Source organism: Felis catus, chromosome B2 (genome assembly GCF_018350175.1).
Source record: "Felis catus isolate Fca126 chromosome B2, F.catus_Fca126_mat1.0, whole genome shotgun sequence".
In the NCBI taxonomy this organism is placed as follows: Eukaryota; Metazoa; Chordata; class Mammalia; order Carnivora; family Felidae; genus Felis; species Felis catus.
In genome coordinates this window covers 109,276,941-109,349,029 of record NC_058372.1, presented here as the reverse complement: position 1 = coordinate 109,349,029, position 72,089 = coordinate 109,276,941, and the positions used below count along the sequence as shown (strand labels likewise).

At 37.2% G+C, this 72,089-nt stretch overlaps 1 long non-coding RNA gene across 1 annotated transcript; it reads left to right on the top strand.

Annotated features, from left to right (window-relative positions):
• The first annotated feature begins 16,806 nt into the window (after positions 1-16,806).
• On the top strand, positions 16,807-61,795 carry LOC123385534. Its single transcript, XR_006598245.1, has 2 exons — positions 16,807-16,881; positions 58,195-61,795. It is a non-coding gene; the product is annotated as an uncharacterized LOC123385534 (long non-coding RNA).
• The last annotated feature ends 10,294 nt before the right edge of the window (positions 61,796-72,089 follow it).

Here is a 72,089-nt window from a genome sequence, read left to right as displayed (position 1 = left end):
ATTTTTTATTTTTAAACAATATTACAAAATGATAGTTACTATTTCAATGTAGGAAAACTTAGGCAAAGATTTATTTTAATTTTATATCTATCAATCACTTTATAGCCCAATTCATGAGTTATTTGGTTTATTATATAAATCAATCAAAAATATTTCAGGGTTTAGAGATAAAGTTAAGTGCTGTGACTTTTAAAATATTCAGAAATAGTATTTTTCTTTTTGACTCTGAGTTCTCGATAACACACAGAAGTAATTGTAAATGAGTGGATGTGTAACAATACAGGATATAGTTAATAAAACTCTTCCGAGTAGTCTTTAGACTGCATTACATTGCCAAAGTGTCACAAGTACCCCTGCATCCAAAGTTTGTGTTTTAGTGCTCTTTATTTGATGGGCATATCTCTTCACAGGAAGTGAGCATTACATGAGCAGGACATCCACCAGAGACCTTTTATCCACTGACATTTCCCTTTGTTTTATACTTACTGCTGTGAAAACTGCATTGAACTGGTGATGAGAATTACAGATTCCGGTAATAGAGAATAGCGTGATTTTCTTACTAAGTTCTAGCTGTTGGTTCCTTCTTGGCCAGGGTACCTCTGCAAGCACATAGCCTGAAGGGGGCTGTGTCCAACAGTAAGACAGGGACTAATAGGCCCTAAAACCTGCTTGATTCCTGGCCTCTATGGGAGCTTCCCAATTTCCTGGGTCAGTGAATGGAGTCAAAAGAACAACCAAGAAGGATAGACCCCTAAACAGAATTTCAAAAAAAGAACAATTATACTATTTCAAGTGTTATTGTTGCAGCCAGATTCCATGTCATTCCTTCCCTTTTCCCCTTACAACTCCCATTCTTTGACAACCATCTTAGCATCTTCCTTTTCTTCCTTTCCTAGCTGGCAACCAATTCCTGCTAAGGCTTTAGCTGATATCAGTGTGCAGTGTGAAATCAACATCTCATGTTCTCCGTTTTTTGATTCACAGCTCACTTAAATGCCACTTTTGGATTTCTTCCATCCAACACCCACCCCACCCCCCACCACGTCCAAATGTAAAGGAGAGGCATTTTAGGATTGGAGCACTGCTCTCTGCTCTACAAATTGCACTATATATGTAGTGACCTTTCATCCTATTGTGTGGCCTGCATAGGAAGCCCTTTCTCTTATATTGCCACATAATCCTTGCCTAATTCATCTTTCCTGTTCTTGAATGAAATCATAGAGAAAATTGTATGCACATATGGAAATGCAATTCATTTTAATGAGGTTGCAGTTTCCACAGATGAATTTTGCATTATAAACATTTTGTGTTTTTAGAAATAAATGTCAGCCCAGAGTGTCTTGTTTTTATAGGCTTCAACATGTTTGAAAGGTGGAAGATAGAAAAACTTGAAATTATTCTTAATGTCAAAGCAAAAGAATAATAACAACAAAAATCAATGAACAAGTGATGAAGAAGAATTTCATTTGAGTTAGCTATGACTATAATAGGGAGAACACTCTAGATCTGAAGATCAGAGGGTCTTGACAGGGTAGTTTTGCCCTAGACTTTTATAGGAAGGAGTAGGCAAGTTTCCAGAACAGGTAACTTTATAGTGGGATTGGTTTTGTCATCAGAGGAATCTTAAGTCAGTCAGTTGAATAAGAAATGTTTATCTCTGTGTCTAAGATATTTTGTCAGGGAGAGGAAGCCTGGCTAATTTAAAAGACAAAGAATGGGAATTTAGAGGGTCCATGTCTAGTATGGTCAAAGGTAAACATGGGAGTCATTGAGAGTCTTATGGGAATCAGGACTGAGTTGACAGTGAGTCTTAACTAGTTGTATGGGAAGGATGGGTCTTTGCAGTAAAAACTGAGAAATTCTAAAAATATTTATTCATAAATACATTGAAAATAAAAATAAGTGCATCACAAGATCATATAGGTGATTTTTACCATTAATATACAGTTAATATAGATAACATTTTACAAAACATAATTATATTTACAAAGAAAAATATTAACAGAGTGTCATTCATGTTTTTTTTTATTTTAAAACATTTTGTAATGTCTGGCTTAATATAAGAAAGCTGGAATCTCATATTGGTTTCTGCATTCATTTCGTTGCAATATTTTGGTTGAAGTAAACAAAGAATATTTGGCTTCACACAGATATGTAGTTGGAAAAGGGAAGAATAGACTTTTTAGATAATTATGAGTCTACCTCATACCTTCCTCATTCCTTTGATACCATACCAAAACTCAACAAACTGTAAATTTTTAAGATTATTACCAGGTGAGATCTGAAACTGTATCAATGAACTATCCACACTCCATTACAATAGACTATAGTCTATTGGTCTGTTTGCATTTTGAAAAAAAATTTTTAATGTTTATTTATTTTTGAGAGAGACAGAGACAGAATGCGAGTGGGTTGGGGCAGAGAGAGAGGGAGGCACAGAGTCTGAAGCAGGCTCCAGGCTCTGAGCTGTCAGCACAGAGCCCGACGCGGGGCTCAAGCTCACGAGTTGTAAGATCATGACCTGAGCCAAAGTCTCCTACGCTCAACCGACTGAGCCACCCAGGCACCCCGGTCTATTTGCATTTTGAACAGATCTTTTACATACATGTGGTTTTATAGCATTACACATTAGTCTTATGGAAAATATTGAACCACTGAGCAATACAGATTTTTTTAATGTTGACACATTTCGTTACACATTATCAAAAAATAATATTCATTAATATCACCACTGATGACATCAAAAGTCTTTCAGTATGGGAAGCTTCTGGTGTTGGTTAGACATTTTCCAAAATTCTTATTTTTATTTAAGAAGCCTGAATTTTATCATTGAGAACAAATACTGTCAGTTGTTTTCCTTGATGTAAAGGCTCACTTTGTTTATTTTTGAGAAAATTTCTGCCAAATACCTAAGTCCTCAAAGCCATAGTTTGTCTACTAGCCCTTATTTTAAGAAAAAGGGTGTTCCATGAAAAAAAGAGCTAGTTCATTCAGCTCAGAAATCAATTGCATAAGTGCTTTTCCTCAAGACAACTGGTGTCCCTTGGTAGGCAGCAGAGGTGCTGTGTGGATATTCCTAATTCTTCAAACAGATCTGAGTCGTAAAAGAGATATACTCAAGGGTTGATATTTAATAAAGTTTAGAAATTGATTGCTTCATCAAGTGAATGAAGTTCTTGATTATAGTAGCTATTTTTTTTCTTTTTCCCTTTCTTTCTTTTGTCGTTTCATTTTCATTCTTTCATTCTTTCTTTTTTTCTATTGTGAGTTCATGGCAATGAAAATGCAATGGGCAGTTTGAAGCCAATGACTTGGTTTGTACTAAAGAGTCAACAATGTTACCTATCAGTGCTTTTGCACCATTAATGTAAATGTCTGCACAAAAAAGCAAATACTGTCTTAATATTATTATGAAAATAGTTTTGACCTTGAGAGGGTTTTGGGAATTCCTAAGAGCCATTACACTATGTCACTATCATCCTTAGAGACCTGATAATCTAGTGTGATATCTATGTAAATAAGGAGACAAAAAAAAATTGCCATGGGTAGAAGATTCATTCAAGATGCAAATAGACCAATAGACTACAATGTAACAAAGTGTAGAGAGTTCATTGAAATGATTTCAGATCCCACATTATAATAATCTTAAACTATTAAAAATGTAGCCATAGCCTAGTTATCTGTTATTAGGTCTGCTAAATATTAAGCAAAAAAATAGTAAGAATTAAGAATTCCTACAATATCATCAATATTTTCTTTAATAACTTACTTTGTGGTTTCTTTTTTCTTTCCTGCTACTGCTCTAGAGACTTTTCCAGGGTTGCCTTTCCACATTCTAAGTAATCTTAGCTTTCACAATCAGAGTTGTTCCCCTCTCCCCATGTTTGTTCCAACATTAGTAATTGTTTTAAACCAGACTGCTTTGTTTTGTATTGCATCTTGTGAAAGCTCAAAGGCCTAGGAGCTTTTATAAAAATGTCCAATTTTTTCAAGTATGTGATGGTCTATTTTTTAAAATCAATAGAAATTAGAATACATTTCTTCTCAAAAACTAATGAAGTATAAACTTTTTTAACAAAGCGTTAATATAAGGCCATACATAGAGTCAATATAGGAGGCACCCCATGCTTTACGGAAGGTTGTGTACCTCTTACATTCCTTGCATTCCCAACCATTTGTTCATCAATAATAATATTTATCCATTTTCCCTGGTAACACATTCTATGCTTGGTTTCACTCACTGTGTATTTTCTAAACCACTGGCATATTCAAAAAATGGATCACAAAAATATTCACTTTGACAATACAATCCTCTGGGCAAAAGAAAAGCAGGCCTCAGAGTTCTTATGGGAAGTTTGAATAGTGAATGCCTGGAACTCTGTGCCCCAGGCGCTACACTGGGCCACAGAGGAGCCAACCACAGGCACTGCCTGGAAAACTGGCACCAAGCTTTCTTTTTGAAGGGATGTGAAGCAAGCACCTTGCAGGTAGGGTAACTCCTTGTATTAGTTTACTTGGGCTGCCACTGAGTGGCTTACACAACAGAAATTTATTTTCTCACGGTTCTGGAGGCTACAAGTCCAATATCAAAGTGTCGGTAGGCTTGGTTTTAAAGCCTGTCCCCTTAGCTTGTAGATGGCACTCTCTGTGTCCTCAAATGGTCTTTGTCCTATGGGCTTACACAGCTTCGGTGTCCTTTATGTGTCCAAATTTTCTCTTCTTATGAAGATGCCAGTCAGTTTAGATTAGGCCCACTCAGGATCTTACTTTAATTTAATAATCTCTTTAGAGACTTTATCCCTCGGGGCGCCTGGGTGGCTCAGTCGGTTGAGCGTCCGACTTTGCTCAGGTCACGATCTCACGGTCCGTGAGTTCGAGCCCCGCATCAGGCTCTGTGCCGACAGCTCAGAGCCTGGAGCCTGCTTCAGATTCTGTCTCTCCCTCTCTCTCTGGCCCTCCCCCCATTCATGCTCTGTCTCTCTCTGTCTCAAAAATAAATAAATGTTAGAGACTTTATCCCTAAATCCAGTCACATTCTGAGGTTTTAGGGGTTAGGGCTTCACCTATAAATTTTGGGGGACACACACAATTCAGCCCATAACATCCCTGCTCTTTTATTTTGGAAGGGTGAATGATTCACCCCATACATAACGAAAACCAAGTCAGTGTTAATTTTAATGATTTCCCTTTCTCCAGGAGGAAGTGGCTACATGTGTTCAAGTGTTACATCAAGCAGAAAGGAAGTGACTCAACATATGTCTGCCCCTGGGAAGGGCATGTTACATACTTTTTCTTACTTGTTCTTCACAATTACTAAGAATAAAATATGATTATAAGTCCCATTTTACAGATAATAATTCTGAGATTCAGAGACATAAATTGTTACCCATGGGTGTATAGTACTGGCATTCTCAATGACCACATCCTGCCCCTCCAAATCCATCAAGGCTCACGTTCTTACCACTACACTCGACTGCACAGGGCATGCAGAGCCCCTAACATGGAATCTGCCACCTGGAAAGCGTGAAATAAATGTTAGATATCCTCACCACCATCAACAGTCAGCATTATCATGATCATCATCGCCCTCAATGGCAATTATCATCATGATCTGCTCCAAGAGGTCAGCATTATTATTCCCATCTTAGTGAGAAGCAAACTGAAATCTGAAGAAGAAAACTATGTGCGCTTGGGAGTTTGGACACTGTTTTTCTAACTGCAAACTCTTTGCACTATACCCTCTTGCCTCTCATAGCATTGCTTTCTGCAGTTTGAGGACTCCACTCTCCAGTTTTCAGTCATGTGTTATTCCCTCACGGCAGGAGTCAGGGAAATGGAAGACAGTGGTTAAAAGCAGGGAATTGTGAATCAGAGCTTCTGGCCTCTGTTCTGTCCACGTATGTGAGTTTCTACACCGAATATCTTTATACAGTATCCATTAGTCAGAGAAACTTTGTTTGCTGTGAAACGCTAAATGGGGCATTCTCCATTTTAATATAACTTATTCCTTTTTGGAATTTGGATATTTATCCTTTTTAAACAATATATAAGCATATTTGTGAGCAAAATATGGCACCCTTTCTAAATTAGTTTCAAATCTTAAAATTTAACTTATCATGAAAATATACACATATTTTCTTAGCCTTAGAAGGATTACAATTCCCTAATTATCAGGTTTCCACTGGAAGGTGTGTATGCTTTTTAATTGTATTCAAGACCACTTGTATGTGATCATGAATAAATTAGATTGTGAATATCTACTATGGAGTTTCACAGTATACGAGTGTCATAAGGAAAATAATCAACTGAATATTCTAGCCTAGTTCAGTTCTGTTACAGCTGAATACACAGTCTAATTTTGAAAAGACATATAATATCCACATTGCTATGAATGTATCATGATTTGTCATTTCTGACCAGTAACAGACCACATATTTTATTACCCACAATTACAGCTCATTTTCAGTGTGTATAGTAGGGAGTTCACATGTCTTCAAATAATTTTTGGTTCTTTTTTAAATTTAGCACTAACAAATATCTGCAAGTTTTAGTGAAATTATTATTTTTTTAATAAATAGTGTAACAGGAAAAAGAATAAAATAGGTCTGATCTTTTATGCTCATCTCATGGGCAAGCATGTTTCACCTATTCATGAAAATAGAAGGTTAGTTCTATGAGAGCAAAGATTATGTCTGGCACCTAACATGGTCTCTAACTCACTAAGTAAATATTGAACGAATACAACTGACCTTGGTATATAAAAGTACCAGCCATTTCAGCAATTAATCAACTCACCTCATGTATAATTGCAAGCAATTACAACGGAGTAGGAAAATGCTAAGAATGTCCTTTGCATTGTGAGCAGTGAGAACTGAGAATTGTATTCTTGGTAAAATGTGGTGTCTGGGGGTTTTTATACAGCCTATGCAATGTAAAAAATTTTGAAGATTCTTTCTCTCTCCTGTTTTAGTATATCTTGATTGTTTTATTTATAGTTTTTCCTTTTTTAAGAAAAATAGAAATACCACAGGACACGTCAATATCTATAGACTTCCATCTGCCATGATTGAAGACAGTTATGATTTCTTTAAAGCAGTTACTGACCTCAGACTGACTATGGCAGTTGAGAACTGTGGCTGAGGGCTCACCACCTAGAATGCAGTGAGCCAGCACTGTGGGTTTTCATTCCGAGCAGTGTCATTGACTCATGCATGACCTTAAACAATCCTTCTGTGACTCAGTTTCTCCAAGGAAAATAGCTCTCATATAATAGACAAGGTTTGTAGTAAGAGCCTCAGTTGATGTTAATAGGCATTTTTAAATCTTAATAGTAAAAACATAATTGACTTTTAAATTTTGGTTTCTCTTTTCTTCACAAGTGAATCATTCAGGGTCATATCACACACACACACACACACACATATTCTGTTTTCAAAAAAAGAGGAATGGTTTATATGGGACATACCAAGAATACCTGAAAATATACCTACCTCACTTGAAAGCTATAATAATGTAATAACAACAATATTAATATTTTTAATATAATGCAGATATTGAACAACACAGATATTTTAACAATTAAATTAATAATTAAGTTAAATGTGGTACTTTATGCAAATTGCTCCCTAAGCCTTATAGATAAAATCTTTTTTTTTTACTATAGTAAAGTGGGAAGATGGCTTTGTAAAAACTCTCTTATATCTGCCTATCCCTTTAAAATATCTTCTCTTTTGTATTATTTTTTATTTAAAACAAGTTTTTTGGGGGGGTGCCTGAGTGGCTCAGTCAGTTGAGCGTCCGACTTCAGCTCAGGTCATGATCTCACAGTTTGTGAGTTCGAGCTCTGCATCGGGCTCTGTGCTGACAGCTCGGAGCCTGGAGCCTGCTTCTGCTTCTGTATCTCCCTCTCTCTCTGCCCCTAACCCACTTACATTCAGTCTCTGTCTCTCTCAAATCTGAATAAATGTAAAAATAAATAAATTAACATTAAAAAAAATTAAAAAAAAAAATTTTTACATTTATTCAGTTTTGAGAGAGACAGAGACTGAATGTGAGCAGAGAAGGGACAGAGAGAGAGAGAGGGAGACACTGAATCCAAACAGGCTCCAGGCTCCGAGCTGTCAGCACAGAGCCCCACGTGGGGCTCAAAGTCAGGAACTGCAAAGTTCCTGAACCAAAGTTGGACGTTCAACTGACTGAGCTACCCAGGTGCCACTATTTTTTATTTTTTTTATGTTAGAGAGACAGAGCTTGAGTGGGGAGAAGGGCAGAGGAGGAAAGAGAGAGAGAGAGAGAGAAAAAGAGAGAGTCTTAAGCAGACTCCACACTCAGCACAGAGCCAACACAGGGCTCAATCATATAACCCCAGGATCATGACCTGAGCAGAAATCAAGAGTCGGAGGCTCAACTGACTGAGGCACCCAGGTGTCCCTCTTCTATTTTTGATTTTGAAAGAAAAATATCTTCAAGTTCTGAAAACTTGTTAACTTCTGTGCCTAAAATTTGTTCATTCATTCATTCCCTCATCCTACAATGTTATGCTCACTATGTGTTAGATGTTGCAGATGAAGCAATGAACAGGATGGACTTAGCACCCTTTCTAATGAGTTCACCTGCTAGCAGGGAATAAATGGTGTGTGGCAACAGTCAAGTAAAATACCTACAAATTGTTGTCAGTTTAAACAAAGGATTACAGCAGGGGCTATGACAGAGAATGAGAGTGAAGACCTTTTTGAAAGTGTGAATAGAGATCACATTTTTCAGATGTAACAGTCAAGCAAGCCCCAAATGAAAAATGGTCTTCAATGACAAGAAAACTGAAGGAAAAATGAGGCTGAAGTATGAAAGTAGGTGGTATGACCCAGACTTGAGGTAGGACCAATATGGCTAAAATGTAATGAGAGATGCATGAACAGGCCCCAGGTCATGCAGGGGCAGACAAGCATTGGGAAACTATTGGGAAATTTATTTTAAATGTTTATTTATTTATTTTTGAGAGAGAGAGAGAGAGAGAGAGAGAGAGAGAGAGAGAGAGAGAGAAAGGCAGGGAGAGAGGGAGACAGAGAATCCCAAGCAGTCTCCACACTGTCAGCACAGAGCCCGACATGGGGCTCAATCTCATGAACCATGAGATCATGACCTGAACCGAAATCAAGAGTCAGACACCTCACTGGTGCCCCCTGGGAAATTTATTTTAAATGCAATAAGAGCGGCGTCTGTATAGCTCAGTTAGTTAAGCATCTGACTCTTGGTTTCAGCTCAGGTCGTGATCTCACGGTTCATGAGTTTGAGCTTGGGCTTCACGCTAACAGTGCAGTCTGCTTGGGATTCTCTCTCTCCCTCTCTCTCTGCCTCTCCCCCACTCGCTCTCTGTCTCTCTATCAAAATACACAAAACTTTTTTAAATAAAAACTTTAAAAAATAAATGCAGTAAGAAATGTTCATAAAAGTTTACTATAAAAATTGTTTTTATTAATAACATTTTTAATTCAGAGCACCTGGGTGGCTCAGTCAGTTAAGCGTCTGACTTCGGCTCAAGTCATGATCTCGTGGTCAATGAGTTCGAGCCTTGCATCAGGCTCTGTGCTGAGAGCTCGGAGCCTGGAGCCTGCTTCGGATTCTGTGAATCCCTCTCTCTCTGCGCCCCCCCACCCCCCGCCCCCACTCACGCTCTGTCTCTCTCTCAGAAATAAACATTAAAAATTTTTTAAAAATATCTTTGATTCTTCTTTAAATGACTTCAATGATCATTCTTTTCATTTCATAACAAATCAGTCCCTTTCCATTTTCTTTTTTTCTCAATCTCTACTTCCACTCACCACTCATTCTTCCTTTTGCAAGCCTCCCTCATACTTGATTTACATACTTAAACATATAGTATTGTGTTATGTGTTTATGAGGTTCTGCATAAATTGAACTAAAATCTCATTTTGTTTTCTTCTCACTCAGCATTGTGTTTATCCATGTTGCTGTTTGGATACCTAGTCTGTTACCTCTAAACCTGCAAAGAATTCCATACAATGCACCCATATTCATGTATCTGTTCCCTGAGCTAGTAATGGACTCTAATTCCTCAATAACACAAAGAATGCTGTGATGAAGCTTCTTCTGCACGGTCGCTTATGCAACTGAGTGGGAAATGATCTGGAAGTATACTCAGGGGTGGCATCACTCATAGACACATGCATACCTCATTTACTTGTGGGCTTTCAGGTTGCCTTTTAGACTGACTATACAAGTTGACATTTCCATCAAAAGCACACAAAAAGTTCTTGTCTCCCTATATCTTCACCAAGATTTTGTGTTGTGAACCTTACAATTTTGATATTCTGATGCCTACACTGTGCTATCTGACATCTTAAGTTTCCTTTTTTTTTCTTATTATCAGTGATTTTGAGCATTTTTTCACATATTTTTTAGCCATTTAGGCTTTCTTTTGGGGAGTTGTTTGGTTATCGTCTTGTCCCCTTTATACCATCAGATTTTTCTTTCTCTGTTCATCTGTAGAAAACCATTGTGCGTTCTAGATAGCAATCTATTGCTATCTAGATAGCAATCATATTGCTATTTAATAGTCCAACTATCTTTGTCTATTCTATCTGCTGGATTTGTTGTCATTTTTGTACAAAAATCTTTAATTTTAATATAGCAACCTGTCAATTTTTTACTTTGGGTTGGAGCTATTACAGACTTTGTGAAGAAATCTTTCTCACTCCTAGGTTGCAAAAAGATCCTCCCAATTTTTTTTCTATTAACTCAGAGTTTTATCTTTCACGTTTAAGCATATAATCCATCTGGTCTCCTTTTGTATGTGGTACAAGTTGGGAAGACAACTTTTTTTTTTTTTCAAAGAATGAGGCGAACTTTCCAATGTCATCAAGTAGAAAAATGTGCCATTATCATGTCACTTTTTGTTGCAATTATATCATGAATTATGTCCTATATGTCTCTTCTGAGCTTTGTTGCGGTCCGTTGGTTTGTTTTTCTGTACCTGTGAAGACCATACTTTTTCTTTTTTACCTGGCAAATTTTCCCATCTGGGTCTTTGTTAAAAGCTTTAGGAGAGTAGTTAAATGCATCAAACTTACTCATCTCACATAAGGAGAGAAAAAATTTTAAAAATATCAGAAAAAGTCCAGTATAAAAAAGAGAGATTGTACATGGTTTAATCATTGATTTAGTTACTGGATAAATCTGGCACTCATTCAAGGTTCTTATGTGTGAAATGTAGATACATACATTCATATACATATATATGTATTCATTTCCAAATATATATGTGCATATATATTTTATGTATGTGTGTGTATATATATATATATATATATATATATAATCAAATGTGCAATATGTGAAGAGATTTGAAATAAAAACCAAAAAATGTCTTACCACCATTCTATTCATGATACCTAAAATCCAACTATTAAAGATTTATTTTCAAGGCAAGTTGTTTAGACAAATGCCTAATGAGAGGAGTAGTATCTATTACAAAGGTGATAGCCGAATTAATTCATTATTTTCAATTGGTATATTATACACATCTCAACCTGAATGCTATCTAAGAGTATTTTTAGAAGTACAAAAAAGAGGGAAGTAAGAGTAGGGAAGACCCCTACTCTTCCAGACTACGTCTCTAGATGGTACCCTCATGTTGATGTCAACTGTCCTAGTCTCTACCACAAGATTTGCACCCCCAAGCATAGCATTGTATTCCTTTACAAAAAAACAGCAGCTTTTGCTATTTGGGAAGCTGAAAGGATTGCTTTTTTTTGTGGTTAGAATTAAAATATTTAAAGTTGATTGCTATTTGATACTATATTTCTTATTACATTGTTTGCCCAATACCTTTGTTTAAAAAAAAACAAAAACAAAAAAACCTAACTCTTGGTTTTCCTGCTGTGATGATTGCCAAAGAATCCCCCACCTGGGATTCAATCTAGACATTCTTTGGACCCTGTGGAAAATGTCTGATTTAATTAAATGCTTAGATGTCAACCCTGTGGTTTATATGCAACTACTGCCATTCCTTCTGCACCACTGGTCTTCTCATCTTGCAGGGTCATGGGATTCCATGAAGCAATGATTATTTTCTTTATGTAAAAATAACAAATGGGAAAAATTGGCACATAAAGAAGAAGAATTAAGGAAAAAATATACAAAGAATATAGAAGAGAATTGAGAAATTTGTTAACATTATTCTTTACTAGAAGACACATTCTATAAAGCAGTATGCCCTGCTTCTATATTATGTCCTTGCTGAAAGAAGGTTAGCTGACAATAACTTGACCTTTGTTACTTTTGTTATGTCTCCTAATTTCTTCTTTTATTAAATAAATAGAATCTGTTATCCACATACTCCTGAAGAGTAGGTGGAAAATAAACAAAATAAGTAATGAGGAGAATATCTTATTTTATGAGGAAAATATATTCTTTAATTCAGGCTTTCATTTTTATTACTCTAACTACTATCAAAAATTTCAATTTCTTTTGAAATAAAGCACAAATAAATCTAGTGTTAGTTTTTATTGACCTTATCAACCACATTTTTTTTTCCTACTCAATTCCGGATTACTGCATCTTGGAGATATCAGCTATTTGAAGTTAATGTTGTATGTTTGAGACGATTCAATTCTAAGCTATCTTGAATACTCACATGGCAAATTTTCTTCTATTGACTTTTTTTGTCATTTTTCTTATTTAGTATAATTTTTATAATCATGGAGAGAATAGAAAATAAACCAAATACCCAGAGTTGATGGGCAAAATTTTACATACAGAAGAATGTCTGTCAATATCTAGGTGCTTCATTCTTTCTAGGGTCTTGGTCCATGCAAAGTCAATGAGTCAACAGTGGCTTTGACTTCAAGGTTGCTGGATTTATCTCCATATAATCTATGACAGTAAGAGGTTTGTTCCTTCCATCCCTTTTAAAAGTTTAAAATATTGCTACACATACACAGATATCTGGGTATTTTCATTGAGCTTATAGTCCTTCAATGCCTCCATCTCATCATCTAACTAAAATACATTTGTTTTCACTTTGCACACTAAGAAATGCCCAATGCAAAAATAAAGAAAGCTACTGGTATTTTCTGAAGAATATGAACACCTCACAGCTACTCTTTTCTTCCCTGTGCTCCTCCTATTTAATTTCTAAGAGGACCTAGGTACCACTATCCCTAAGTGAGTTTAGTCCTGTTCTGGTTTCACTGTCCTTGAATAGTATCTCTATATATGCTGAGTGATGGTGGAGAATAATGTAGTAATCACAAAAAAACAATGTCTGATTGATGCTTTAGCATTCCCAGGTGACACAAACTCCACAGGATTAAGAACCACAGAATTTTACACTCAGATAAGACTTTTGGCCTTCTTAATATCCCACACACCACAGATACTCCCAAATAATTGTTGTCGATTGAATGACTTATTTAAAAGGTCCTAAAATAGTAATATCAATAAAAATGGCAATATTTGTCTCCATGACAGGACTTTAATAGATTTGATTTAATTTTCTTAAATGTCCTCTTCAAACTATGTTATGGAAGCAACTTCATATTCTGCCTAATTCTAAGTTAGGTATAAATTCTGTTTTGTGATATCTTTAACAGAAAGTAGTACCTTTCACAACACAATCTCACAGCAATTATTTATCAATGCATAAACATATTGCTAGAAGATAGATATATTTGGTGAGATTTATTCTTGATGAACCCATTTTGAATTTTTTTTTTAATGTTTATTTATTTTTGAGACAGAGAGAGACAGAGCATGAACAGGGGAGGGGCAAGGAGAGAGGGATACAGAGAATCTGAAACAGGCTCCAGGCTCTGAGCTGTCAGCACAGAGCCCGACACGGGGCTTGAACCCACAGACGGTGAGATCATGACCTGAGCTGAAGTCGGACACTCAACCGACCAAGCCACCCAGGCGCCCCATTGATGAACCCATTTTGGATTGATGTTAGTATTTTCATCTTTAGCATTTCTAATTTGTGGCTTACTCATTTATAGTTCACAGAACTCAAGAAATTGTTACAATTTCTATCCATTCCTTACACCTATCACCATGAGTTTTCACAATCTGAATCCAAGAATGTTTATAGAATGCAGTCTGTGATTTATTTCATTATCTTGGAATGAAATTCATCCAGGCCTGGTGACCTAACTCATGTAAAGCAGTCAAAAAAATATGAGGGTCAAAGAAGTGACCAAAGCAGGAAGCTTTTATGTATTTTAGACAAAGAAATAGTGAATTTGTGAAGAATTGACAAGACGAAGAAGTTTAGACTTGACATAGCAGATCAATGAAGTAACAAGGTTTATTTATTTAACCTTCTCATCCCTGAATTCCCTGTCTCTGTCAAGATGCCTTCTACCATCCAGATGCAGGGAGGGAGCCCTTCACATAGGGAATTGAAGAGGGTCAGAGTATTGTTCTGGCACGGGCTGGTTTTTAAGTAATTTGATTAAAAATAATTCATATCCCAAAGTGGCATATTTTGACAATATTTTGGGGTGGCTCACCCTGAACACCATCACTTTTTGTGCCTCAGATTCCTCATCTGGAAAATTTTAGGATAAAACAAATATAAGATAAAAACAATATTACCTTGTATTATTTGATAATAAATGTAAAACACTTACAGAAGTCCACATTTAGTGATTAAGCAAGTCAGGGCTGTCCTGAGACACTCAGGCTGACAATACCCATCCCAAAGACCGCACAGGCTGCCTGAGGTTTCAGGGGGCCTACATTACAGTTGAACTTCTTCCTCTGCCCAGTTCTCTTCCTCCCTCTTCCTTTCCCAAATGTCGATCCCTAATAAACAATTTGAAACCCAGACCCCATCTCAGCATCGAAAGACCATCAGATGTTCCCAGAGAACTCAGAATGCAACACCAGTTCATCAGAAAACTCCCAGAAGTTTCTTCCAGCCATTTTCCATTACATTCCTCATTGATGTAGTTCATGGTTGAAGTAAGAGTTTGATTTTCATACTCTCCCAGCATAATTTTAAGTCAAATTTATACTTTGTTCTAAGTTCATGAAATTATCCAAGTTCTTATTTCAAAATTTTACTTATATGAATCCTTAGGTTTTTAAGAAACAGTATCTATTTTCCCATAAACTAATATATGTTGATAACTTAGAAAATTTTTTAAGTACAAGGAAATCATCATTGCCGCGACATTAGAGTCAAGCTATAGGATCTTATTTGTAAGTCATTGTTCTCATTTAACATAATGGAAACATAGTCCAGTGCCATACATTTATGTAAGTAGTGCATCAATATGCTTTTATGACTAATAATAATTGCTAACATATACCAAGAGCTTATGTGCCAGGTACTCTTCTAGGCTATTTCGCCTCATTTATTTTGTCTCCCTTATGTCTCTTTTTGCATATCTAACAAGCCTATAAGGTACTAACTATTATTTCTTCATTTTAGGGATAAGGAGAGTGATACCCGGAGAACTAGGCGAATTTGCCAAAAATCACAAAGCATGCAAGTGGCAGAACTGGGATTCAAACCTAGCTACGTGACTCAGTCTGTGTTCTTTTAAACTTAAAAACCTACCACCTTTTTTTTTCTTGCACTGTTAGGTAAGGGAACTGTCTAAAATCTAGGACTTATTCAACATCTTTACTTTCATATTTTCTGTGATACCTCCAGCTCTGCTTTATGTACCACAGGTTTAAGTCAGAAAGGCTTAAGTCAGAGCCTCAATCTTAAAAGTGATCTATGGAGAAAGAAAGATGAGAATAGGTGGTGTGAATATATGAGAGCAAAATAAGTGCTATCAGGGGGTAGAGCAAATAGCAGTTCGAGAAAAAGGGGGGCGGATTCCAAATGGTTCTTGAGAAGGGAGAATTAAGTTTCAAGAATGGTTATCTGCAAAAAGAGCTTTCCAGACTGAGGTAAGTATGACAAGCAAAGACATGTGAACACCCTGGGCAAGCTTGAAGGATGATGGAGAAACCCACCAAGACACTAGATCTATTTCATCTTACTGAACTGATTCTTTCCTGACCAACTGCATGAAATCTGAGTATTTATAAATGAAACCACCTTTCAGAGTGCTGGGGCACTAACTAAATGAAATCAGTTAACCTCAAGTAAAGCTAAGGATTCCTTTATAGAGTATAAAACCATACCTTTTCTTTTTAAACAAAATCTAACTTGTAATTCTATTTTTATATTTAGATATAAATCAATGCGCTCTGCCCTTTTTTGTTTTATGTAGTATTCTTCATAATTCGTGGTTCTGTTTCTACTTTTTATTTTTGTAGCGCTTTCTTGTTATTTTTTTCGTTGTATTTCTCATGTTTCCTTTTCTAAGCCTGAAAATACTGCATACCAACAAAATAGACACAAAAAATATTCCCAAAATGATTTAAAAATCAAATTTATTTTTCTGTAATTTGATTTATAGGTAATGCTAGAAAATGAATTGGGCAACATTTTAAAATAACTCCTAATTACTAACAGATGAAAATGTATTGGCTAAGTTTAGGCATGGAATTCAGGCAGCTGATTATGTTGGAAATGCCATTGCATGCTTACATAGGTGGATACACCCCCTCTCTCTAAACTGGCCCACCCAGTGCTTCAGTGTTCACATTTGTCAGTCTCCATAGGCCTATGTACTTATGTAGTGCTGGCTGAAAGTATTACAGGGTAAAATTATCTTAATACTTAAGAGTTTTAAAACTTCAAGTCTTCACGCTTTAAAAGATATTAACATTGTATCTTTGAAAGGTATTATTCTACTTTGTAAACTGTTGTTTTCGTGTTTTTCATCAGCTTCAAAGGTAAAAGGTGATTCTGGTCCTGAAGAGCAGCATCAGAAGAAGATAGGCTCTCTCACTCTCCAGAAGGTACTAATCTTTTTTCTTCACATTCAGTTGCCTATAAATAGAAAACTATAGAGATAATATGACACCACAGAAATGAAGGGAAGCCTGAGTAAAATATTTGGGCATATTGATATCAAGGTTATAGCTGTGTGTAATCTGGATCTGCTGAAAAAGGCTGGACTAGATATTGGCTGATGCTAAGTAGTGCAGATTTTCGATAACCCTACATATTAGCCAAGGTTAAAGGGAGAGAGAGAAAACCACAAAGCAGCTGTATCCATAGGAACGTTTTCAATAATCAGGAAGGCAGCAGGCATGTTCAATTCATTCAGAGACTCAAGAAGCATCGGAACCAGGCAGTTGTGGTGTCAGCTGCAGAATGTGTATGTTCATCTTTCTGCTTGACGTAGTTACCAATTAGATGAGCTATACAGGAGTAATCAGGTTTGTGAGATCTTAAAGTTTATAATATTTTGGGGACTCTCATCTTATTCAACAAAAGTAATTTTTTAAAATTATTAATAAGAAATTGCTAAGACCTCTCTTGGGTGTTAGAAAAAACTCATGCAAATAAGAGGTCCTGACACTAAAGTTTTAATAGCTTCACAGAAATTCTACTTCTTTTTTTTTAATGTTTATTTATTTTGAGAGAGAGAGAGAGACAGCATGAGCAAGAGAGGGGCAAAGAGAGAGGGAGATACAGAATCTGAAGCAGGCTCCAGGCTCTAAGCTGTCAGCTCAGAGCCCGACACAGGGCTCAAACCCACAAGCGATATCATTACTTGAACCGAAGTCGGATGCTCAACTGACTAAGCCATCCAGGTGCCCCTGAAATTCTACTTCTGATGCCAAAGGAACGTGAAGAAGCTTGAGGAAACTCTACTGTCATCTTCAGCTTATTAGCTAGAATGAATAACTCTCAGTCAAGATGGCAACATTTTTGAAAGGAAGCTGGAGAATATAAGGGAGAGTGGATAGGCATGAGAGGGAGCTCTTATAAGGTTTATTCTCCGTAGTGTACTGGAATCAGCTCATACAGGTTCACATGAGCCAATTGGTAAATTTTTAGGAATTTTGTGACAGGGTTGATGTCACATTGGTAGTTTGAAATCTACCATAATGGGAATATTTATAACTTGAAAATGGCAAATGCTATAATTCAGGGATTCTTCTTCCTAAAGAGTCAGCTATTAGTGTTAGAACATCACTAATTTTATAAGAACTCAAAATCTACAAAATTACTAAGTGGAAATTATGACAGAATTTAGGGAAATAAAACTGTAGTCTGTTATACCAATAGGAATCTCATTCCAGAGAAAGCTTTTCCAGAAACTTAAAAATGAAAGGCAAGATACAAGAAAGATTGTGGAATAGGAAAACCCTAAGCTCACATTGTCCCATGGGTACAACTAGATAACACCTACATCAATATAAAAAAAAAGCCAGAAAATAATCTTAAGTCTGGCAGAACAGACTCTCCATAGCTAAATGGAGAGGAAAAGCCATGTTGAAGAGGATGGGAAGAGCAGAGACTAAACAGACCTGTGGAACTGTCTGTGGGAGGGAGGAATGCTGCAGGCTCAGAGGGGGGAAACAAACAGATCCTCACTCCAGGCACCCCAGGCACAGGGAACTTGCACAGAGAAGACAAATTCCCATAACAATCGGCTTTGAAAATCAAAGGGGCATAATTTCACAAATTCTTAAAATCAACACTGCTTAACACCTGAAACTTTGAGGGTGAAAGGAAACTGAGTCCCCACCCTTAAAAAGACAGCGCAATAAAGAGCCCTGTACAGATAGAGCATGGAAGCAGCCATTTTAAAAATGTATGGTGTAATTAGGAGGGAGAATTGTTCACTAATCTCAGAGCATGTGCTGGAGGGGCAGAGATCCTTGGGAGACTTTTCCAAAAACAAAAGAGTTGGTAAATTCCATTTCCGTCCCCTGCTCCTCAGCCTAGACACACGGACACCTGTGAGAAGGGTTATAGCATCAGCACTCTACACCTAACATGCTAACAGCATGCCCTGCCCACATATTCTCCTGACAACCCACCTCCTCCAGCATACCCTTGGCCAGAGCCCATTCAAACAAAGTAGTACCACACACAAGCTTGGCAAAGTGCAAGCAGCCCCAACTGGGACCAGCACCATGCCAAAGTGACTCCTGCCCCAGGAGAGGAGAAGACAACCACACACAACAATCTGACTGCAGCTTTAGCAGTGGGCTGGGGACTGACATCTGACTGCAAGCCCCACCCATCAATGAAATCTTCTCAGAGGACAACACAGGGAAAGCACCCTGCTGTTCATTGCTACATCTCTAGCAAACGCGTGGTCTGTCTCAACCCAAGCCCAAGGCACCCCACACTGTCCCACTAACAACACGAGGACCAAACACTATTGACAAAAGGCAAAGTGAGCCATCACAGGTGAATGAACTGAAGGCAAATGTGGCTCAACCATAAGAGTAGGGTGCATACAACACACATATGAGACACCCCTGAAGCCCAGGTTCTGGTGAACAGAGGATATTGTACTACAGGTCACTATAGGATCTCTTCCTCATAAGGCCACTACTTTCAAGAGCAGAAGATGTAGCTGACTATCCTAACACATAGGAACAGACACAGAGAGTTAGGCAAAATGAGCAGAGGGAGAAATATGTCCCAAATGAAAGAACAGGGCAATATCACAGCAAGAGAGCTAAACAAAATGAAGGTAAGCAGTATGCCTGATAGAGAATTTAAAGTAATGGTCATAATGATACTCACTGGTCTTGAGCAAAGAATGGAGGACTTCAGTAAGATCATTGAAGAGTTTAAAAAAAAAAAAGGAAAAATAATCAATCAGAGATGAAGAACACAACTACTGAAATTAAAAATACACCAGATTGAATAAAGAGATGACTAGAGGAAGCAGAAAAGTGGATCATCAGCCTGAAGGACACAGTAATGGAAAGCAATCAAGTTGAACAGGAGAAAGGATAAAGAATAATAAAAAATGAAAATAGAATAAGGGATCTCAGCAACAACATCAAGAGTTATAACATTTGCATTATAGGGTTCCTAGAAGAAAAAGGGAGAAAAGGGGCCGAAAATGTATTTGAAGAAACACTTGCTGAATCTGAGGAAGGAAAGAGAAATCCAGATCCAGGAGAGACAGAAAGCTCCCAACAAAATCAATCAAAGGAGGTCACACCAAGATGCATAATAATTAAAATGAGAAGAAGTAGTGATATAGAGAGAATTTTAAAAGCTACAAGAGGTGCACCTGGGTGGCTCAGTCAGTTAAGCATCAGATCATGATCTGGCAGTCCGTGAGTTCAAGCCCCATGTCAGGCTCTGTGCTGACAGCTCAGAGCCTGTAGCCTGCTTCAGATTCTGTGGCTCCCTCTCTCTGCCCCTTCCCTGATCACACTGTGTCTCTGTCTCTGTCTGTCAAAAATAAATAAACATTAAAACATTAAAAAAAAAAAGCAACAAGAGACAAGAAAACAGTTACCTACAAGGGAAACCCCATATGGCTATCAGCTAGCTGATTTTTTAGCAGAAACTATTCAGACCAGAAGGGAGTGGCATGATATATTCAAAGAGCTGAAAGGAACAAAACCTGCAGCCAGGAACACTCTACCTAGAAAGGTTATCATTCAGAATGGAACGAGAGATAAGGAGTATCCAAGACAAACAAAACTAAAAAGTTCATGACTATTAAACCAGCCCTACAAGAAAGGTTAAAGCAGACTCTGTGAGTGGAAAATAAAGTCCATAAGCAGGAGTAAGAAAAGTAAGAAGCACAAAAGCAGTAAAATTAAGTATATCTATAAAAATGAGTCAAGATATTCCAAACTAGAAGATGTAGAGTATGACATCATATACCTAAAGTGTGGGATGGAGGGGAGAGTAGTAAAGAATGGGTTCAAATTTAAGCGACCGTCAACTTAGTGTAGACTGCTATGTGCAGAAGATGGTATATACAAACCTAATGGTGGTTGAAAATTTGTGGTTACAAATCAAAAACTGGTAATAGGTATGCAAAAATAAAGAGAAAGGAATCCAAGAATATCATTAAAGAAAAAAAACTATAAGAAGAGAGCAATAGAATAAATGAACAGAGAAGAAAATAACCATAAAAGAAGTAACAAATAGACAATAGGTGCATATCTATCAATAGTTACTGTGAATATAAATGGACCAAACACCCCCATCAAAAGACAGGATGACTGAATGGATAAAAAAGCAAGACCCACCTATATGCTGCCCTCAAGAGACTAATTTCAGACCTAAAGACACATTCAGATTGAAAGTGAAGGAATGGGAAAGAATTTATCATGCAAATGGCAGTGAAAAAAAAAGCTGGATAACCAATATTTATATTGGACAAAACAGGCTTTAAAATAAAGACTATAACAAGAAACAAAGAAGGACACTATATAATCATAAAGGCAGGAATCCAACAAGAAGATATAACAATTGTACATATTTGTGTACCCAACATGTAAACCCCCAGATACATAAAGCAGCTAATAACAAACATAAAAGAAGTAATTGATAATAATACAATAATAATAGAGGAATTTAACACTCCATTTACATCAACGGACAGATCATCCAAACAGAAAATCAACAAGGAAACAATGGCTTCGAATGACACATTGGACCAGATGGATCAAAACAGATATATTCAGAGCATTCCATCCTAAAAAAGGAAAATACACATTCTTTACAAGTGAATATGAAACATTCTCCAGAATAAATTACATATGAGGCCACAAAACTAGTGTCAACAAATTCGAAAATATTGAAGTCATACCAGGCATCTTTCCTGACCACAATGCTATGACACTAGAAATCAATCAAAAGAAAAAAAAAACTGGAAAGAACACAAAAACATAGAAGTTAACTAATATGCTTCTAACAATGTATGAGTCAATCAAGAAATCAAAATGGAAACTAAAATATACGTGGACACAAATGAAAATGAGAACACAATGGTCCAAAACCTTTGGGATACAGCAAAAGCTATTCTCAGAGGGAAGTTTGTTTATAGGAACGCAAACATACCTCAAAAAGCAAGAAAAATCTCAAACAACCGAACCTTACACCTAAAAGAGCTAGAAAAAGAACAAACAAAACCCAAATTAGTGGAAGGAAGGAAATAAAGAAGATTAGAGTAGAAACAAATGAAAAAGAAACTAAAAACAAACAAAAACAAAAAAGACAAAAACACAGTGGAACAAATTAATGAAACCAGGAACGGATACTTCAAAAAGATCAACAAAATTGTTAAAACTTTAGCCAAATTCATTAAAAAAAGAAGGAAAGAAAGAAAAAAAGCACAAACAACAAGAAAAAGGAAAAAAGAAAGAGGAATCAAATAAAAATCAGAGCTGGAACAAGAGAAATAAAAACTGACACCACAGAAATACAAAGGATTATGAGAATATTATGAAAATTATATGCCAAAAAAATTGGACAACTAGAATAAATTGACAAATTACTAGAAACATATAACTTCCCAAAACTGAATCAGGAAGGAATAGAAAATTGGAACAGACTAACAATAACATTGAATCAGTAATCAAAAGACTCCCAACAAACAAAAGTCCAGGACACAGTAGTTTCACAGGTGAAATCTACAAAACATTTAAAGAGTTAATACCTATTCTTCTCAAACTATTCCAAAAAAATAGAAGAGGAAAGAAAAGTTCCAAATTCATTCAATAAGGCTAGAATTACTCTGATACCAAAACCAGATAAAGACACTACAAAAAAAAAGAACTACAGGCCAGTATCTCTGATGAACATAGATGCAAAAATCCTCAACAAAACAGTAGCAAACCAAATCCAAATTCAAATCCAACAATAGATTAAATTTACCACAATCAAGTGGGACTTATCCCTGGGATACAAGGATGGTTCAATATTCACAAATTAATCAATGTGATATATCATATTAAGAAGAGAAAGGGTAAAAAACATATGATCATTTCAATAGATACAGAAAAAGCATTTGACATAGTACAATACCCATTCATTATAAAAACTCTCAACAAAGTAGGTTTAGAGGGAACATACCTCAACATTATAAAGGCCACATATGAAAACCCCAGAGTTAATATCATACTCAATTATGAAAAACTGAAATATTTTCCCCTAAGATTATGAATAAGACAAGGAGGCCCACTCTTGGGGTGCCTAAATGGCTCAGTCATTTAAGCATCCAACTCTCAATTTTGGCTCAGGTCATGATCTCATGATTTGTGGGATTGAGCCCCAGGTCAGGCTCTGTGCTAACGGCAGGAGTCTGCTTGGGATTCTCTCTCCCAGCTGTCTCTGCCTCTCCCCTGTTCTCTCTCTCTCTCTCTCTCTCTCTCTCTCTCTCTCTTTCTCTCTCTCTCTCTCTCAAGATAAATAAATAAAAATTCTAAAAAAGGATGTCTATTCTCACCACTTTTATTCAACATAGTACTGGAAGTCTTAGAGCAAATGGACAAGAACAAGAAATAAAAGTCATCCAAACTGGTAAAGAAGAAGTGAAATTTGCAGATCACATGGGACCATATAAAGAAAATCCTAAAGGCTCCACCAAAAACACCTAGAATGGTAAATTAATTCAAAGGTCACAGAATACAAAATCAGTGTACAGAAATCTGTTGCATTTTTATACACTAATAATGAAGTGGCAGAAAGAGAAATTAAGGAAACATTCCCATTTATAATTGTACCAAAAATAATAAAATACCTTAACCAAGGAGGTGAAAGACCTGTACTCTGAAACATATAAAACATTGATGAAAAGAATTTGAGGATGACACAAATGGAAAGATATTCCATGTACATGGATTGGAAGAACAAATAATGTTCTATACTACCCAATGCAATCTACAGATTAATGCAATTCCTATAAAAATATCAGTAGCATTTTTCACAAGACTAGAATAAATAATCCTAAAAATTTTATGGAACCATTAAAGACCCCAAATAGCCAAAGTGATCTTGAAAAAGAAAAACAAAGCTAGAGGTATCACAATTCCAGATTTCAAGTTATACTACAGAGCTGCAGTGATCAAAACAGTATGGCACTGGCACAAAAATAGACACATAGATCAATAGAACTCAACAGAGTCCAGAAATAAATCAATGATTATATGGCAATTAATCTTCAATAAAGTAGGTGAGAAAATGAAATAGGAAAAAGGCAGTCTCTTCAACAAATGGTGTTGGGAAAACAAGACAGCTACATGCAAAAAGAATGAAACTGGACCACTTTTTACACCATACACAAAAATAAACTCAATGTGGATTAAAACTTAAATGTAAGAGCTGAAACTATAAAAAATCCTAGAAGAGAGCACAGGCAGTAATTTCTCTGACATTAGTCATAGCAACATTTTTCTAGATGTGTTACCTGACACAGGAAAACAAAAGCAAGATTAAACTATTGGAACTACATCAAGTTAAAAACTTCTGCACAGGAAAGGAAACAATCAATACAACTAAACTATAACCTACTGGATGGGAGAAGATATTTGCAAATGACACTTCTGATAAAGGGTTAGTATCCAAACTATATAAATAACTTATACAACTCGACATCAAAAAAAATCAAATAGTCCAATTAAAAAATGGGCAGATGTGAACAGACATTTCCTCAAAGAAAACATACAGATGGCCAACAGATACATAAAAAGATGCTCAACATCACTCATCATCAGGGAAATGAAAAATCAAAACCACAATGAAGTACCATTTCACATCTGTCAGAATGGCTAAAATAAAAAACACAAGAAACAAGTATTGACAAGGGTATGGAGAAAAAGGAACCCTCTTGCACTGTTGGTGAGAATGTAAACTGGTGCAGCCACTGTGGGAGACAGTACAGAATTTTCCCCAAAAAGTTAAAAATAGAACTACCTCATGATTCAGCAAAGCACTAGTGGGTATTTATCCAAAGAATATGAAAATACTAAATTGAAAAGATATATGCAACCTTGTGTTTATTGCAGTATTATTTACAATAGCCAAATATGGAAGTAAACAAAGTGCCCATCTATCAATCAATGGATAAAGAGGATGTGGTATATATATACAATGGAATATCACTCAGTCATAAAAAATAATGAAATCTTAACCATTTGCAGCAACATGGATGGACCTAGAGAGTATAATGCTAAGTTAAATACAATAGTCAGAGAAAGACAAATACCATATGATTTCATTCATATGTGGAATTTAAGAAACATAACAAATGAACAAACTAAAAAAAAGAGACAAACCAAAAAAACCAGCCTCTTAACTATGGAGAACTTACTAATGTTTACCAGAGGGATGTAGGGGCAGGAATGAGTGAAATAGGTGAAAGGTTTAAGAGTACACTTATCATGAGGAGCACTGAGTAATGTATAGAATTGTTGAATCACTATATTGTACATCTGAAACTAATACAACACTATGCTGTATGTTAACTGTACTGGAATATAGTATGTTAACTATGCTGGAATTAAAATTTTTAAAAAGGCAAGAATAGAAGCACACAAATTAAACACTTTCCTCCCACTCAAGATCCATCATCAGTCTGGGTGATTGTCCATATGGATGACCATCTACCTTCTTAGATCCTATGTGCCTAACCTTTTCACATCAGGGATCTTTAATTCTTCCCCACTTTTATGACTACATTTTAGACCTTCTCATCATCTATAGATTTTCTATCTCTGAAGTCCATATTTCAAACATCCAAGACTCTAAACACCCATCACTTACTCACTCTTTGAACAATACTGATTTCATATCCATATGCCAGGCATTATTATAGATATTAGGGATAAAAGTGATGAACAAGAAAAATAAAAAATAAACCAACAGGTAACAAGATAGTTTCTGATAATGATAAGTGCTAGAAAAAATGTAGAAGGGTGATGAGGGTACTAGTTTATCTTGGTTGTTTAGACAAAGCCTCTCTGGGAATTTGTATCAGTGGGGTTATAAGAAGTAGAAGAACATACACTGAGGAGAGAGGAAAGCTAGCTAGGTAGAGAAAATCACACGTTCAGAGGCCCTGTATTGGAAAAATCTTAACAGTTTCAAGAACAAAAATGGAAAAAGGATAGTATGGAGAAATAAAGAAAAAAAAGGAGGAAATCGTACAAGGTGATGGTAGGGAACTAAGCAGAGATTTGTAAGATATGGTAATTTTTTAGATTTTATTCTAAATACGACAAAAGCCCCTTGTTGTAGAATGTTAAACTGGAGAACAACATAATCTGTTGGTTTTTTTACTTTAAAATGTTTACTGTGCTGTATGAAAGTTGTAAAGAGGAGTAAGACTAGAATTAGGAAAGCAATGAGAAAATCTTTATAAGTGTCCAGGCAGGTATAAAGATGTCTGAAACTGTGGCACAGGTGGTGAAGTTGGAAGAAGATAGGTAGACGGATTTGCGAGTTAGTTTAGAAGTATAATGAAAAGTAGACCCAGATTTGCTCTTGGATTGCATACTATATAGAAAAGAGGGAATCCAGAAATGGCTCTTCAGTTTTTCTTAAATAGCTGGATGAATAGAGGTGCTTTGTTTTAAGATGAAAAGGATTAGAAGTTGGAGTGGAGGATTGGGGAGTAAATCAAGGGTACCATTTTGAGTATGCTAAATTTGAGCTAACTGTTTCAAATGGAGATAAATGTTAACTACACAGTTGGCTATGTAAGACTGAAGTTTAGTTAATGAAAACTGAGCAGTTACTGTGTCCAATGTTTGAGCCAGAAATGGCTGAAAAACGGATTTTTAGCTTGGGGGAATAGGGCATGGTACCTGAATGATTACCAACCAAGTAGTAGAAATGGTAGACTTGCTATGTCTCTCCAGAAGGCAGACTCCGGAACAGTGATGGAACTTTATAGATAGGCAGATTATGGTTTGGTGTGGAACTTTCCGATGATTAATTTTATCATCTTAAATTGGGGCGCCTGGGTGGCTCAGTCGGTTAAGCACCCAAGTTCAGGCCATGATCTCGTGGTTTGTGACTTCAGACCTTGTGTTGGGCTCTTTGCTGACACCTTAGAGCCTGGAGCCTGCTTCTGATTCTGTGTCTCCCTCTCTGCCTGCCCTTTCCTGGCTTGTGCTCTGTCTCTCAAGAATAAATAAACACTAAAAAAAAATTAGTCTTAAATTTAGGATTAATTACAAAAGAATAAATTACCTTCCACTAGACTCCTTCAAACACAGAACTCTGGAACAGGATCATACATTAGTAGAGAGGCTGAAGAAGATCAAAATCTCTTTGGAAATCTCTGCTTCTAAAATTCTGAATGTTTTTTAGAGCTAGAACATGAAGGAGAGAGGAACTAACTTCTACTCTTCACCAAATACATGCCAAACATAGTTAGGCAGCATTAATGCTTTTTGCCAAGTAATCCTTATATTAAGTCTCTAAGGCAAGATTATCTTGGTCTTATAGATGATAAATATACATGAAACAATTGACAAATAAAAACAGAAAGCAAGTAGAAGTCAAAACATCTATAAGCTTTTACGTTGCTGGCTCTGGATCGAAATGTCAATTGATCGAAGGGCCAGATGCATTGTTCAGTATTTCCATCAGGGTCTCACCTCAGGATGAACCAACCACAAAAAGGAGATTCTAATTCTGCATGCTTGACTCTTACCCAGACATCATACTGGGAAATTTTATTCTTCATGTCCAGCAGTGGGAACAGAGAGTGATAAGTCTTTAAGTATACCTCTAGAACATGTGCTTGCTACTTGGAAGCAGAAACAGAGCTGAAAACATCAAAAATGTAAATTCTACCAAAGACTCTGTCTGCTCATGATCAGATAAAACAATTCTGATTTTACAGGAAAGAGTGAGTAAGGGGAAAGAGGGGTTACAAGTGTTACTCTCATAGTGATCCCCTAACAGAAACATGGGAGTGGTTGTCTCTGAATATTGGGATCTCAGACTTCTTTACTTTCTTACTTACATACTGTTTGACTATATTATAGTGAACATTTATTTTGACTGAAACAGTAATGTACCTGTCTTCTGTTTTGTGTTTGAAAAGCTTTTTGTGTGTTTTTCCAACAGAATGCCTATTCTGTCCCTATCCCACCTAGATGTTATGAAACACCAATATTTATCATTCAAAGCCTAACTGAATTACCACCTGCTTTTAAATTACCCTCTGCCTCCCAATAATAATAATATCTACCATACACTTTACCCGTTTGCTTGTTTCTCTTCATGTTAAAGAGACTGAAAACTTCTTAGGGAACTTTGTCCCCTTCATCTCGTTATCCCCAGGACCACAAATTTTGCCAGTAAACAGTAGCTGCTCAATATATTTTTATTGAATTGAATTAAATATTATTTCCTAGATGGATGACAAGGGGCTGATAGGTAAAGAAAACAGCTATACTCAGGTCATAGGGCTCTCATCCTCATCCCACAGGGTTCTGGCCCAGTGGCACAATCGATACCACTTGGTCAAGTGGCTTTCTTTTAACTCCAGTTTGGAGAAAGCCAGCATCCTAAACATTTCTGAGAACTGGTAGACGGCTGCCAGCCCAGAGAACAGGACTTGCCTCCTGATGAGACTACCAATACTTTTCCTTCCTCGTATTTGTCTTTCAAACAAAGCTGTTTTCAAGAAAGAACTCTCTGCTCCCTGAAAGTACAGAGGCAATTGGCATTCTCCCTGTGTTGGTGTATTTTTAATCAGAGCACTGCAGTATGGGGTTTTTTCTACACTTAAAAAAAAAAAATCACACATGGGGCTGAGAATTTCACATTCTCTTCTTCTCTGAGAGGTGCACTTTTTAAATACTTCAATAAAATTTTATTTGGTCACTTAAAAATTAAAAAAAAAACTTGTTGAAAAGCAGTTGCAGTTTACTTGCCTTTTCTGGTAAGAGAGCATGTTTTTTGAGGGTGCAGTATGCCCAGTAATTAGGAGCCTAGACTCCAAGGCAAATTTCTCAGTAGCCTGGCTCTACCACCTTTTTGTCTGACTCTAGGCAAGTCATTTGATCCCTCTGAGCCTCAGTTTCCTCATTTGTAGGATGAACCCATCTCATAACATTACATTGGGATTAAACATTACATATTTTAAAGAACGATTGGAAATAGTAAGGTAAGATTGGTGATCACTAAAAGTAGGTACTGAGTCTTATCTGTTATTAATTTTCTTACCTAGAAAATGTGATTGACTTAATTTAGTATAGTTTTAAAAGGACAGTTTGAAAAATTAGGGTTAAAAAGGTTCATAAGATCCATTTTAAAGCGCTTGTTTCTCTGCTTAAAATGAAAAATAAATTTAACCCAAATTAGCAACTGAAAATATGCTTACATGCAATAGGTTCTTGCCTCTGCTTTTCATTGAGAATGTGGCCTGTAGTTAATAAGCCCTTGCTTTGTTTTCAGACTATCACTGAAAGTCTCCTGCCGTCAATGTCATGGCATAAGAAGTGTCTCCCACTGTCAGTGTCAGGATATAAGAACTACTTCAAAAGTCAGTCTTAAGAATCAATGTATAGTCCAACCTTCAGGTTAAAACTGGACACGGTTTGGCCACCAAAAATTCACAGAAGGAAAAAGTGCAACCAATATTCCGTGAAGGATTATTTTCCACCACGGTTAAAAATAAACACCTTGCTTAAATGACTTCCCATCTGCTTATGCTTTGCCTTAGCTCTTCCCCTCCCCTCTTATCTTCTATATTGTGACCCCATGGAGGCTTGTACAGTGGAGGACATACGAAAAAAAGACTGGAAAATGGTCTTTGCATTCTTATCTCCCAATTCTCTCTTTAAATCATTCTAATCAGGGGCGCCTGGGTGGCTCAGCCAGTTAAGTGCTTGACTTCAACTCAGGTCACGATCTCCCGGTTTGTGGGTTCGCGCCCCACGTTGGGCTCTGTGCTGACAGCTCAGAGCCTGGAGCCTGCTTCGGATTCTGTTTCCTTCTCTCTCTGACCCTCCCCTTCTCTCTCTGTCTCTCTCTCTCAAGAATCAATAAACATTTTTTAAAAATGAAAAAAAAAATCATTCTAATCAGATTTGTGTTGTCACCATATAACTGAAACTGTTCTTGTCAGTGTCCCCAGGATCTTAACAACATCTAGTTTCCTGTCCTCATCTTACTAGACATATCTGAGCCATCAGCAGAATTTGACACAATGTTCTGTCTTGTGTGAAACATTTTTCATCTTTTGGCTTTCAGGACACAGTGTTCTCCTGGTGTTGCCCCTACGTCAATGGCTTCTCCTTCTCAGTTTCTTTCTTTGGCTCCTCTTTCTCCAAGAGAATCTAAATGTTGATGTCTTCCATGACTTTGTCTTTACCCTTATTCCCCTTCTGACATTACTCTCTCCCTAAGCAAGTCCATCCCTTCTAATAGGTATAAACCTCATCAATGTGCCAATGATTCCCAAATTTATTTCTTTAGCTGTGATGGTTTTAAAAACACTTCCACAAATATTCTGCTGCACCACTTGTGAGAGGTGAATAATTCCCCTTCCTTTGAATATGAGCCAACCTTAGGGACTTGCTCCTAATGAATAGAAAGAGGCAAAAGTGAAGCTGCAGGATTCCTGAGACTAGGTTTGGAAAGGTGATACAATTTTACCCTGGTTCCTTCTCTCTCTCAGTATGTACCCTTTGGAACTCAGCCAGCAGGCTGCATGGAAGTCAAGCAGCCACATGGTTAGGCCATGTGTAGGAGTTCTGGCCCAGCCTAGCAGATAGCTGATGACCATTACCATCAGCCACCAAATAGGCAATTGAGGCTTTAGATGATTTCAGCCTACAGCTTTCTCATTGCCCCAGCTGATGCCAAATAAGGCAGAAATGAAGTCCCCATCAAGACCTACTCAAGTTGCAGATTTGAAACAAAATTCACATTGCTGTTAAGCCATTAAGGTTTGGGGGTTTTGTTACACAGCACTAGACAACCCAAACCCTTCCTACCCTACATAGACCCTTTCTCTGTACTCTAGAACCTGCCCACTCAACCTCCCCACTTCAACATATTATAGAAATTTCAACTTCCTGTACCAGAAAAGAACTCATGATTTCTTCCCCAAAAGCTCCTCATGCTTCTTCCCTATCTTAATCAGAGGCATCACCACTCAGTCCATTGCCCAAGCAAAAACCTGGAAATCATCCTTTAGTAAGGCCTTTTCCTCACACCACATATCCAGTATATTAATGGTAGCTATGTTCAAAATATAACTCCAAGATGGCTTTTTACCTGACTCCCTCATCACCTCTTGTAATCATCACCACTATTTTCTCTTATAATATCTGGTGTGGTGCAATAGCATTCTTCCCATGCTTACCCTGTACAGTCTATACACTGGACAAGCATCCTCTGCTAAGTGTCCCTCTATCACACTTACTGTAAAGTCCAGGTCCTTACCAAGGCCTACAAGGTCACACATGAGTGGGGCCCTGCCTTCAGCTCCAACTTTGTCTCCTACCATTTTCTCACTTGGTGCATTTGTTCCTGTCACACTGGCCTTTTTGCTTTTCCTGGAAAACGCTACATTCATTTCTGTTCCTGACTGGCTAGTTTTCATGTGTTTGGAAGATTCGTCTCCCCAAATCACATGATTTACTCTTTCAAGACATTCAGGTCTCTGCTCATACATCATCTTCTCAAAGACGCCTTCCTCTATACTTCATGTCCTCTATTGGCCCTTATTAGTCTCTATCCCCTTGTGACTTTTTTGCTCTTTAGTATACTTTCCCCTATCTGGAATCATATTTATTTATTAACTGTTGGTTCTTTCCCAGACGAGAATTTGAGTTTCCTGAGCTCAGGGACTTCTACCATTTTTTATGTTACTATAGTCCTCAGTGCCAAGAGGAATTCCTGTTGCAGCTGTGAACAGTCCATACATAGCAGATAAGTAAATTTTATTCAGTAAAAGAATAACTTAATCAATTAATACATGATATATAATTAGATTGGTTTGGGTCAAAAATGTGTGAAGAGTTTTATTGATATGTAAGCTATTTCCATCAAGGAAATCTTATTCTCCCTATGATGTATACTTCTTTGCTGAACTAGTTTAACTCTGGATTATTTTGGGATAGTTTCTGACTCTGATGTTACGTGAGGGCCTTGGTTGTAAAATAATAATTGGAACATTAAAATATGTAATGCAACATCAGCACTGAACTTCACTTTGACCTAGAAGTTCTTTATATATTCATATGTGCATTTTTCTTTCCTTATCACAATAGGGTTTTCTTGTCTAGCTATTGTCAAGAACTTGACATTAGATTTGAGATTTTTACCCTACTTACAAGCTAAAAGTTAGGCTGCCCCAGATTTATGGATATGGGCAAAAGGCATAAGATCTGGGTGAGACAAAAGATAGTTTATTACTCACAACAATACCAGGAGCCAAGATATCATCAGCATTTGCTTGGACAGGTTCCCTGAGCCCTAATTTCCAGAAGCTAACATCACAAAATGGGTTTTGTTACAAGAAAGAAATCCCGAATTTAGGAAAACCCAATCTTTTTGATGGACTACAAAAAAATCTGTCCAATCTTGCCTCAGACTGCAAAATAAAAATTGTGGGGCTCCTGTGTGGCTCAGTCAGTTGAGCATCCGACTCTTGATTTCAGCTCAGGTCATAATCCCAGGGTCATGAGATTGAGCCCCATGTAGGGTTCTGCAGTGAGCACCGAGTGTGGAGCCTGCTTAAGATCCTCTCTCTCTCTCTCTCTCTCTCTCTCTCTCTCTCTCTCTCTCTCTCCTTCTGCCCCTCTTCCCTGCTCACACTCTCTCATAAAATAAAATAGAATAGAATAGAATAGAATAGAATAGAATAGAATAGAATAATAAATTTCCCTGTTGTCCAGAAGGAGACATTATCTCTGTATTCCAAAACTATTTGCTTTCAGAACACCTGTAAAAGGAGAGTCCAAGAAAATGCTGTCATGTCTCTACTCATAAAACATGCAGAATGCAAGTAACTTATGCAGAATCATCTCCTGTTATGGATTGAATTTGTGTGTGTGTGTGTGTGTGTGTGTGTGTGTGTGTCCCACCCACTTCCACTCATATGTTGAAGCCCGAAGTCCCAGTGTGTCAGAATTTGTGGGGCCTTTGACAGGTACTTTGAGTTAAAAGAGATCATGAGAGTAGGACCCTCATGATGGGATTAGTGCCCTTATTAGAAGAGACATCAGAGAACTTGTTCTCTTTCTCTCTCTGAGTGAACACAGAGGTCATGGGAGCACCCAGGTAGGTGGCAGCCACCAACAAATCAAGAAAAGAGCCCTCAGATTGAGACCTATCTTGCTGGCACCTTGATCTTGGACTTCCCAGCCTCCATAACTGTGATATATATATATATATATATATATATATATATATATATATATATATTTATATATTTATATATATATGTTTTTTAACCCACCCACTCTGTGATATTCTATTATGGCATCCTGAGCTAAGACATCTCACAGCATATATTTCCTTTATACTGTCTTTTTTTAAAAGCTTTTTCTTAACACAAGTAGCAAATAAAAATATTTTGGCAAAGAACTATCAGAAAAAAATACTATTATGAAATAAATATAAAAATATTATTGTAGTAAATGAAGTACGATTTCAGCTTTAATTGACTACAGGCTACTTCATAGTTTGTTTAGTCATTTTTAAACAAATAGGTTTACATGCACATAACAAGAAATCTAGAAATAGTATAGAACTGACACACTGACTCATTGATGCATCAGGAACCCATACTTCTACAATTTTTTGGCCTTGCCTACCTTAACATATTAGTAAGATATGGTATGGAGCATTGGTCCAGCCATAGAATGTGGTGCCAGGAAACAGAACTGGATCAGGAGTCAAAACGTTGGTGCTGCCATGTAGTGCTAATGTTCATTTCATCAAGCCATCTTATCTCCCTGAGCTTCTGTGAGCTAAACTGTAAAACAAAAGATGGTGACATTCATCCTCTATACTTCCAAGGATTATCATGTGGACAGCAAATGCAAATGCGAATGTTGACAAGGAGCTGATTTGATTCTTAAACAGAACTGATGTTTTCATATTTATCATCTAAATTATAAGAAAAACATAATTTTAAAACATATCAAGGTGATAATTGTCTGGTGACCAAGGAGAGACCATAAATCTATTGGGTGTATGGCTATCACGTATTTATTCTTATCTTCCAGGTTTAAGTACCGAAACCACATCAAAAGATTTGCTACTCCAGAGAAGTGTCATGAAATTGTAAACTTTTGAGAGTTTACACAAACTTCTATTGACAACGGTCTGTCCCTTCAATCTATACTTTGTATTCTTTAAGACAAGCTTAAGTATCATCTCTGGAATCTGTTTCCCAGACTTCTGGAGCCCACTGTTCTCTTTTATTGTGCCCATTTGGTGGTTATTAGAGTGCATGTGTATCTGCTTACTTGCATGTGTATCTGTTTATTGAACTAAATAGTGAACACTTTGATGATTAGGGATCCCATTTAATTTACTTTAGAATTCTCAGTACCTAAAAGTGTCTGACACTTAGTAGAGATTTAAATTATATTTGATGAAGGAAAGAGAGAGAAAGAGAGAGGGTAGGATGAAGCGAAAAAGATGGGAGGGAAGGGATAAAGGGAGAAAGAGGAATTCCTTAAAACAGAATATCATTTTTGATATGCTTTTATACTGCCATTATGGATTCCAGAGTATGGACTCTGGAATCAGATACTTGAGTTGAATTCTAGCTCAGTTCCCTATTAGTTGTAAGCTTTGAACATATTACTTATCTTTGCTGTGCCTCAAATTCATCATCTATAAAATAAATATAATATCAGCAGCTGATAGAGTTTTTGTGAGCCTTGATAGAGTTTTTGTGAGGATTAACTGAATCATCCCCTGCAAACAACTTAAAACTGTGCCTATCCACTCAATAAGCATTTGCCATTGATACTGACATTGATGCATCTCTTTCCAAAACCACTACCAAATAATATATGATGATTAATTACAACTTCAGAGATTAATCATTTTTAAGAAGTCATCTTTGAGATATTTCTTGTTAATGGATATTTTCATTAGGCAGTAAGCCAATTTCATCAAGAGAAGATTATAGAGAATATGACTATATGTTTTGGAAAAGCTATGCTTTGTTTTAAATGTTAATTGTACTCATTATTACACAGAACTCTCCAAGTTTATTTTCACATGTGCTATATGTTATAATACTCTTCTTGGAAAATATACCTTGCTGGGGTTCAAGGAGAAACTAAAACTCTCCATCTCTTTGTCCATCTTTCCTGAGATCCCAGTAATTTTAAAACTAATGCAAAAGTCTTGGTTAGATACCTACTTTGATTCAATCTCCTTCGAAGGCAACAATTAAGACTTAATGAAATTTACAGGGCTTTACCAAATCCACAAGAATAGATTTTAGTATTGTCCAGTATAGGCTTTGCTTTACAGATGCAGAAGCCCCATGCAGAGGCAGGAAGTCTAAGATCATCCAGTCACTCAGCAATGCCAATTCTGCAACACAGGTTTACAGATTCTCAGGAGCTTTCGGGTTCATGGTACTAAAAAAAGTGATCAGTTGTCAATGCTGCATTTTCTTTCCCTCCTTGTATCAAACTATTATTACTTTATTATTAAACATATTTCTCTTTCTGCTTCAAAAAACATATTTTAGACATTACATATAAAAACTTCTGGTATTAGAAGAGATAAAAACATGGTGAGAAATTTAAAAATTAGACATTACAGCAGGCAGTGGGTTTTATTATTTTGATTTTTTTTCTAATTTTTTTGGGCATAGATAATTGAAAAAGCACATAGATGTTTTGAACTGGAATGCTTGCAGGCATAGACGAATGCTTGGGAATACTTAGGTTTATTTTAAACAATAACGCTACTGGCTACCGCCGCCTTGATTTCACGCCAGGAACCTGTATCATTTTATGCGAAACAGTCACTGATGTTCATCTTCCAATTGGTCTGGCATTGACTCCTGACGTTGCCATTAGTCTGTCATCCCTTAATGAATATCGCAGTTTGTGCACATTCCACACGGGGACCCTACGTGGAAGGTAAACGTGCTGCATGACACTGTGACACTGTCTGGAGAAGGATGTTAATTCTTTGCGAACATTCCCACGGAGAAACCTGACCTCTGTTCATCACAAACAGGAACTTTTCTCTCTTTTTTTTTTAAACCGGAAGGTAGAGTGAGAGAGGAAACAATGTTGATTTCTGGGAGAAGTGGTGTTGGAAGTCCAGTTTGCTGGCTCTCGGAACAATTATGGGAAGCCCCACAGAGCATGTCCTTTTTACTCAGAATAATGGAAAGCACTTCCACTCCTCTGCGGAAACAACAGTTCAAAGACAGGACACAGAGTCCCTAAGCTCTGGCAGCTTTTGAATAGTCCCTCCCACCGGACTCCTGCCACTAGTAAACTGAAAAAGGACTCTCTTATGGAAGTAAATTGGTGTGATATGGGTATCATTTATATCTCAGAATGCTACTTGCCTTGGGGAATGAAATTGACTGGCCCATCTGATCCCATTTATTTATTCGGTAAGTATACACTAACCATTTTCTGTGCATTGAGTTAGGCAGTGTGGACACAAAAATGAGTAAGATAACTCTCCTTGCCCTCAAGAAATGAATAACCTAGACAGACACATGAATTGAAAAGCATACCATTCTTGAGAGCAACTACACAATATGTAATCAAATTGCTATGAGTAAGTGATCTTTCTCCTGTTAACTTTGCTGAAGAAAATCTCACCTAGGTTCTGAAGGGCTTAGCAACAAGTTGGAGGCAATACAGGTTCCATCATCATGGAAGCAAACTATGGGGTGCTTTGCCACAGTTAGAAGCAAAGAATTAAATTTAACAGAATAACGTCAATGAATCATGCTGAGTATGAGTAAATTAAAAAAAGAAAAAAAAACAGAAAAACCTATAGCAATGCCATGCATGTAAAATAAAATGCTTGCACACAAAACAATAATGCCCACTTGCTGTACAAATAAAAAGATTATGGAAGCACATTTAAATGATGTCTTATTGTATAGAGAACCATGGGTATGGAAACTCAAAAGGGATTAGATAAATAAATAAGAGTCTTTGTAGATTGATGATTTTGTGACACAAACTGAGTAACAATAACTTAATTCTCAACCAAATTCCTAAAATGGATCAAAAAAAAAAAAGAAAGAAAGAAAAGAAAAAAAGCCAGCTGAAGTATAAAGCAGTCAGTGCACTTCGAATGCACTGCTTTTGCAGAGAGATCCAGGAAAGTGTTTTGGAGGAGGTGACATCTAGAATGAGACTTAGACACCCAATATCACAGCTGCTGCCATTTCTTCCATCATATACTGGCTTGTCCTTTATAATTTAATTTGAATCTTAATTTAACTTTATAATTTAAGAAGCCTGCCTCCCAATTATATTAAAGATACCTTCTCTTATTCATTCCAAAGTAAGTGGTCCTATGGCAGATTGGGAAGTAGAAATTCAAAGATTAGCTGGCTTTAGCTTCTCACCCAGGTTTACATTGCTGAGATAAAGCACACCATGCCCAGAGCCCATTCTGCTTGGTGTGACCAACAGCCTCGTCTCTTGCAGGGCCTCCGAGCTATAAATCCATACCGGTCATCCTGTTCCACTTTTGTGCCCTAGGATCTTGCATTGTGCCTTTCTTTATTTGTTTGTTTTTGGTTTTGTTTCATTGTAAGACACAGCCTTGCATTTCCCCTTCAACAGTTGGGTCCGTGGCTCACTCTACCCATAGTCTAGCCAGCTGAGACTTCCTATCTGATTCCTTTGTCTCTCTGGATTGTGTGCTACCAATTCTGCCCGGAGCCCTCAGGAGCCAGAGCTGTGCCATATGCTAGCCACACAGCTAAGCCCACTGCCTGAGGTTAAACAGTCTATCATGGAAAGATCCACCTATTCTCCTTTTCTAGACCTTCCCCACGCCCTCTTACCTTTTGACATTGATCAATGTATACTTTTTTTTTCCACCTTAGTCTCCTCACAACTGCTCTGTCTGCCAGTCTGGCTTTTCTCTGGTATGTGATGCTGGGGATGACCAGAGTGTATCAGACACAGGCTGGTGGAAGAGGCATGGTACAAGTGGTGATGTCTGAAGCCAAGCTTTCTAGATGCAAAGTCAGATGTTTAGTTAACTCACGGCACAGGCATAAGCAGGTTATTTAACCTCCTGGTGTATGTGGATGAGAAGAGGCATGTTATATTTCAGGACTGAGGGTTTCTATAAGCATTAAAGGAACTGATATGTGCAAAGTCCTTATAGCAACATCTGGCATGAAGCAAGTGCTGGAGCAATGCTGTCTATGCTGCTATCATCTCTAGGCTTTGTCCTCTCTGGGATGCTTGTCTCATTCCGAACAGCTTCAGTTCTGACTCTGGGAACTACCAGGAAAAAAAATAGATGACACTTCTTCTTTTTTTTTTTAACTAAAAAGTATTGTTTTGGGGGGAATGAAATGGAGTATAGTGGGAACAGCCCGGAATCTGATTTCAGATGACCCAGGTCAAAGTCACAGCTGTCCCTTCCTCACTGTGTGGTGCTGGGGAAGTTTATCTCTCTTGGCCCATTTCCCTATTTATGGAATAGAAATAGTCATGACCTCTACCTCCCAGGATAGTTGTGAGGATTCAGCAAGGTAAAGCTTGTGAAAGTTCTTTTATAAAGGGTGTCATGCTAATATTTGTTACTGTTGTCATTGTTATCTGTCTTTTGTTTCAGGCCACTAGTAACTATGTCATAATACTTCCTGTGGAGTCAATGAGTGATAATATTTGCTCAATAACCTAGGAACAAAGTTGATCTTTTATGATGGCTAAATCTCATTTTTTGAATTAACTAGCCAATTTACTGTGACTCTGGAGAAAAAAAAATCAGTGTGTAAAGCTAAGACCCCTACTAATATATTATCTTTTAAATGTGAAAAACAAGCACCACCACCCCAACACACACTTTAGTTTTTTTCCTTCTATTTCTCACAACTTACTCTTCAATAGTTAGTAGAATCAAGAGGACAGAGCAACTCAGAAAAATGGAGAGTTTCCTAGAATATATATTGGCTATATCATTTAATGATGACAGCAATCCTAGAAAGTAGAAGACATTGTGCCATGCCTTTGTGTAGATTAGGGGAGGTGAGGATTTCCATCAATATCATCTAGCTAATTAGTGTTGAATTGAGGATCAGAAGCCAGGTGGCTAGACTTTTGCTCCATGCTGAGAAGAAACTCTAGAATTCTTTTTCCATATAAATCCAGAGGAATTCATTAGCCCCTGCTCTTTGCAAAGCAATAAACAAAATACAGTAAAAGGATGTGTTTGTATTATTTTGGAGGGAGATGGGGATATAAAGGAGGTGTCACTTCATATAAATACTGATCTGAAATAGTCTTCCTTCACTGGAATACATTGCAATGCATTTAAGCATTATCCCAGGTTAACTAAAATACATCCCCACATAGATGTATCCCTGGAACCAATCCCTATGTCTCCCAAACTATGCACTTTTAATACCTCCCTATTTTTCACTCATGTTGTTTCCTCTGTTTCTGATGTCCTCTTTCTTACACTTAATTTAGAAGAATGTTAGTGGAACTTTAAAACTCAGCTTAAAATGTGTTTCTCAGGGTGCCTGGATGGCTCAAATGTTGAGCGTCCCAACTATTGATTTCAGTTCAAGTGGTAGAATCAAGCCTGAGTGGGGCTCCACGCTCAGCATGGATCCTGCTTAGGATTTTCTCTCTCCCTCTCTCTCTCTCTCCTTCTGCCCCTCTCCCCTGTTCACACACACACACACACACACACACACACACTCCCTCTCTCTCTCTAAAAAAAATGTGTTTCTCTAAAAACTTCCCCTAAATCCCTTCTGAACTCCCATATCACTTTGCACATTTTTTTCTTATAACAATTCATATTGCAGTTGATTGCTTTATCTATCTGTCTTCCTCCCTCTCTCTAAAGTCAAAGGGCCAGACATGCCATTAACATCTTGTAACCCAAATCCACACAGCCCTGGGTCATAGTAGAAGTTTAATCAGGGTGTATGTGTGTATGCCTGTGTGTCTCTATTTTTTAATAAAGTGTTAGTTTCAGCTCTGGAGCTAACTGGTTGCATCTCTTTAGATGAAGCTTAGTTTCTGTTAGTTTTTTAAATTAAGGAGAATGTGTAATAGGCCCTTTCTGACTAAAACTGTATGATTTATAAAGGAAAATAGAAAATAATTGTAAACATACAGAAAATAAAAATAGGCTATCAGGTTAACAAGTACAATGTTCTTATGTATAAATAAACTAAGATTAAGGTGTTTCAAGTAATTACCTAATCAAGTTAACACTAAGTGGAGATTTCTTCTTTATTATACTTTAAAAATTTTGAAGCCTTTCCTTGAACTTACTAATAAATGTGATCAAAGGAAAGAAATAAAAAAGGAGAAGGGGGACTATATGGGAGAGTGGAGAGACTGAGGGTACCCAGATCAACAGAGGGCTGTTTTAAACATTTCTTTGTAGGATGACTGGAGTTTGATTAGGATGATAGTTGCATTTAGAAGAGGAGGTCTAGTGACTGGGCTTCTACGTTCTACAGGATGCTTTCCTTAGTTAAATGAGATATTGGGCAAATGATCTTTAAAACCTATGACTGACAAGTGTCTCCTTTTTCCAAATATGAAAGAAAGAATGCATCATTTTTGTTTGGCTCAAATTGGAAGATATAAAATAAATTGTAAGGAGTTATAAATGTCTCCAGAGAAGTCTCAGTGAAGTTTCCATTAGCTTTTCCAATTAAGATAGTGCTTACAATAAAAAATAAGAAAATAAAAGACTTTTGCCAAACCACAGTGAAATTTTAGATGTAGAAATTTTTTTAAATCTTATTTTGTGATCAGATCCAAAATATAACAATGATTGTTCAATTTGATACACTATCGTTAGCTATTATTGCTGTTCTCAAACCAAAGATAACCTAGTCCAGAGAAGCAAAGCTGAGTTCAAGGGCGTTTCTTTGTATTCTTCTCCTGTTTTCAAAATATTATACTAATTAAACTGAAGAATTCTAAAGACCTGAAGACAAGGTCATTGACCTCAAGAAAGACAAAGGTAACACACAAACAACAAATAGACAACACAAGTAAAGCCAAAATCACATACCTACAAACACTCCACAAGTGCCAAGTGATACAAAGCCGGGAGCTAATCTCATAGGAGGGAAGTTAGTCTGGGAAGGCATCTAGGAGAACAGGAGCCTCTAGCCAGGTCTTAAAGAAAGCAAAACTCAGGTCATGCAGCTGAGGAATGAGGGCCTTCCAGGCAGAGCAGAGACCTTAGCAAAACATGTCCAGAGGTAATGCTGGACCAGATGTGTGCAGAAGTTGCAAGTAGCTTGATTAAAGTGAAGGGATGGAGCTGTGACTTGGAAAGAGACAGTAATGGCAGAGATTCATTTGGAAGATCCTTGGGTAAAGTTAGCATTTAATCCAAACAGAAAAGAAGAGCCAGAGTTTACACAATAAACTTTTCATCATTACACCATCCATAATCAAGAATGTACTATTCTAAGTTCCTTAATGGATATTATTCCAGATTTCATTCACTTCCTCAGTTTAGCCTTCAAAAATTCCCCCAAAAATGCTGAATTTTTAAAAATATTTTTAAACATTTTTTATTTATTTTTGAGAGACAGAGCACTAGTAGGGGTGGGACAGAGACAGTGGGAGGCACAGAATCCGAAGCAGGCTCCAGGCGCTGAGCTGTCAGCACAGAGATCAATGCGTGGCTCAAACCCAGGAACCTGAGATTATGACCAGAGCTGAAGTCGGTCACTTAACCAACTGAGTCACCCAGGCACCCAGAGAAGGCTGAATTCTTATCCAAGTATTCAAGACCCTTCACAACATGGTCCCAACTTAACTATTCCAGTGCGGTGTCCCAGTGAGGACATTTCTTTGTATTCTTTTGCATAACAGTATTTTTTTTTTTTAGCATTTCTACCACTGCTCTCTATTTTCACTTTTGCCTCAAGTGCCTTCCTCTCTCTTATCATGCTAGGTCCTCTCCATCCTTGGCAGTCCAGTTCATCTTCTGTGAAACCCTCTCATCCTTCCCAGCCCACAGTGATTTCTAGCCCTGTATACTTTTGTGCTTCTTTTTTATAACACCTCTTAGCACTGAAAAACTGACATTAAATAGTTATCTTTATGGATACGTTTTATATATACTTACAAACAGTTAAGAGCAACTGGAGGATAGATATTTCTCCTATTTTTACTACCCAGAATGCCTTGTACATTTTTATTGTTGGGTGAAAATTAATATATTGTCTTCTTAGAACATATGAGAATGGGACAGTTCCTGTCTTTTAGTGTTTTATCTCAGAACCTTTTTCAACAGCTAATATATCTTATATTTTTATTCCACATAAATAGATTGAACGAGCAAATGATAATACAGTGAAGTGGAAGAAGCATAGCCTCTGTAATCACACAGATCTAGGTTCAATTCCAGATCTTTCTACTACAAGCTTACAACAACTTTGGATAGATTCTCAACTCCCTTAAACTGTATTTTCCTCTATTACCATTGAGGGTAATAACTGTCTCACTTGCAACATCTTTGTCAGATAACATGCATAATTCTAGGCATTCAATAAATATTATCTATTATTAAAATTTTCCACCTGAATTTTCCCCATTAATCATTAAATGTTATACTTCAGCAGAGAAACCTTCCCATGCTCATTTCACCATTTAAAATTTTTCCACATATCTTAGAAATAAATATCTACCCTTTCAACTGTCCCCTCCTCCTTCCTTCAAAATACTCTTATTCTCTTAAGGTTCACACTATAAAATTTTACTACTCACTACTACCTAAATGCTATCACCTACTGATATCCCAGTCATTTCCCCTTATTCACTGAAAATGTAAGCATCTGGTCACTATCTTCCTTCCCACTATCATTACTATCATCATTTTTAGCAAATCCAACAGAGGAACAGACTTGATATTCACTCCTCTCACTTCTTTGACCTCCCATCCAAAGCCTTTTTCCCTTCACTTCAACTTGGCCACTGACTCCCTTGCTTATACCTTAGACATTGGCACATACTTTCTGAAACACTGGTTCTAAACAACTCATTCTGACTACTATTTCTTATTTTTCCAGTTGAATTATTATAAGTGTCCCACTCCAACAATTATTTAATTCCACTGGAACTCTTATCTGTTGACTCCACCAATAGCCCCTTCATGCCCTCATTTTCCTCCTAACCCAACACAGATCTCATGCTTCCTCGGTGAGATCACTCTTTTGCACACATCCTCAATTCTCTTGCCCTTGTATCCTTCTATTGTAACTCTTTGCAATACCTCAGGTCAAGTTAAATCCTATTTATTACCTACCAGAGCAGTTGAACATGGCTAGAGAAAAACACAGAGCCAGGCTGAGATTTCACTTTAATTGTATGACCCCATATCTCTTGGGGACCTGAAACATTTCCTGAAAATTCCACTACACTTCTCTAGCAAAATTGCTCTTCCACTCTCCAAGATAAATTTACATTATCTCCTCTCTGGTCAATCACCTGTTAGCACCTTCTTTACCTTGCTTCATACATGAGTGACAAAATAAAAGTAATAAAACAAAAATCCGTCTTCTGACAAATTTAACAATCCTACTACATTCGCGTTTATAAACTTTGCCTTTTCTTCTATTACACGAGTTGTTATCAGGGCAAGAAAACCCTCCTGAGCATCCCCAACCCCTCTTACCAAATCAAGAGCCTTATTTCCTCAATAATCCCCTTTATGCCCTGTATCATCAATTTTCCATTTTATGTCCCATAAAAAGGTAATGTTCCTAAATATATTTGTACATCTAAATAAACATGAATATGCTCGAATTTCTCTCCAGCTCCTGTTCCATTCCTCTGCTATGCCATATAGAAAAGCTCCTCAAACAGTTGTCTTTGTATTCTCTCCAATTTTTCTCTTCCAAATTCTCTTTGTTTTCTCAATCAGCCTTCTGTCTTTAGCCTTCATGAAAGTCACCGATTACCTCCATCTTGCCAAATCTAATGATGAATACTCTGCTTTTATCATACCTGATCTCTCTGCAGACCTCTCCCTCCTTAAAACTTTAATTTTACTAAGGTTTTCAGATGCTAGTCTCTTTTAGCTTTGTTACTACCCATTTTTAGTTGCCTTGGCTGCTCTCTCTTTCTTATTCTAACTCCTTGATTGTTGTAGTGCCTCAGGGGTCAGTTTTCTAACTGTCTATACGATATTTACACAGATACCAATGAACCATCTCAAACTTCACATGAATCTTTGAACCCTCAAACCCACCTCTTGTCTTGCCCAATCAAGTTAATGCTGCTATTATTCAACCAATCAAACTGAGCAATCATTTTTGATTCCTCTTTTCCATCCACTGTGCATTCAATCCACCTGCAAGTTTTGGTGATTCTACCTTGAAAAATTGGGTTTCTTTGTTTTTACTTTTGACCTACTACAGCTATGCTTTATACAACAGTCAGAATGATCTGCTTACAGTATAGAGTCTTAACATCCCCCTTTTATTTTTTTTTAATTTTTTTTTAATTTTATTTTTTATTTTTTTTAATTTACATCCAAATTAGCGTACAGTGCAACAATGATGTCAGGAGTAGATTTCTTAATGCCCGTTACCCATTTAGTCCATCCCCCCTCCCACAATCCCTCCCTTAACCCTGAGTTTGTTCTCCATATGTATGAGTCTCTTCTGTTTTGTCCCCTTCCCTGTTTTTATATTATTTTTGTTTCCCTTCCCTTATGTTCATCTGTTTTGTCTCTTGAAGTCCTCCTATGAGTGAAGTCATATGATTTTTGTCTTTCTCTGAGTAACTAATTTCACTTAGCATAATACCCTCCAGTTCCATCCACATAGTTGCAAGTGGCAAGATTTCCTTCTTTTTGATTGCCGAGTTAATACTCCATTGTATATATATACCACAACTATTTTTTTCAATATATGAAATTTATTGTCAAATTGGTTTACATGCAACACCCAGTGCTCATCCCAAAAGGTACCCTCCTCAATACCCATCACCCACTCTCCCCTCCCTCCCACCCCCCATCAACCCTCAGTTTGTTCTCAGTTTTTAACAGTCTCTTATGCTTTGGCTCTCTCCCACTCTAACCTCTTTTTTTTTTTCCTTCCCCTCCCCCATGGGTTTCTGTTAAGTTTCTCAGGATCCACATAAGAGTGAAACCATATGGTATCTGTCGTTCTCTGTATGGCTTATTTCACTTAGCATCACACTCTCCAGTTCCATCCACATAGCTACAAAAAGGCCATATTTCATTCTTTCTCATTGCCATGTAGTATTCCATTGTGTATATAAACCACAATTTCTTTATCCATTCATCAGTTGATGGACATTTAGGCTCTTTCCATAATTTGGCTGTTGTTGAGAGTGCTGCTATAAACATTAGGGTACAAGTGCCCCTATGCATCAGTACTCCTGTTTCCCTTGGGTAAATTCCTGGCAGTGCTATTGCCGGGTCATAGGGTAGGTCTATTTTTAAATTTCTGAAAAACCTCCACACTGCTTTCCAGAGTGGCTGTACCAATTTGCATTCCCACCAACAGTGCAAGAGGGTTCCCGTTTCTCCACATCCTCTCCAGCATCTAGAGTCTCCTGATTTGTTCATTTTGGCCACTCTGACTGGCGTGAGGTGATATCTGAGTGTGGCTTTGATTTTTATTTCCCTGATAAGGAGCGACGCTGAACATCTTTTCATGTGCCTGTTGGCCATCCAGATGTCTTCTTTAGAGAAGTGTCTATTCATGTTTTCTGCCCATTTCTTCACTGGGTTATTTGTTTTTCGGGTGTGGAGTTTGGTGAGCTCTTTATAGATTTTGGATACTAGCCCTTTGTCCAATATATCATTTGCGAACATCTTTTCCCATTCCGTTGGTTGCCTTTTAGTTTTGTTGGTTGTTTCCTTTGCTGTGCAGAAGATTTTTATCTTCATAAGGTCCCAGTAATTCACTTTGGCTTTTAATTCCCTTGCCTTTGGGGATGTGTCGAGTAAGAGATTGCTACGGCTGAGGTCAGAGAGGTCTTTTCCTGCTTTCTCCTCTAGGGTTTTGATGGTTTCCTGTCTCACATTCAGGTCCTTTATCCATTTTGAGTTTACTTTTGTGAATGGTGTGAGAAAGTGGTCTAGTTTCAACCTTCTGCATGTTGCTGTCCAGTTCTCCCAGCACCATTTGTTAAAGAGGCTGTCTTTTTTCCATTGGATGTTCTTTCCTGCTTTGTCAAAGATGAGTTGGCCATACGTTTGTGGGTCTAGTTCTGGGGTTTCTATTCTATTCCATTGGTCTATGTGTCTGTTTTTGTGCCAGGCTTGTTCTAGTTTCGAGAAGAATGCTGGTGCAATTTTGATTGGGATTGCATTGAGTGTGTAGATAGCTTTGGGTAGTATTGACATTTTGACAATATTTATTCTTCCAATCCATGAGCAGGGAATGTCTTTCCATTTCTTTAAATCTTCTTCAATTACCTTCATAAGCTTTCTATAGTTTTCAGAATACAGATCTTTTACATCTTTCGTTAGATTTATTCCTAGGTATTTTATGCTTCTTGGTGCAATTGTGAATGGGATCAGTTTCTTTATTTGTCTTTCTGTTGCTTCATTGTTAGTGTATAAGAATGCAACTGATCTGTACATTGATTTTGTATCCTGCAACTTTGCTGAATTCATTTATCAGTTCTAGCAGACTTTTGGTGGAGTCTATCGGATTTTCCATGTATAATATCATGTCATCTGCAAAAAGCGAAAGCTTGATTTCATCTTTGCCAATTTTGATGCCTGATTTCCTTTTGTTGTCTGATTGCTGATGCTAGAACTTCCAACACTATGTTAAACAACAGCAGTGAGAGTGGGCATCCCTGTCGTGTTCCTGATCTCAGGGAAAAAGCTCTCAGTTTTTCCCCATTGAGGATGATGTTAGCTGTGGGCTTTTCATAAATGGATTTAATGAATTTTAAGTATGTTCCTTCTATCCCAACATTCTCGAGGGTTTTTATTAAGAAAGGGTGCTGGATTTTGTCAAAGGCCTTTTCTGCATCGATTGACAGGATCACATGGTTCTTATCTTTTCTTTTATTAATGTGATGTATCCCGTTGATTGATTTGCGAATGTTGAACCAGCCCTGCATCCCAGGAATGAATCCCACTTGATCATGGTGAAGAATTCTTTTTATATGCCGTTGAATTCGATTTGCTAGTATCTTATTGAGAATTTTTGCATCCATATTCATCAGGGTTTTGGCCTGTAGTTCTCTTTTTTTACTGGATCTCTGTCTGGTTTGGGAATCAAAGTAATACTGGCTTCATAGAATGAGTCTGGAAGTTTTCCTTTCCTTTCTCTTTTTTGGAACAGCTTGAGAAGGATAGGTATTATCTCTGCTTTAAACGTCTGGTAGAACTCCCCTGGGAAGCCATCTGGTCCTGGACTCTTATTTGTTGGGAGATTTTTGATGACTGATTCAATTTCTTCGCTGGTTATGGGTCTGTTCTAGCTTTCTTTTCCTCCTGATTGAGTATTGGAAGAGTGTGGGTGTTTAGGAATTTGTCCATTTCTTCCAGGTTGTCCAATTTGTTGCATATAATTTTTCATAGTATTCCTTGATAATTGTTTGTATCTCTGAGGGATTGGTTGTAATAATTCCATTTTCATTCATTATTTTATCTATTTTGGTCATCTCCCTTTTCTTTTTGAGAAGCCTGGCTAGAGGATTGTCAATTTTGTTTATTTTTTCAAAAAACCAACTTTTGGTTTCGTTGATCTGCTCTACAGTTTTTTTAGATTCTATATTGTTTATTTCTGCTCTGATCTTTATTATTTCTCTTCTTCTGCTGGGTTTAGGCTGCCTTTGCTGTTCTGCTTCTATTTCCTTTAGGTGTGCTATTAGATTTTGTATTTGGGATTTTTCTTGTTTCTTGAGATAGGCCTGGATTGCAATGTGTTTTCCTCTCAGGACTGTCTTCGCTGCATCCCAAAGCGTTTGGATTGTTGTATTTTCATTTTCGTTTGTTTCCATATATTTTTTAATTTCTTCTCTAATTGCCTGGTTGACCCACTCATTCGTTAGTAGGGTGTTCTTTAATCTCCATGCTTTTGGAGGTTTCCCAGACTTTTTCCTGTGGTTGATTTCAAGCTTCATAGCATTGTGGTCTGAAAGTATGCATGGTATAATTTCAATTGTTGTATATTTATGAAGGGCTGTTTTGTGACCCAGTATATGATCTATCTTGGCGAATGTTCCACGTGCACTCAAGAAGAAAGTATATTCTGTTGCTTTGGGATGCAGAGTTCTAAATATATCTGTCAAGTCCATCCGATCCAATGTCTCATTCAGGGCCCTTGTTTCTTTATTGACCGTGTGTCTAGATGATCTATCCATTTCTGTAAGTGGAGTGTTAAAGTCCCCTGCAATTACCACATTCTTATCAATAAGGTTGCTTATGTTTATGAGTAATTTTTTATATATTTGGGGGCTCCGGTATTCGGCGCATAGACATTTATAATTGTTAGCTCTTCCTGATGGATAGACCCTGTAACTGTTATATAATGTCCTTCTTCATCTCTTGTTACAGCCTTTAATTTAAAGTCTAGTTTGTCTGATAGAAGTATGGCTACTCCAGCTTTATTTTGGCTTCCAGTAGCATGATAAATAGTTCTCCATCCCCTCACTCTCAATCTAAAGGTGTCCTCAGGTCTAAAATGAGTCTCTTGTAGACAGCAAATAGATGGGTCTTGTTTTTTTATCCATTCTGATACCCTATGTCTTTTGGTTGGCGCATTTAATCCATTTACATTCAGTGTTATTATAGAAAGATACGGGTTTAGAGTCATTGTGATGTCTGTATGTTTCATGCTTGTAGCGATATCTCTGGTACTTTGTCTCACAGGATCCCCCTTAGGATCTCTTGTAGGGCTGGTTTAGTGATGACAAATTCCTTCAGGTTTTGTTTGTTTGGGAAGACCTTTATCTCTCCTTCTATTCTAAATGACAGACTTGCTGGATAAAGGATTCTCGGCTGCATATTTTTTCTGTCTAGCACACTGAAAATCTCGTGCCAATTCTTTCTGGCCTGCCAAGTTTTAAAAGAGAGATCAGTCACGAGTCTTATAGGTCTTCCTTTATATGTTAGAGCACGTTTATCCCTTGCTGCTTTCAGAATTTTCTCTTTATCCTTGTATTTTGCCAGTTTCACTATGATATGTCGTGCAGAAGATCGATTCAAGTTACGTCTGAAGGGAGTTCTCTGTGCCTCTTGGATTTCAATGCCTTTTTCCTTCCCCAGTTCAGGGAAGTTCTCAGCTATGATTTCTTCAAGTACCCCTTCAGCACCTTTCCCTCTCTCTTCCTCCTCTGGGATACCAATTATGCGTATATTATTTCTTTTTAGTGTATCACTTAGTTCTCTAATTTTCCCCTCATACTCCTGGATTTTTTTATCTCTCTTTCTCTAAGCTTCCTCTTTTTCCATAACTTTATCTTCTTGTTCACCTGTTCTCTCCTCTGCCTCTTCAATCCGAGCCGTCGTCGTTTCCATTTTGTTTTGCATTTCGTTTAAAGCGTTTTTCAGCTCCTCGTGACTGTTCCTTAGTCCCTTGATCTCTGTAGCAAGAGATTCTCTGCTGTCCTCTATACTGTTTTCAAGCCCAGCGATTAATTTTATGACTATTATTCTAAATTCACTTTCTGTTATATTATTTAAATCCTTTTTGATCAGTTCATTAGCTGTTGTTATTTCCTGGAGATTCTTCTGAGGGGAATTCTTCCGTTTGGTCATTTTGGATAGTCCCTGGAGTGGTGAGGACCTGCAGGGCACTTCCCCTGTGCTGTGGCCTATAACTGGAGTTGGTGGGCGGGGCCGCAGTCAGACCTGATGTCTGCCCCCAGCCCACCACTGGGGCCACAGTCAGACTGGTGTCTGCCTTCTCTTCCCCTCTCCTAGGGGTGGGATTCACTGTGGGGTGGTATGGCCCATCTGGGCTACTTGCACACTGCCAGGCTTGTGGTGCTGGGGATCTGGCGTATTAGTTGGGGTTGGTAGGCAAGGTGCACGGGGGCAGGAGGGGCAGGCTTAGCTCGCTTCTCCTTAGGTGATCCACTTCAGGAGGGGCCCTGTGGCAGCAGGAGGGAGTCAGATCCGCTGCCGGAGGTTTGGCTCCGCAGAAGCGCAGAGTTTGGTGTTTGCGCGGAGCGAGCAAGTTCCCTGGCAGGAACTGGTTCTCTTTGGGATTTTGGCTGGGGGAAGGGCGACGGAGATGGCGCTGGCGAGTGCCTTTGTTCCCCGCCAAGCTGAGCTCTGTCGTCCGGGGGCTCAGCCACTCTCCCTCCCTTTGTCCTCCAGACTTCCCGCTTTCCGAGCAGAGCTGTTAACTTATGACCTCCCAGACGCTAAGTCGCGCTTGTTGTGGGAACACAGTCCGTCAGGCCCCTCCACTTTTGCCAGCCAGACTCGGGGGCTCTGCTTGGCCGGCGAGCCGCCCCTCTGCCCCGGCTCCCTCCCGCCAGTCTGTGGAACACGCACCGCCTCGCCGCCCTTCCTACCCTCTTCCGTGGGCCTCTCGTCTGCGCTTGGCTCCGACGAGACTCCGTTCTGTTAATCCTCTGGCGGTTTTCTGGGTTATTTTAGGCAGGTGTAGGTGGAATCTAAGTGATCAGCAGGACGCGTGGCGAGCCCAGCGTCCTCCTAGCCGCCATCTTCCAACCCTCTAATAACATCCCCCTTTTAAAAAGTCCTTTATTTTCTTTCCTGTTATGTGAAAAGAAGAAAATCAAATTATTATTTATACTTTTGTTACTTATATCTGGAATTTTCCCTCTAGACTTTTGTATGTGTCAGTCTTTTTTACTTTTCAGGTCTCTGCTCAAATGTCACCTCCTCAGTGAGTCTCCACTGAGCGCACCTTGTGTAAAATATCCTCTGCTCATAATTTACCATCTTCCCATCTATAAAGTCAGCATCCCCCTTGTCAGTTCAGATGAAAGAATGAGCCCTAGAAGTCACATCATCCCCAGTCATGGCTGGACCAGTCAGGGAATGTATAGACCAAGGCCCATGATATAGGAATGCTTGCTTATCATTCAGAGGAACATGTAGGAATGCAACCCCACTAGCTTACACATGTACAAGTAGTTAGTTTATATCTGTACAGTTAATCACCACTTCTTAAATGCATAATCACCAGATGTACCTAATGAAATCTCTAACATAAAGAACAAAGATATTTTTCAGATTGCAAGTCTCTTGAGATGGAACAGACCTCCATGGGACCAGACAAAGTGGCACCAAAAGTTATTAAGTAACATCTGTCAGCATGAATTCATGGGCCTCCAATCAATGGTGTCCACCTTCTCAAGAGACTCCTGCCCCAAATTATGCCTTTGGGGACTTTGGGACTTTTGAGTATTAGTTCCCTATTCTCCTGGGTGGCACCACACTAATAAATGGCTTATCTTTCTTCGCTGCAAAAGCTCCGTGTCAGTTTTTTTAATTGCCTTCTTGCACATCGCGTGGACAAAGTCTCATTTTATTCAGTTATGCCTGTTTCATTTTCATCATACAAACTTACCACTATTTTAAGTTATGTTTTTATTTACATGTATATTATCTATTTCACTATGTTATAAGCTATGAATGAAGAGACTTAATTTCCTTTGTTTACCACTGTGCATTCAATCCACCTGCAAGTTTTGGTGATTCTACCAAATCACCAAATCACTGTATCATCAATTCCTAAAACAGAAGCTAGCACATCTTAGGAACTGAAATAATATTTGCCAAGTAAGTGTTAAACAAAAATATTTGAATGCCAAATCCCATGGATCTCCTTTTACAGTCTCGCTTGCTTATCTCATGTTACTGATTTCTAATGCTTCCATTCTAATTCAGGTCTTTTTCCTGCTCACCTGTGTCTCTTTATTTTCTGCCTCCAATTCATTTTGGATACTGACTTCCATTAGTTTTTACCAACTTTACCACTTTCTCACCTTCATTAAAATTAGTCTTTATATCTAATAAAATTTTACAGTTTTCAGTGATTTTTCTTGCATTATTAAACTCACTTGTACATGCCACCTGCCAACACGAAGATCTTTCTTTAGTGATTCTCAGCAGCCTAAAAGTATTTCACCTGACATTCAAAAGTTTGATAATACATCCCCAACCAACATTCAGGGTTTTAGTTTAGATTTCATTTACCCTAGATGGTATCTCTTTCTCTTTTGCGTTTCTGAAGTGCATTGTGTTGACACAATGGTGTGGCCCTTTCACATATTACATTGTATTATTTACATATTTCTCTCAATTGTTAAGTTGTAATTTCCTAGAGGGCAGGAAACATGTTTTATGCATGGTCGTATCCTCTATAGTAGCTAACAGCATGATGCATTTACCTCAGTGATCAGTGTATACATCTGACTCACGATTTTTTTCTTCACATTTTTATTACCAAAGTTCACATTTGTATTAGAATCCATGACTAAAACTTTTATAAAATATATGCATTCAAGGTTATGTGAAAATAATATTGATCTTGTCTTCTAATTTAGTGGTTTGGATTACAGTGACTATGGCATCTTGTCTTGAGGGACTATGGATCATATGATCAAGAGGGAAGTTCTGGAGCTAAACTCCAGAATGCCAACTTCTCTACTTACTGGCTTTGTGATCTTGGGCAAGATGATTAACTTTTTTGTGTGTCTCTCCTTCATATTTAACAAGGGGAGAATAATTAGTAACTACTTCACAGGTTAAGAGGATTACTTGAGCAAAAATATGTAAAGCTCTTAAAACACTGGCTAGCACAAGGAAAGCACTCAATAAATATGAGTTATAATTAGTCTTCCAACTTCTTTTTTTTTTAATTTTTTTAATGCTTATTCATTTTTGAGAGAGAGAGAGAGCCCAAGCAGAGGAAGGACAGAGAGAGAGGGAGACATAGAATCTGAATCTTAAGGGGCAGATAAGTGTTCTCTATCATGTATAAATCTACAGAATCCTAGATAGATTTGCATCCCAAGCTCTTGCTTAAGGTAAAAAACTGGAGATCAGTGTCATTTCATCCGTATTGAAAGGATATCCTTGATATTAAAAGGATAGGCACAAAAGATTAGCCAGATCCTGATCTTCACATTAAGGCTGACAGTTTTGATAGCACAAAATTATGTATTTATAGTAACCAATAGTTCAAATGAAACTCCTTAAAATTAAATTTACTGTATTGAGTAGTGATCAACTCTGAGCAAATAATGAGAGGGTGTTTGTTTGCTTGTTCATGTGTCTGTTAGCCATGTGGATGTCTTCTTTGGACAAGTATCTATTCATGTCTTTTGCCCATTTCTTCACTGGATTATTTGTTTTGGGGGTGTTGAGTTTGGTAAGTTCCTTATAGATTTTGCATACTAACCCTTTATCTGCTATGTCATTTGCAGATATCTTCTCCCATTCCGTCGGTTGCCTTTTAGTTTTGCTGATTGTTTCCCAACAGCTGTCCAGTTTTCCCACACCATTTGCTGAAGAGACTGTCTTTTTTCCATTGGATATTCTTTCCTGCTTCTCAAAAGTAGTTGACCATATGCTTATGAGTCCATTTCTCAGTTCTTTATTCTGTCCGTTCATCTATGTGTGTCTGGCCTTGTGCCCGTACCATACTGTCTTGATGATTACAGCTTTGTAATACAGCTTGAAGTCCAGAATTGTGATGCCTCCAGCTTTCGTTTTATTTTTCAGGATTGCTTTAGCTATTTCGGTTTTTTTCTGGTTCCATACAAGTTTTAGGATTGTTTGTTCTAGCTCTGTGAATAATATGGTGTTATTTTGATAGGGATTGCTATGTTAGCATTTGTTAATGGAGAATTAGAGATTGGACACAAATATTTATCTTTTCCCCAGGTCGCAGGTTAATGAATAAATATCTAAGAATTAGGAGTAATGAATGCCATAAAACAAATGGGTGGGACATGATCATGTGTATCTGTAAGGATTATAAATAGTGTCAGAAACTTTAGTCAAGGTTCTCATGGCAAAGACCAGTCCTTCAAGGTGCATCATTAGAAAATCACAAATCTGGGGGCTCCTGGGTGGCTCAGTAGGTTAAGCACATGACTTCAACTTCGGCACAGGTCATGATCTCGCGGTTCCTGGGTTTGAGCCCGCTGTTGGGCTCTGTGTAGACAGCTCAGAGCCTGGAGCCTGCTTCAGATTCTGTATGTCTCTCTCTGACCCTCCCCTGCTCAGGCTATCAAAAATAAATAAACATTAAAAAAAATTAGAAAATCACATATCCCTTTTTTCCTAACCATTATGGAAGAGAAGCTTTCACATTTTGTAAACAAACAATAGTAAACATAGTAAAATAATAAACAAACAAATAAATAAATGTCTCATATGAAAAGATGCTTTACAATAATTGTTCCCAATTTAGATTTTTAGTTTGCTTTTACAGAAGGAATACCAATAAGGTATATGAATGTGTTACTTTCACGGAACTGCTGTTTGGAAAACTGAAAAAATTCACTTCACTTTTCCTTTTGATACCAGAGTAGTACCAAAATATCTGTTTTCACTGATGTGTCCTCAGCCAACCAGAAGGGAGACTATTTCAGCCTCCTACACTGAGGTTAGACATCCTCTAAGAAAGAGGATGGTTAGACTGACCTCAAACTAAACAGAGCTATGACCAGGTTTTAAGAGAAAAAGGAAGTAAAATATGTTGTGTACCATTTCAGTCTAGAAAAAAAAAAGAAAGAAAGAAAGAAGTGGGAAGTCTGAGCAAACATTTTTGGCAATGCAAAATCTGTTTATTATTTGATTACGTAGTCATCCTTCTGTCTCTACTAGCTCCTTTCTCACGTCCTGGGGAAAAAAATGTATGCTAAATTTTATGTTGAATTTGAAAGATTTACCCAAAACTATTTTGGTTTGAAAATGTCATGAGTCTCTAATAGCATATATACTATCTGAAAACTTCTTGGGATATTGTGAAGTGAGGACCAGTAATCCATATTCAATAATCAGAGATTTATTGTGATAATTTGCTGTAGAATTGAGGGTTTGACTTCACTGAAAAGAAGTGAAATTGTATCTCCCTGTCTTTCTGTCTCTTCTCCCTTCTCCTCTCAATTCTTAATGTAAGTACCAATTATTTCCTGAGATGGAAAACCAGGTCACAGTCATCCAAGACTCTATATGTTGGCACGTGCTTCCACTGAGATCTGCTTGAAGCCATAACCCTTTTTTGGGGCACAGGAAGACAGCAGTGCAGTTAGTGAGTATGCTCAGTGGCTCAAAGTCTGTACTATCTCTTAAAAAATAGGAATACATTTAGGACACCTCCATATTCCTTTATAAAGATTAACCAAACCACACCATCTCATACCCTCACCCTATTGCCAAAAAGCCATATATAATGTGTCTCTTCTGATCTGTACTGATGTCTACAAATATATAATGCCTGAAATTTTATATTGTGTATAAGATCATTTATTCTCTTGAAGATTTTATAGCTACTATGCTTAGGAAGAGAGAAAATATGCATAAGAAGAGAAATAACAACACAAGGTGACATAGGATAAATATTGACTCTACTAGCAGTGTGTGATGCAGGGAATGAAATGAGCATCAACAGCTGGGTTTTAATATATACACATAAGATGTTCCTATACCTTTTGTGTGTGTATGTATATATAATTAACATATATATATATTATATATATAATGTATAAATATATAAAATTCATGTCCATTTTAGTTTTTAAGTTTATTTATTTTGAGACAGACAAAGACAGTGAAGGTGGGGGAGGGTCAAAGAGAGGAGACAGAGAATCCCAAGCAGGCTCTGTGCTGCTAGTGCAGAGCCCAAGATGGGGCTTGAACTCACAAAACCACAAGATCATGACCTGAGCTAAAACCAAGAGTCAGACGCATAACCGACAGAGCCACCCAGGCTCCCCTATGTCCCTTTCAATTAGCAGGATTTTAGTAAGTGGCTAAACTGAATGAATGCTTCATGTACTTTGAAGGCACCAGTAGCTCCCACTAGTATCTACCAGCCCCTTCTGGATTCACTCCAAATCGACACACCATCAAAGTAAAAATAGTGTGCTTTGCTGTGCTAGCATAGCCTGAATATGAGTTTACTTGCAGCCTTGTCTCATATCTGAAGCCTTTCTAGAACTTCTATACCTAACCGTAGGGATTTTACCCATTTCAACGCAGAGTACATAAAGATAAAGAAGATAACAACTTTCCTTTCAGGAATTTGTTTCAAATCTACCTGTTCGATACACATGGAAGTTTAATTCATTGTTCATAGGGAAAACACCATTTCAGAGAACAATATCTAAGGTAGACATTACTGTGGACATATATGTACAATTTCTAAAATTACAAGACATTTTGGGAGGAAAAAACAGCACAAATAGGTCTCTTGAAAATACTCATATGTCTTAGGAATTTGACTGTACATAGGCTGTACGAAGATGCTGAGCATCTTTATCATGCTGTGGTTCTCTGAACCATCATGACCTTGATTTTAAGGTCACTCTATTCATTTGGCAACACTGCATTTTAGGATAACCTATAAGTAGATGAGAGTATCTCAAATTCTTGCCCCCAGTAAAATACTGAAATTGAATCACCAGTCTTTGATATATAAACTTCCTCATAAAAATCCATGCAACAAAATGCTGTTTGCTTATTTTGTGTAATCAAATTACCTGTGCATCTCAGGAGACCAATGATTACTAACATTAGTGAACCTTCAGGCCCAGGCTTGTGAACTCTTAACTGTATCCATGTATCTTATTGTCTAGTAAATATGCTTTCAAAAATAGCACTACTAGGGGCGCCTGAGTGGCTCAGTCGGTTAAGCGTCTGACTTCAGCTCAGGTCATGATCTCACAATCTGTGAGTTCGAGCCCTGCGTCGGGCTCTGTGCTGAAAGCTCAGAGCCTGGAGCCTGCTTCAGATTCTGTGTCTACCTCTCTCTCTGCCCCTCCCCTGTCCACGCTCTGTCTCTGTCTCAAAAATAAAAACATTAAAAAATAAAAATAAAAAAATAGCACTACTAGTCTGCCAAGAGTCAACACAGAACGATCTCTGGGCGTTCATTCTGATGCTCCTCAATACGCATTTTAACCTTAGCCCAGGCCAGGAAGAGCCACCCATAACACCCCTGCTCACCCCACCCTTAGAAAAATTGCTTTATTTGTATATTTAAAAAAATACTTCCAGTATTAAGCAACCCAGATGCATGCTGTTATTTGGCTCCAAAGAAAGATTATTACATTTTTATTAATCCAAAATCTTTTGTACACCTGTTAACTTTCTACCTTAAAACCTCTTTTGAAGACAAACGGACCTAATTTTTCCCTCAGATATAAGTAAGGGCACCACAAATTACAGTTCCCATCAAGCAGGATTTAAATGGAGATAGCTCTTTACTCAGTCTTTCTTTGTGGATTATATCACAGAAATCTTCCAGGGCTAAATTTAAAACACATTTGTTTTAGAGTTTGCCAACTTGGGTATTACTTTGCAATTTTAGTGTTACTTGATTTCTATGTAAAAGTGTTTTTCTGTCTTCACTCTGCCCCTCCAAAACCCATTTACTTCTTTCTGTCTCTAATATCTATTTGCGGCAAAGACACCAAAAAAAAAAAAAAAAAAAGAATTTGAAGTAGTCTTGTTTTTGTTTGAAAAGCATTATGGTCCTTTCCGAATCAAAAGCTTCCTGCATTATTACCCACTTTACCCCTTTGTAATGAGCATAGTATATATTGTTTATGGAGCTATTGGAAGCATCCTGAGAAATGATTCAATTGGTGGTTGGAAGCACATTTTACTACACATCTATATGTAATGAATGCAGTAACATTGCACTTGCTGACCCCAGCACTACCCAAAATCCATGATCAAAGTCAGCACAACTCTCCTTTAGAGTTCTTCTCCTCAGAGGATTAATAACGCTTTCATAATTTTTGTTTCATTTAATTTATAGGATCCTTTATTTTAGGAGGTCAGTACATGCAAAGTGTTTTTCAGTGTAGCAGACACTCCTTGTTGCCTGGCCTGGTGAATCCTGGAGTGAGGTCATGTGATTTATGCTATTAAACATACTCTTGACCACAAATTGAGGATGTCAGTATGCCATCAGTGTGAAAGTCCAAACTATTAACATGGTTCCTTTTGTTTCATTTCAGTTCTCAGGAGATCTCAGTCCTGGTCCAAGACAATTTGCCCGACTGAAGTCTGGAAGACAGCACATTGCAAAAAAGGTCATGAATGACCCACTCCTGGAAAAAAAACCCACATACCAGCTTCATTTACTATAAAGTTCCTTTAGGAAATAAGTCAAAGGATATGAAAGCCATCATCAGGGTATGCTTAAAATTCTCTGAAGACACAATTGCACATCTATATTTTAAATTAAAAACTTTAAGAAATATATAATAATATCTTTATGACCACAATCTCACATTGAGTGCTTATAGTGGTCCCACATGGTGATGTGAACTTCATATAATTATTTCATTTGATTATTTCCACAGCTCTGTAAGGTGACTACTATTGTCCGTACATCATAGGTTTTAGAAACCATAGAGAAAGATTTAGTAACTTGCTTATTTTCATATGTTCCATCAACTCACAAATGTTCACAAAGAGTTCAAAAACTCTTCTTAAGAGCTTCCTTACCTATAGGTTAAGGAAAAATCCTTATCTCATAAAGTTAAAAATCTTGTTCTCATCGTTCAGGGAACAATGACCTAAAAATTAGTATACAAAAGACTTGAAGAAAATATGAGGAGAAGCAGTTTTTTCCAATTGGGTTTATGGAAATCTATTTCAGAATATCAGCCTTCAAATTGAGCACAGATTTTTTAAATGACATTATTGGCCAAACTACTCTGTAAGAACAAGCCTTAAAGTCACCTTCCAGATTACCTTTACGATAATGTTCAATGAGCATCAGAGTCCAACTTAAAATATCTTAACTCTCTTTGGTTTGAAGCTGCATAATTTATATCAAAACCACCACGCTATAAAGACTTATGTTGGAGCAACCAAAAGGATGAGAGGCAGAACAAAATTCTGCAAGGTATCACTGACAGATAAGAATGGTACACCAAGAGCATTGGACACTATACCCATCTTCATCATGACCTTGTTTGTAGACAAAAGCAAGTCACTCAATCCTTAGGGTCTCAGTTCGATGAAAAAGTTATTGACTAGAGGAGATTACTTAATGTTTCTTCAAGTTCTCTAAGTAATTTTTTTAGGTGAAAAGAGACAATAGCCAGACCATAATGGTGGACAGTAGTCAGTATCAGGGATGAATCTGTTTCATATACAAGTAAAGCACATGCACCAAAAGGCAAGCCCAAATGGTTAAAGACTTGGCACGGTACCTCTAAGTGATACAGAAGAATGTATTTCAGTTTTTCAGTTTTATTTATACACAATAAAATATTTAAGAGAATACTTAACCATTCTTTTCAGGAACAAATAAAAGACTATTTGTAATCTTGAAGGCAATATTCAAGAAAAATATATATTGTTCTCAGATAGTTTTTAAAAAGCAGTGTTTAACAATATTTTTGGCAAAGGGAAAATTGTGAATAACATGGTATGCAGCTGTGTATGGAAAAACTAAAAATGGAACTGTAATTTGGTCTTAAATTAGAAACACATCTGAGTTTAGTTAACAATTTGAGAGTGATATTAATTTGTTTCTTTCACTCAATTGTTTTATATGTGTCAAAGAGAAGAGAGAGGGAAGGAGAAGAAGGAGAAAAGGAGGAAGGAGAAGGATTCAAGGCAGGAGAGGGAAAGAGAAAATGTATGACAACTAAACACAAATATCACAGTGCATATGTGATCTTTATTCTGCTTACAGTTAGGCTTTCTAAAAATAGGCAAAAGTACTTTACCTTGAAAAGGAAAACCATTGAAGTTCTTTCAAAATCGACTAAAAAGGCAAGGTGTTTAAGATAAACCTATGACTTCTTAGCTGTATAATCTAATCTTAAGTGTGCTTCAGGCTTACCATTACTTCCAATAACAGACACACAAATACAAAACCAATAAAACCCATTAAAAAGTCCTATGAGACTGTGAAAACTGTATTTGACTAAATTACAAGATCTAAGGGCATAGAATAGATTTATTCGTAATCAGTAATGATTACTAAATGACCATAAATGTTTCTTATTTAGGCCATACCCAACTGCAAACAAGCCAGCGTCCCATGGAGATTCAAGGACATCATATCTATAGCCCAAACACAGTCAATTCCATGATACTAATCTAAACAATCTAATACATTCTCTAGGAAATTTATTTAATGCTAAAAATGTGAACAGTGGTACTCACATGTGTTAAGTCACACAAAATCAGAAAGAAAGAAATTGAGAAATACATTAACTTTTGTTACAATACCAGATATTATCAAGTTAGTCTTTAAATGACTTTTCAACACCCAAGGATTCCAAGTTCACTCCCTTTTGTTCTATGTCTAAATTGAAGGGTTGTGCTACAGTAAATCTGGAACATTAATTTGTGTAAGAATAACCCAGATATTTGTTAATAAGGATTTTCCTTAACCTTGTCCAAATGATTCAGATTCAGAGATCTGGGTTGCCACCCAGAAATATACATTTTTAAGGAGTACTCTAAGATCTAGAATCTAGGAGACTTCATATACTGTACCTTGAGAAATGATGAACACTTTGTTTCTAAGGCTCTTTCCAGCTATAAAATGTTTAGGCCTTGTAGAATAGAAAATGGTAAAAAGAAAACAGAGGAATAAACATGAGTGATGACATAGAAGGACACATAATATTAATGAAAGTCTCACTCTTCATCAGTGCATACTGCCAATATGCCAAGCAAGGTACATGTAATTGGTGATAAAGAGATGAAGGGGAGCTCTCAGTCTACTAGAGGTGACAGAAAATAAACAAATAATTATGATGCAGTAATGTAAGTGCAGTAATGGAGGGGAAAACAAAAAAGTATTCTCCTCTCTGATGGAAAGAATAAGGATGAAAAGGGATTATTTTTCTATCTTTTTTATTTTCTTCTTTCCTTCTCCTCTTCCTTATTATATATAATATAATATAATATATATATTATATTATATTATATATTCTAATATCCACCTCCAAGATGACTAATATCAATACCTAATGTTTTCATCTGTATTATCTCCATTGTCATTTAATTTTATACAGATACTAGCTACATTCATAAACAAATACACACATATATCTGATTTTTTTCATTGTTTACCATGCTGTGGCAGATAGCTCTGAGACTTCTGATATTCTCACCCATGTATAACTCCCTCACCTTGAGTAAGGGTGTGATCTATGGCTTATGATCTAGTAAATTGAGTACACCAAAGGTTATTGGGTGTACATGATTACAGGCATGTGATTATGTTACATAAAATTGTAATACCTATCTTGATGAAAGACTGTCTCTATGTTGCTGGTTTTGAGGAAGTAAGAGGCCATATTTGAAAAAAATCTCATGGCAAGGAACTGAGGGCATCCCCCATCTGATAATCAGAAAGAAACTTGGGCCTACAGTCCACCAACTCACAAAAAACTGAATGCTGCAGCAACCACATGAGCTGAGAAGTGAATCCTTCCCCAGTCAAGCCTCAGTTGAGACCCCAGCCTCAGCTGACACCTGGATTGAAGCCTTGTGAGATCCTGAAGAGAGGACTCAGTTAAACCATGCCCAGACTCCTGATTCACAGACTAGAGAAAATAAATGTGTGCCATTTTAATTCACTGATTTGTGGTAATGTGGTTATGTAATAATAGATAGCTAATATACATATAAAATGAGATTGTATAGGATACATTAAAAGGTAACTATCTCAGTTTTACCTGAGCCTGGACTACTTGATTATCTGGACAGGATGTGCAAAGTAGAGTTTTGAAAACCAAATTTCAGTCCATTTCCCAAATTTGCCTGAGCTCTGACTACTTGATCATCTGGATAGGAGGTGCAAAGCAGACTACTGAAACCAAATTTCAGACCATTTCCCAAACCTTTCTTCAGGAATTGAAAAAGGTGTGTTTAAAGACACCAGAGTTGGAATTGAAATTATACCATGCATACTTTCAGACCACAATGCTATGAAGCTTAAAATCAACCACAGGAAAAAGTCTGGAAAACCTCCAAAAGCATGGAGGTTAAAGAACACCCTACTAACGAATGAGTGGGTCAACCAGGCAATTAGAGAAGAAATTAAAAACTATATGGAAACAAACGAAAATGAAAATACAACAATCCAAACGCTTTGGGATGCAGAGAAGGCAGTCCTGAGAGGAAAATACATTGTAATCCAGGCCTATCTCAAGAAACAAGAAAAATCCCAAATACAAAATCTAACAGCACACCTAAAGGAAATAGAAGCAGAACAGCAAAGGCAGCCTAAACCCAGCAGAAGAAGAGAAATAATAAAGATCAGAGCAGAAATAAACAATATAGAATCTAAAAAAACTGTAGAGCAGATCAACGAAACCAAGAGTTGGTTTTTTGAAAAAATAAACAAAATTGATAAACCTCTAGCCAGGCTTCTCAAAAAGAAAAGGGAGATGACCAAAATAGATAAAATCATGAATGAAAATGGAATTATTGCAACCAATCCCTCAGAGATACAATTATCAGGGAATACTATGAAAAATTATATGCAACAAATTGGACAACCTGGAAGAAATGGACAAATTCCTAAACACCCACACTCTTCCAAAACTCAATCAGGAGGAAATAGAAAGCTTGAACAGACCCATAACCAGCAAAGAAATTGAATCGGTTATCAAAAATCTCCCAACAAATAAGAGTCCAGGACCAGATGGCTTCCCAGGGGAGTTCTACCAGACGTTTAAAGCAGAGATAATACCTATCTTTCTCAAGCTATTCCAAGAAATAGAAAGGGAAGGAAAACTTCCAGACTCATTCTATGAAGCCAGTATTACTTTGATTCCTAAACCAGACAGAGACCCAGTAAAAAAAGAGAACTACAGGCCAATATCCCTGATGAATATGGATGCAAAAATTCTCAATAAGATACTAGCAAATCGAATTCAACGGCATATAAAAAGAATTCTTCACCATGATCAAGTGGGATTCATTCCTGGGATGCAGGACTGGTTCAACATTCGCAAATCAATCAACGGGATACATCACATTAACAAAAAAAAAGAGAAGAACCATATGATCCTGTCAATCAATGCAGAAAAGGCCTTTGACAAAATCAGCACCCTTTCTTAATAAAAACCCTTGAGAAAGTCGGGATAGAAGGAACATACTTAAAGACCTAAAAGCCATTTATGAAAAGCCCACAGCTAACATCATCCTCAACGGGGAAAAACTGAGAGCTTTTTCCCTGAGATCAGGAACACGACAGGGATGCCCACTCTCACCGCTGCTGTTTAACATAGTGCTGGAAGTTCTAGCATCAGCAATCAGACAACAAAAGGAAATCAAACCATCAAAATTGGCAAAGATGAAGTCAAGCTTTCGCTTTTTGCACATGACATGATATGATACATGGAAAATCCGATAGACTCCACCAAAAGTCTGCTAGAACTGATAAATGAATTCAGCAAAGTTGCAGGATACAAAATCAATGTACAGAAATCAGTTGCATTCTTATACACTAACAATGAAGCAACAGAAAGACAAATAAAGAAACTGATCCCATTCACAATTGCACCAAGAAGCATAAAATACCTAGGAATAAATCTAACGAAAGATGTAAAAGATCTGTATGCTGAAAACTATAGAAAGCTTATGAAGGTAATTGAAGAAGAGTTAAAGAAATGGAAAGACATTCCCTGCTCATGGATCGGAAGAATAAATATTGTCAAAATGTCAATACTACCCAAAGCTATCTACACATTCAATGCAATCCCAATCAAAATTGCACCAGCATTCTTCTCGAAACTAGAACAAGCCATCCTAAAATTCATATGGAGCCACAAAAGGCCCTGAATAGCCAAAGTAATTTTGAAGAAGAAGACCAAAGCAGGAGGCATCACAATCCCAGACTTTAGCCTCTACTACAAAGCTGTCATCATCAAGACAGCATGGTATTAGCACAAAAACAGACACATAGACCAATGGAATAGAATAGAAACCCCAGAACTAGACCCACAAACCTATGGCCAACTCATCTTTGACAAAGCAAGAAAGAACATCCAATGGAAAAAAGACAGTCTCTTTAACAAATGGTGCTGGGAGAACTGGACAGCAACATGCAGAAGGTTGAAACTAGACCACTTTCTCACACCATTCACAAAAGTAAACTCAAAATGGATAAAGGACCTGAATGGGAGACAGGAAACCATCAAAACCCTAGAGGAGAAAGCAGGAAAAGACCTCTCTGACCTCAGCCGTAGCAATCTCTTACTCGACACATCCCCAAAGGCAAGGGAATTAAAAGCAAAAGTGAATTACTGGGACCTTATGAAGATAAAAAGCTTCTGCACAGCAAGGGAACAACCAACAAAACTAAAAGGCAACCAACGGAATGGGAAGAGATATTTGCAAATGACATATCGGACAAAGGGCTAGTATCCAAAATCTATAAAGAGCTCACCAAACTCCACACCCGAAAAACAAATAACCCAGTGAAGAAATGGGCAGAAAACATGAATAGACACTTCTCTAAAGAAGACATCCGGATGGCCAACAGGCACATGAAAAGATGTTCAACGTCGCTCCTTATCAGGGAAATACAAATCAAAACCACACTCAGGTATCACCTCATGCCAGTCAGAGTGGCCAAAATGAACAAATCAGGAGACTCTAGATGCTGGAGAGGATGTGGAGAAACGGGAACCCTCTTGCACTGTTGGTGGGAATGCAAATTGGTACAGCCGCTCTGGAAAGCAGTGTGGAGGTTCCTCAGAAAATTAAAAATAGACCTACCCTATGACCCAGCAATAGCACTGCTAGGAATTTATCCAAGGGATACAGGAGTACTGATGCATAGGGGCACTTGTACCCCAATGTTCATAGCAGCACTCTCAACAATAGCCAAATTATGGAAAGAGCCTAAATATCCATCAACTGATGAATGGATAAAGAAATTGTGGTTTATATACACAATGGAATACTACGTGGCCATGAGAAAAAATGAAATCTGGCCTTTTGTAGCAACGTGGATGGAACTGGAGAGTGTGATGCTAAGTGAAATAAGCCATACAGAGAAAGACAGATACCATATGATTTCACTCTTATGTGGATCCTGAGAAACTCAACAGAAACCCATGGGGGAGGGGAAGGAAAAAAAAAAAGAGGTTAGAGTGGGAGAGAGCCAAAGCATAAGAGACTGTTAAAAACTGAGAACAAACTGAGGGTTGATGGGGTGTGGGAGGGAGGGAGGGGAGAGTGGGTGATGGGTATTGAGGAGGGCACATTTGGGGATGAGCACTGGGTCTTGTATGGAAACCAATTTGACAATAAATTTCATATTTAAAAAAAATAAATAAATAAAGACACCAGAGTTGGAGACTGAAGAGAGGATTTCATTGGAGAGAGCTATCAATTTGCAGAGTACCAATTCCTGCTCCCAGGGGAGACTGAGTAGAAGGACTTATCCCTCACCTTAAGCCTAGTGTGAGGAAGATCAAAGGAACTATTTAGAAAGTTTGATACATGGCCCTGGTGTCTATGGAGCTACAAGGTGAGCGAATTGTTAAATGGGGCTTGGTGGAAGAGTAGAAAGGCATTATTGGGAATTAACTGTGTTCTATGAACAGAATTCCAAGTATATCTTTTCTGTGGACATGATGTGAGCCACAAAAGAGAGAGTTATGGTGGAGTTATTATAAATCCTGCCTAAGAAGGCTGTCTGGAGGGTTGGAGAGGTCTCAGCAGAGGGAGGTTAAAGTGCACCAGCAGATGCTCAGAGGACTAGGAAGAAGTCAGAAACTACCAAAGAGTTTCATCAGCCCAAGTCAAGTGAATTGCAGGGAGACATGTCCAGTTTTCCAAAGATCCCACAGACTATCCATTAGAAGTAGAGTCAGCCTCAAACACCCACCAAGTCCAAGGAGTGCCAACTGAGGCTAGCTATCACATAAAATCTTTCCTGGTCCTTTACATGTTTTTTCCTCCTCTCTTCTTCCACCACTACTCCTTTGATTCTGGAAGAGTCAGAAACCAATATTAGACAATTGTGGGAGAAAGGGTAGAAACACAGGAAGGTAGTTAGCTTCCTCGTTAGCATCAAACCAGAGCTAAGGAAAGGAGAAGCTTTAACTTTGAATGAAGTCTTTAATTATTACACTGACTGAACATATTAATTACTGAACCGAGTCTTTTTCAAGCCAAAATGATTTAAAGATGTTTTACTATTCAATAGTGAGCAGTAAACTATGACTTTGCCTTATATTTTATCCAACAGCCAAAATTCTACAGCTCTACTAAATGGTTGTGAAAGAGCAGTCATGGGTAAGGAATAATGCCTGTGATTACCTCCTATAAATCCTGCTCTTTTGATGGTTTTCTGCACTTTTTTTTTCATTCAACTAAACTTCACAGAAGTCTGACTTCTCACAAGTCATCTCCTATAACTCTAGGAATTATAACTCTAATGCATTTATTCATAATGGTTTGAATGAAGCATAAATCTGTTTGATCTGCTGATGGGCACACTCTTCCCCTATCAGGTTTTATTTGCTTGTTTGCTCCTTTAAGCAGCAATTCTGGTATTAAGGACGCAGCAATTAACATCATCTATATAAATTTTTAAATATTGATGTTTCTCATTTCTATAAGATATTCCCAGGAATGAAATTTCTGGGTTGAATGATTATACACATACACACATATTTGATAAAGGCTGAAAACTTAGCATTTCCCCCAGTAATGAATGACAGTGATTTTCATCATGTCTTAACCAGAAATACTGTTAAAATTCTTATCAGTTTTTTTCCAGTCTACTGGGTGCAAAGTGAAAATTGTTGTATTAATTTACATTTACTTGCAGAACAGCAAATCTGAGTATCATGATTTTACAGAACAAAGATTCTTAGATTAGTAGAGGTTTTTATAAAGATATACTAGATACACTTACCAACATGTTATAAATCTGAGACAAAGAGAAGTTGATTGACTTGTCAGGATCACACAGTTTTTCACTTGCAAACTTAAACTAAACACTGCAATTGTGGTCTCTTATTTTTCATGGGAATACCCCTTTAATCAGAAGCCACTCTTTATCAGGAAAATGTGTGATTAGCAAGTAAATATGAAGTGTAGATAATAAACATCATGAGTTCCAAAAGGGTGAGAAAGGTCACTATGAGATATAATAAGCACAGAAAAAAAGAAACTAAAAGTTTAGAAAGAGTAAAAATGCTCTTCTTCTTTAGAAGAACCACATTCATTCAGTTTATAAGCCACTCCTTGGAAAAGTGTCAGATGTAAAGTAACCTCAAGAAATCATTGAGGTTAAAATCCCTTAGTTTTGTGATAAACAATGGTATGCCAATTGCCCGAAAGAATTACTCACACAGAAAAATCTGACTTATTTCTTTGGTGTGAGAACATTTCTATATAAGAAAATCCATACATATACTTTTTAAAAAATCTGTTACAGCTAAAATACAGTGTTATATTAGTTTCAGATATACAATAAAGTCATTCAACAATTCCATACATTACACAGTGCTCATCATACTAAGTGTACTCTTAATCCCCATCTCCTATTTCATGCATCCCCCACCCACCTCCCCTCTGGGAACCATCAGTCTGCTCTCTATAGTTGAGTTTATTTTTCAATTTGTTTCTTTCTAAATTTGTTTATTTCTCAAATTCCATATATGAGTGAAATCATATGCTATTTGTCTTTCTCTGACTGATGTATTTCACTTAGCATTATATCCTCCAGGTCCACCCATGTTGCTGCAAATGGCAAGACTTCATTCTTTGTTATGGCTGAGTAATATTCCATTGTGTATATAGACCACCTCTTCTTTATCCATTCTTCTATTGATGGACACTTGGGCTGCTTCCATATTTTGGCTATTGCGGATAATGCTGCACTTAACATAGAAGGACATATATCTTTTCAAAGTAATGTTTCCATTTCCTCTGTGTACATAGCCAGTAGCGAAATTACTGGATAATATGGTAATGCTGCTTTTAATTTCTTGAGGAACCTCCATACTGTTTTCCACAGTGGCTGCACCAGTTTGCATTGCCACCAATAGTGCACGAGGGTTCCTTTTTCTCCATATCATTGCCAACATCTGTAGTTTCTTGTGTTTTTGATTTTAGCCATTCTGACACCTGTGAGGTGGTACCTCATTGCAGTTTTGATTTGCACTTTCCTGATGATGGGTGATGTAGACCATGTCTTCATGTGTCTGTTGACCATCTGTATTTCTTCTCTGGAGAAATGGCTGTTCATGTCTTCTGCCCATTTTTAATTGGAATATTTGGGTTTTTTGGTATTGAGTCGTGTACGTTCTTTATATACTTTGGATACTAACTCTTTACCTGATATGTCATTTGCAAATATCTTCTCCAATTCAGTAATTTCCTTTGATAGTTTCTTTTGCTGTGCAGAAGCCTTTTATTTTGAAGTAGTCCCAATTGCTTATGTTTGTTTTTGTTTCCCTTGCCTCAAGAAACATATCTAGAAAAATGTTGCTATGGCTGATGTCAGAGAAAGTACTGCCTGTGCTCCCTTCTAGGATTTTTATGGTTTCAGGTCTCACATTTAAGTCCTTAATCCATTTTGAGTGTATTTTTGGGTATTGTGTAAAAAGTGGTCCAGTTTCATTCTTTTGCATGTAGCTGTCCAGTTTCCCAACACCATTTGTTGAAGAGACTGCCTTTTTCCTATTACATTTTCTCACCTACTTTATTGAAGATATAATTGACCATATAATCATGGGTTTATTTCTGGGCTTTTGATCCTATTCCATTGAGCTTTGTGTCTATTTTTGTGCCAGTGCCATACTATTTTGCATACTATACTTTGTAGTATATCTTGAAATGTGGGATTGTGAAACTTCATACATATACTTTTTTATAACTATTAAGAGTAGTGTAAAATACTATATATATTAAGATAAATAAATGGTATTGAATAAGACATAGGTAATTTTATGTTGCTTAGATTCAAAATTTTCCTGAAATATTATAGAGAATTGTTAAAAAAAATGTTTTAAAACAGTGAAAGGAAAGTAAAAGAAAAAAAGTCTGTAACAGAAGTCAATAAGATTATTTTTTAAATAGCAAGTGAGCCTACAATAGAATGGGACATGTGAGGATATTTAACTATGAAACACAAATAAAAAATAAACTCTGTTTCAGTTGGGCATGGTCAACATATGAATTTATATCCCTTAGAGATATATTTGAAAATGATCTCAGAAAGTTTGAATTTACACATGAGAAATTTATAATTTCAGTCCAAATCTGCAACTGTTATTATACACCCAGTTATGTGTCAAAGATTTTGATATATGTTAAATAATCAAGCTTATGAAACATGGTCTTTACACTCATGTGACTTAAAATATAAGATGGATAAAAGTTTGAGCACATCCCTTTTTTTTAAATTTATTTATTTAGAAAGAGAGAGAGCTGAGCAGGGGAGGGAGGGAGAGAGACAGAGAGGGAGAGAAAAAGAGAGAGAGAGAGAGAGAGAGAGAGAGAGAGAGAGAGAGAGAATTCCAAGCAAACTCCTTGCTGTCAGTGTGGAGCCTGATGCAGGGCTCAATCTCACAAATTGTAATAGTGACCTGAGCCAAAATCAAGAGTCAGATGCTTATCGAACTGAGCCATCCAGGTGCTCCCACTGCTTTTTTTTTTCAGTCCACTGCTTATTAACCAACTCACTTGCTATTAAAACATCACTTCTATCACTGTTGCAAATAATATACTGGCATAGATGTAAGTTGGTGTGATAGTTTTGTGTTATTTCATTAAACTATGCAAGGTCAGTGATTTTCTCATCATGATATTTTTAAAATGTAGTTTAATTTATGTTTTCAGAAAAGGCATGCTTTCTTTCTGCTTCCTCTAAACTTAAATTGAAGTAATCATCTATACTAATAGCTTAACACTTATTTCTTATATTTCCTTCAATCATTCAACACATACCTGGAGCACTTATTATGGCTCATGCACTATTCTGAACACTTTTTAATATTCATGGTTATACTTTTAAGGTTATATATTTAAGGAGGCATACAACCCTCAACTAAGTTGCAACTCTGTCAGGCCAAAGAAATGTATCTACACACACTACTATTTACTGTATCTAGCACCTACCTACATGGGCTCTCTTTTAGTATAGTATGACATCTGGAATCAAACTACTGTAATTCAAATGCTGAATCCAGGGATGACCACCTGTGTGATTTTGAGCAAGTTATGTGACCTGAGCTGAATTTTCAAATCTGCCAAATTAGGATAATTAAACATATATAATAAATAGTAACTGAGAAGCTGTGTGGCATGGTGTTTTAGTATATAATTGGTATATAACACATGCCAGTTACTAGTATTAAAGTAGTAATGTACCTAAAATGTTTTTAATACAACAAAGGTCTTTAATTTCAGAATAGAGAAATCAGGGCAGTCTCAGAAAGTCCAGCAATGGAGAGGAATTTCAGGAAAAAATGGGCAAGTCGTTTAGCTTTTGATGACTTAGGTTCTAACTAGTAAAACTTTTAAAAATAGATAAAATTTTCTCTGAAATCCACTCAAATTCCACTATTCTTTTATTCTTTCACTAAAACAAAGTATGCCAGCCTCTAATCATAAGATACAGCACCAGTCTGACATACCGAGTGTGAAAGTTGTGTGATAAGAACCTCATAACCCATTAAGCACCTGTTTCCCTTGTGCACTCATTGCTCACCTCACTAAGGTGGCAGGACACAGTTAAATGAAGTCTGTGAAAGAATGAGATATTGCCAAAAAACAAGGCATTATTTATTACTTAATGGCAAAATTTTGAATTACTCTAAAAGAGATAGGTAACCGTCTCACAGACAGTTCCAAGCTATTCATTTGGGATACATTTCACAGGCAGTGCTTTTATCATAGTGATTCAGGAAAAAATAACTGCCAAACGTTTTCTCAAACAGTTGGAAAAAAAAAAAACCAACTCTGTGAGAGGCAGATCTTGGCTAGTGTTTCTCTCTTTTCCCTTCCCATCTACTATAAATCACATATACCACAATCTTTACAGTGTTTTGACCTTTTAACAATTTCACTATGAAGAAAAGATTATGGTTTCTTAAATCTCTATACTCTGTAGAAGTTTTCCCTAATAAAATGCGTTTGAATAATTCGTGTAAAATAAATCTTGATTTCCTCACAGATAGTAAAGGACAATAACAGTGTTATCTGGATCTCATTTCAACTGCTTTGCTCAGCTTAATTGCAACAAATTCCATCATCCTTTCCAATTCGATTTTCTCTATCAAATGTTTTTGAATCCCAATCTGTGCCTTGGAGGGAAACCTTGCTTATTGACCTCAATATAATTATCAGCAGCCATCCATGAAGCACAGCATGTATTGTACAAATATTTGGACTGATCATCTATTGTGCCAGAAACTTTAAAAATTGTCTTGCTTCACACACGATTTGTCCTCTAAAAATATCGACAGACACTGTTAACTTGACAAGAGAGGAAAAGGGAAAAAAAAAATAATTAGATGCGGGCGGGTGAAAGAGAGTAGTACTCAGTGTTTGAAAGGCAATTCTGGACCATCACTAATTACAGGAAAATAGAAAGTGTCAGAAGCAATGGGAATGTCCGATTTTAACATTAAAAGAAGTAAAGAAACAGGAATAAGCAAGAGAAAGGCTCTGTGATGATACCTCTCTTCTGGACAGCTTTTCTTTAAACCTTATTAATGTCAAAAGAAGGAATATTAGTGAGAATCAAAGAAATGAAGCTTGTTAGTTTAAGCTTTCTAGTGGCAATCCATGTAAAGAGACACAAATTAGGAGTGAGACCTGGAACGCATTACTTCGCCTCTTACACCTCAGTTTTCTCAACTGCGGAATAAGTGTTTTGACTAGACAGTGGCAATGCCAA